The sequence below is a fragment of the Arvicanthis niloticus genome, chromosome 10 (genome assembly GCF_011762505.2).
Source record: "Arvicanthis niloticus isolate mArvNil1 chromosome 10, mArvNil1.pat.X, whole genome shotgun sequence".
NCBI lineage: Eukaryota > Metazoa > Chordata > Mammalia > Rodentia > Muridae > Arvicanthis > Arvicanthis niloticus.
Window position 1 is genome coordinate 67149955 of NC_047667.1, and position 72089 is coordinate 67222043.

The following is a 72089-nucleotide window of genomic DNA, read 5'->3' on the forward strand; positions in this document are numbered from 1 at the left end:
GGAGAGAAAGACGAAATCAAGTAAGTCCCTCGATGGTCTTCATCAAGCCTCCACTTGATATTCTGGAGCTGTTCTCCTCATTAAGTGTAGGGAGAGCTGGGCTGCTCCTGTTGTAGCGTCCTCCAGCTGCATGCAACCTGCTCTCAATCACACAGGAGAAACGAAGCGCTCTTCTGCGTACCTCTTTTCCCCCTACCCTTATGATCCTCTCAAACCTTGTCTTTTTGACAATTAATTTTCTCTGATGGTTATGTTGATTTTGATGGCTTCCTAATGATCAGAAATATTTGTCAGATTAACATCATTTAACTTTCCTCTCCCTGGGGGGGCAAGACACAGGGAGGAGGCTAAATGGTGCGAAACAGCTGGAAAAGGCAAGAGTGAAATCGGAATTGTGTGCCAGGCATGTCAATGGGACAGTGAGAGATGGAACGGGCCAGTGGAAAGCAAAGCTCACTTAACAAATAGTTACAAGGCTGAGAGATCAAAGGCAGAGCCCCGCCCCCACTAGTCATGGCTCTCTCTTTTATTCACTGTCAACCGCCCATATGTTGCCTTCCTAGTGGCGCTTTAAAGATGACTACACCTGTCAGGGTGTCTGGGAGGTGAAGACAGAGCAGATGTTGAGATCTGTGCCAAGGAAAGAAAAAAAAAAAAATCCAGGAGAAAGTGGCTGTGCCTGAGTATTCTGACGACTCCCTCCTCCGCTGCTCTCCCCTGCTCCGTAAGGCAATGGTCCTGGCATGGCGCTGCAGATGGAAATATGGGATTTAATTTTACTGGTGTTCAATCAAAACAGAATAATGTGTTTAATATCCCTGCGGTGTAAGTGAAAGGGAGAGATTCATGAGCTCTTGGGAGGCATGGGTTCCAAGCTGTGCTTCACTGCTTCCCTGTCTATAAACACAGACGTTATGGAGGAAGCTAGGGATACATACGGGCTCATATCTGCACCCCGTACTCACACTACTGCTTGAAGTTCAAGCCTTTTCTAATAAGGATGTGACTCTCAACCAAAGACCAACTGTGTTAATACAAAGGCAGGCACCCAGTGCTGAACCTCAGAGAAGGGTGTCTTTCTACCTGTCAAATGGGAGAGAGCTGCTTCTAGCTGGCAAGTAGACCAAGGACATAAAAGCCTAGAAATGTCTCCTAAAGTTCCATCTAAAATTGCATAGCTAATAAACATGGAGCTGTATGTGTGTTTGTGAAATTTCAAGAATCTCTGAAATAAGGGAAATCAGTCTGGTAGTAAATCTTCCAAAACGTTGAGCAAGGTTGATTGTAGAGGAGCAGAATGGCCACTGTGGTCCTTTGATGTTTTCTAATGCATATATATATACATATATATGTATATATACACATATACTTATGTGTATATATACATATATATGTGTATATATACACATATGTACATATATATGTACATATATACATACATATGTATATATATATGTGTGTATATATATGTGTGTGTGTGAGTGTGTGTGTGTATGACACACACTCACACACACATATTGCCATCTAGATATCTCTGTCATTGTCTATCAGGTACCTAACTACTCGTATACGGATGGAAGCCCGTCCATTGTGAGTGTGCTTATATATGAGACTTGCTACTCTTCTGCATCAGAAATCACCCTGGGAGCTTACTAAAAATGTAGATGCCAACAAAAGAGGGTTGTAAAGAGTTAAAAAAGGCAAACATTATATTCTTTAACAATCTCATGCAGATACACATTTATTACATATATTCATACAATACATGCAAACACATGACATGAATGCAGGAGGGGGTCTTATTTGGTGAGTTGGGTCCACAGGTGTGGAAAAGACAGAAAAGAGGGGAGGGGGACTATGAGGAGTGTACAATGCTATGTGTGTACATAAATTTCATGATGAAGCCTGTTACTCTGCATGCCAACAAAAAACATGTTTTAAATAAGAAAAATGACATCAGAAAAAGGAACCCACTTTAGAGGCACTGAAGTAAGTAAATAAACAAAATAAAATGTATGAGATGCAAACACCCACCCTCTCCTAACTAAGCTGGGGATTTCAGGTCTGTCTGATTGGTGTGCCTTCTTCACGGAACTATCCCACGAGTCCACATTTTATATATTGGTCTCCAAAGCTTACTCAAAGAGAACGCTCTTCTTCCTATAGAATTTAAAAAAAAATTGTGATCACACATATATTTCACTATTTTTTTAAAAACTTAAAAACAAACAAAAAGCCCGGTGCCTGCTGGGTCTCAATTTGTCCTTCCCCATTTCTCATAGAATATACATGTTCCTGCATAAGTTACATCACTTTTATGCAGATTTAGTTAATTCAATAAAAAATCAAAAGTTAATCAAATTTGTGGTTGATTGAATGAACCATTTGGGAAGATTAAAAAAAAAAAAAAAAAACGGTCTTGGGTCGGCATCATTATCAGTCAAGAGAGTTGAATCAGCTCACATTAAGGATGTGAGTGCCCCTGCAGAAGGTCGTTTCCTTAGTGTAACTCTCTGGTGACAGAGTTCCATCAGAGAATATGCTTTTCTTCTCATAATTTCTGCAACTCCAGCTAACAGCAGCCATTGTTTCAAATAGAAAAATAACAAAACAAATGTTTCTGGACTGCAGCACAGCCTCAGGCATTGTTGATGACACCCCCTGCATTCTCATGCTTACACACTCAGTGAATTCCTATTAGGTAGATCTCTGGAAACTGCCTGCACATTTGGGTAAGTCTGTGGGTCCATAGGAGTATATTCTTTAAAGACATCCTCAATTTGACTGGGTCTGTCTCTCTGGCCTTCCCAGCTATCTGTACAGCACTGTACGAATATGCCAGGATACTTCATTTTATTCTTGTTTAAGCAAGAGCTACTGAAACAAGAGTCTGTCATTTCTCCTGTTTGTTCCCTGTGTCACTCAATGACTGATGTTACACAGCCAACTGGCTCTTCTTCCAGGACTGGCGGTTGTCCACTCTGGACCAGGATTAGCTTCTAGAACTGGGACACAGGCCTCTACAGTTTCTTAAGACGGGAACACCATTGTCTGGGTCTGTAGAGAATACTTTTTTTGAATTTGCATGCTTTCCATTTTCCCAAAGCCAAGCCTTTCTTGATGCTCACTTGGTGACAGCATCTCACACTGAGCATCTCTGTTCCTGAGTGCATGTCCTCTACTGTAGTTATGATAGTGGCTGCAATTAATACTAGTCTTGTCAACTCACATGCCATTCTGTAACAGGCTAGTAGCAGATTGATTGGAGACTAGTCCTTGCTCATGGGTTCTAGTCCTCAGTCCTCTTAGAGACCCTGCCTAGGTCAAAAGGAAAACTTTCTAACACAAATTAACAAGCAAAAAGCCATATACATTTATTTAATGCAAGTCTTACTGACTACAGGAGCCTTTTAAAGGAAATGAAAAGCCAAAGAGACAGTTTCACTCAAATATCTTCATACCTTTGTGGTAAATGCTTAGGTGGAGAAAAATGACTGGAAAAGAAGGATAGCATGATAAACTCATCAAGACCCACTTAAATAAGTCTCTGGACATATAGTGTTCAGAGAAAGGATGCCTCTTTCTTCCAGGAAGATGAGGGAATCTTTCTCAGTGGAAAGAGCTTATGAAGTACTATTGAAGAAGACCCAAAATGCTTCTAGATTACATGTCATGACTTGGGGAACAAGAGAAAAAAAAGGCATCCACAAGAACTTTATGTTTATGTTTGTGTACTTCTCAGATTTTCCACAAGAATTTCCTGCTTATGTGGACTTCTCAGATTCTCTCAGTTTTAGAGATGTAATACATCAAAGGTCAGATTTGGGGATTTCAAATTTGAGTCCTATTAACATCAACTCAAGACCCTCTTGACTGAAAACACTGTGTCTGACATCCAGACGAAGGAATGAAATCGAGTCTAGAATGAAAGCATATTCTTCCAGTGCTCCTTCCATGGTTTTGTAGCACCCTGATGCCGTGATTAATGAAGGGTGGACCTATGAACCCCTCAGCATTGTTGAATATGCAATGTGTATAGTCATTTGGCTTTAGTGAATATTCACACTATGATGAGTACTTGGCTTGTGTTCTTGCTTTTTTATTTTGCGCATTATCCCTTGAGTGGGTGAAACTGACTCCAGATGACTTTAGATAACTCAGAACTGAGATTAATAATCACATGACTGCAAACAAAGAAACCAGAATTCAAATACGATTATATGGAATTTGAAAATCAGTGGTCTTCCCCAAATTCCCTTTCTTCCCATGAGGTATTGTTGTTTTCCCTTCTGCTCCAGTCCAGCAAAGAACAGTCATTGTCTTTTGCCTCATAAAGCACATTCTACCTCATTTCACCAAGCACAAAAGCCACAATTGTCAAGTCACATTGATATGTTGTTTTTTCACAGTTGAAAGTTGATTGCTGTATGATCCCTTCCGGCAGGAAAAAGTTGAGGATCCTATATCTGTAAACTGCCCTAATAGCCCTGCGTAGGATGACTTATGGTCTTAGAATTCTGCTTAAGAGATGCTCCATCCTCCTTACCTGGTGATTTGAATTCTTCCATAATATCTTCAGTTCTTCAACCCAATTCTCTAGACAATGACCTTTCTTCTTTATAGAAATTCAGTGCATCATTGTCATTGTTTCTCTTAAAAATCTTCTAGATATCTAACTTATCTATCAGCTTTAGGTGAAGACACAGGTATATCCTCCACCATCTCCCCTGAAGCACATATCTTGATGTCATATGTTTGGATTTAAGCCGTAGTGTTCAACCTTTGTGTGCCCTGTGGCTTTGCCTTTATGTGCTGTATGTGCAGAGAGTGGCCACATATCTCCAGTTCTGATAGTTACTGTTACAAGAAAAACATCTAGAATTGCACAAAGCTAACATGAGTAGAATGACTTATGCTTTAGTGGCTGGTATTTAGACTCAGAACCATGTTATTAAAAAATCAATTAGCTATAAAAAATTTTTAGCTCCAAGTTCTCTTCCATATGCAGCATGGCAGCAGTGGCCGGTTAGCATCTGGGTGTCCTCGAGACATTGGAGTCTTTCATTCATCATACATGGCATTTGCATATTGAAAATATCATACTTTATGCACATGCCTTGAAGGCTACTTTAGAGACTATGATTGCTGCCTAATCCTCACATAAATCAATGCACCAGGGAATGTGCTTCTGAGTACAAGGAGAATCGTGGTTGCTCTACTTTAAATGCTTCCTGGGACCAGTTCAGTCTTTCTACATCCCCAGTAGATGCAATGGCTTCATTTCCTCTTCTTTCTTGTAGCTATTAAAATTCTATTAGCCATTTGTGAGTATTATTTTATGCCATCTGCATTTTCTCTAACTTATGATAGAGACAGCTGTAATCATTTGTATGCGTTTTCAGTGCAGGAATTCTTTTTGTGGAAGAACAAAACCTTTTCCTTTGCACACTTATGTATCCAAATAGAAGGATAGATTGTTTATAAAGCTCTTTCTCTTACAAACATTGACTTATTTTCTGAGGAGACAGAAACAGAAGACGTTGAAAGAATGAAGGCAAAAAACATTTGATCTCAAATAACAAAGTATGAGTCTGTGTTTTTGTAGTTACCTCTTAATCAAAGTTGACCTTACAACTGCTGCTCGGCCATATTTTCTTTTGGATCTGAAGGCATTCAGAGTGTTTCCTACATTCAACTGTTGTGTTTCAGTGAGCAGCCCAGCCCAGCCCAGGCCCACCCAAGCCCCAGCCCCAGCCCCAGCCCCAGCCCCAGCCCCAGCCCCAGCCCCAGCCCCAGCCCCAGCCCCAGCCCCAGCCCCAGCCCCAGCCCCAGCCCCAGCCCCAGCCCCAGCCCCAGCCCCAGCCCCAGCCCCAGCCCCAGCCCAGCCCAGCCCATGTAACTAGTCTTTTCTGTTTCATGACTCAAGAACTGCTTCTGTTCTTCCTTAAGGAAGGTGTGAACTGAGTGGAATGTCAGGACCCCCCTCACCCTGGGAAGTCATTTCCTGGCCCTTGCTCTAGAGTAGAAGAGTCATGACCCAGAATTAGAACCTGCCCCTTCATTTCTCTTCTCTTTACTTGTGTTATTTTCTTTCTTTTAAAGACAGGGTTCATGTAGCCCAGGCTGGCCTCAACTTAAAACACAGATAAGCATGGCCTTGAATTTTTGATCCACTTGACTCTACCTACCAAGTGCTGGGATAGCAAACATGTACTACCACATCTAGTTTATATAATGTTGGAGATCTAACCCAGCACCTTGTCCATGCTAGGCAATTCAATATATATATATATATCCCTTTTGAAGTACCATGCTACACAGCATACAAAATTAAACACTGATAGAGTTCACCTAAGAACTTAAGGTGACACAGATATGGAAGTTTCTAGAAAGTGTTCCAAAGAAGTTGATCGTAGCTCATTCCTCTTGCTTTCACCTAACAGAACCCCAGGGAGCTTTTATTAACATGCAGTATGGCCATGTTCTTTACCTGATGTTAATATTGGCTGCTGGGGTTGCTTTCTTACTGAGCTTTTCCTGGTATTATCGGGAAGTGAATGAGCTTTCTTCTGATGGAGCATGTGAGGAAGACAAGGATTGTCCTTTTCAACCTAAGTTTGGTCTGCCTTCAAAAGTAGCTATGGCTAAATTCTCCAGAATAATGTAAAGATAATGCACTGTCAGAGCCTACATTTTCCAGAGACAAACAGTAAAGTGTCATTTAAGAACATATATTTCTTCTAATTGCCTCGTTTGGTTCCTTCTGGAATCATGAACTCCATCTGTGCTTTTGCAGAGGAGCAAACAGCTCTTCCTTGGGCTGCTGTTTCACAGGGTATGTGTCATGGCAAAGAATAGTTCTGTGGGAGACACCTGTGACACAGAGGTATGGTAACAGACTATACTTTCCTAGATTTCCTTTGAAGCAAATGGTTTCAATGTGACAGAATCTGGCCAATGAGGTATAAATTTCATTCTTCCAACAACTCTGAGCATATGCTACCAGATTCAACAGATAAAACACAGAAACCTTTGCCTCCCTGGACCTTTAAGAAAGCCACCAATTCATAGTATTCTCAAATATTTCATGAGAAATATTGAGGCTAAAACTTACTTGTCATTTGTCCACTATTTAGATCTAACTGGAGATCCTGGGATTTACCTGCCTTCTTGTTCAATTCATGCATATGTTTTTGCTTAACATGTAACTTACATGCATTCCCTCACCTTTCTCCCCATCTTAACATCAAATTACAGTCGACTCTTGGCATTGGCTGGTGTGATGTCCTCAGAGTCAATCAAACACAGATTGAACATAGTCAAAAAGTAAAATCATGTCTAGGTTATACATGCACAGATGCATATGTTGCTTTCATAGAGAATGACAATCCATTTTTTTTAGAAGAGCTTTTGCTCCTAAATTTGCCCCTTGTATTATAAATCCACAAATAAATTTTCATTCTAAAGAAAATTATAATGCTTGCTCAGATTCTTACCAATAAGAGGAAAATTTACTAATTTTTAATTTCCTTAGCATTTTCTTTCTAAATGAGGAACAGATTGTGAAGGAAAAAAATTGATAATCATAGCTTACTAGCTGCTTTGTTAGCACAATCTATTCCTGAGATTTTATGAGATCTGGCTTACAAAGCACTGGTTGATAAATGATTCAGTATTTAACCATGATTTACCTGTACCATGTGGAAAAAAATTATGCTGATGGTGCTAAAATCACTGGAACGTAGATTTTTACATCCCACAGAACATGTCAACACAGCATTGACTGTGAATTGCTCATTTGGGACATCAAGTGTTTCATTTTTCAGGATCCAGGATTACATCTCAATATAAATGGTTGATAAAAGTAAACAAAGTGAGCCAGTTTTTTTGCCTGGTGACAAAGACCAGCAGTGAGGGACAGAAGGGCTCCATCCCTCCATCTCTAGATGGTAAAGAAGGAGATTTCAAACTCAGTGGGTGGCATGAGCCTGGAAAATAGAGAATCAGTCAGACCATGTGGAAAGCAACAGAGCTCTGTGAAAGGAAAGATGAGACCCAGTTTTTTCCTTTAAAGGAATGACTCGCGGAGGGAACATGACACTCAACTCCTCATATCGAAAATCTTTATTCAGCTAAATTAATATGACTCAATATGATTCAATGTTACAATTTAGAAGGCTTCCATCTGAGACTACTTCTGTAGACATTGGAAAGCAATATACCAAGACAGAGTTGATGAAAATTAGTACAGAGAATCAACAGATAAATGTGGAATTTACTTTACTGAATTCAGAAAGAAAAAAAAGCCAACAAGTAACAACTAAAGATGCTGAGTCTTATCTGAGCTTAGGGAAAATAGGAGATAACAAGAGTTTTGCTAAGTCTCACACACAAACACACACACACACACACACACACACACACACACACACACACACAACTGCATCCGATACCTTTTGTACATTCCTGATCCAAAGGAGATTTTTCAACAAATAGATGTGTTTTTGAGTGCATATGTGTGTGTATGTGTGTTTATGCATGTCACTAGGCAATGCACTGGACTTGTTTACTTCCATGTGTTTGCACATATGTATTCATTATATATGTTTATGTATATGGCCTAGTTCTTTAGGGATCAAGAAATTTTAGAATCAATGTGAATCTGTGTAAGAGGTATTGTGAGGCAAAAGTTGGTGAAATGGAAGTAGTTGCTGTTCTTGTTGGAGAGGAGGCTGGAGAGAATATTGAAGATATTGTCATAATATTAATTTTCAGTGGCTAGGTAGTCTGCCTGTCCACTCTAAGGACTGTAGGCCAGGTGACTACCTTGTGTGTTATTAGCCTGATGCATTTATGGCCAACAGCAAAACCTGGCTTTGCTTTATTTCTTTTCTATAAATTCCCATCAAGGTAACCAGATTTGTAGTCTCAGCCAATAAATACACCATACTCTGGTCCTTCTCAAGGCCCAGGGCATTTTACTTGGTGTCTGGGCCAAGAGTTAAAATGAGATTTCAAGCCCCTTAAACTGATTCTGGGCCTTGCAGTTAGGCTGACAAATGACATTATTCTTGTAGAATCCAGCAAGTGCCAAGGTCCTTATCCTCAAAATCTGATGGCTTTGGATTTATAGGAAAGATTGAAATTTCTAAAGGCAATATAAGCAGCGCCACCCAAAATGCCTGGCTGTCATCATGCCGGGCATATTTTAGTGGGATTTTCCTTCAACTTTGTAGGGTGGCAGAAAGCTTGAAAATTCTAGTGTTCTTTGCATAATACTATGGAATACGGATATGGTTAAACCCACCATTTGAACTAGGGACAATTTTACTAGCAGAGTAACTATATTATAGAATGCAACATAAAAATCACAACACATGTGCATTCAAAAGCAAGCTCTGGGGGAAGTGTGGCTGACGTCTCTGAGTTCTGCCATTAATATTCATTTGCTGTTTGTTCATTTGTTTTGTTGTCTGTCTTGAAGACAAGCAGCAGAAGCTGCCAAAGATTTGAGAAAAAAATTATAGAAAGAAAACTTCAATTTGAGAACATCCAATTTATTAAGTTATTGCTTCCTTTACGCTGGCAAGGCTGTCATTATTCTGTTTCAGAAAGAAAACTTCTTGGATTACAACGTGAACTGTGGAATGTGTGAGAAGAGAAATTCTGAATGCAGGAAGGCTTTCGTAGCATATGATTTTAAAGTGTGAAGCTCAGGGTCAGCCTCTCCTGGACCTGCATCTTGAATTTCTTGCTCTCTTTCTCTGTCATTTTAGGTGTGCCATCTTTCTGTCCTTTTCTGTACTCCGTTCCTCACACAGTGTTTAGAATACTGTCTTAGAATTGTGTAGGTCTTAAAGGAGATTGAATTTTTTTTTTTTTGAGAATGATGTAATTTTTAGCAGAAAATATAAGTTTGAGGTAAGTTAGGCAAACTAATTTACTGGAATGATCCTAGAGCTTTATAAAACCCATAAAATCCTGAGGAATCCGGTGTAGAAATGATACGGATTCAAGCAGAGTTAGACAGAGTCGTAGAATTTAGTAACGACATCTCTATTCTGATCAGGCTGCATCAAAGGGAATAGTTCTCTTCTACAGCTGGCCTTGCTAGCTCTGGATGGGTCTGAAACACCAAAGAGAAACATCTAGTTGGCCTGGAGTTGTCGTGAGGCTTGTCCTTGATTAGGGGTAAGAAGCAGATCTCACTCACTACAGCCTTCTCAGGGCTGTGTACACTGAAGAAGGGTAATTATGACAGTGATGAATGGGATAGGACTGGAAGGAAAACAAAAGCAGTGTCTCCTACAGAGGAAAAGCATGTCTCGCCCTCAGTATCTGTCAGGCACGGCCCCTCCTGACCTTGTTTAAGGCAATGAGATGCTTAACACTAGCTGAGTCTGACTTGCAATCCTGGGCGTTCATTGCCTTGCAGTGCTCCGATAATAGACTGAAAGCCTTTCCCACTGTCGGCAGGCCAGCTCTCAGTGCTTTCCACCTGTGTGGACTGGAGCCACATTACGGATTCATAAGGAAGCTCTAGATCCAACCCTGTCAACAGGGACCCAAGGAATTCTAATGATGCTGTTCTTCAAGGCTGGGCCTCAGCTGACTAGGCTAGGACTAGACAAAGGCATTTCCTGAATATACTTGAAGATCTATATTTGGGAATCCTTCTAAAAAGAAAATTATTTTCATGATCACATCTCTTTTCAACCAAATTACACATATCTTGATAAATATTTCAAAATGATCATGGATTAAAAATAGTGTGTGCCCTCTTTTATCTCTGCTGACTGTAGACTAAATCTACAAATATCCAAGAGAATCTGCTGAATCTGAGCTAACAGTGAATTGCCATTTCACTGCTTCTCCTGTAGTGTAGTGTCTGGGAAAGCTTATTTAGTTGGCCTGAACGCAGACTTTACTCCTAGCTCGCTTCTCTTGCTTGACCACAGTCCTGCTTTGTTCTTGGACTGTGTAAATATACATCTTCAAAGAGAACATTCTTGCCCAGTTTTAAGGAAACTCCAGCCATGAGTGTTCTTGAGCTGGCAGTAAAGCAGGTGAAGTTCCATCCTTCCAGTTAAAATTCAACTGACAGAGTGTGAGGAACTGTCTGTGGCTATACTGTGACTCCTCATCTTCTCCTTTATGACCCAGCTCCCCACATCATCTCTGAGCGCTTCATTAAATTGTCAGGAATTTAGGACTAATTTGATACAGGATTTAGAAGACATCTGCACCTCTGTGCGACAAGGTTTCTTTTTTATTTTTCCTGCCTTAAATCAGAAAACAGCTTTGGTTTCTCATGGTATAGCTGACCCATTCACTCAGAGTCTGCTCCACTAACTCTTCCTATAGTTCATTTTAAGCATGCTTATGAGATTCAAACCATCTCCTCTAGCAGCTACTTGAGGGTTCAGAGTGATACCCCAGCTGCAGTTGATAGAAGCAGAAGGAGGAAGCAAAGAAGGCTGAACCCAGAGTCCCCAGTAGCTGTGCATAACCAAAGGGATGAAACTGAGGATCTATCATTCCTTTCACACTTTGGTTAACATGTTCTTGATCTTGTCTTCTTCCGCTCTGGTCAATTATAAGAAGCCTGGAAGAACAACCCCATTTTGGCCTATGCAAGAGGTGCTGGTAGGGGTCAGATCTTTCCATATTTCTTTTCCATGCTTTTGGCTGGGGTCCAAAGCCCCACAATTAGTAATTCATTCTCTCAATTTAAGGCTTTGGATTTTCTAAGACTTTCAGCAGAAATAGCAGATTGAGTTTTATGAACCATTTGCATCTCAGAGGAAATTTATTTCATGCTTACTAGATAACAGAATTGGAGTCAGGAAGGTGAAAACAGATTATCTCGTGCTCTGAATTTGTAGAAACGATGTGACTCGAAGACCAGAAGTTGACAATATCACAGGACAGTGTGCCTGCTTTTGGGACATTTAGCTGAGAGCTCACCACCTCTACTCCCTATACCCACATGTTGCCTGATATTTGTCTGTTTTCTATTTCTTGACATAAAATACTCACTACCTAGTAAAAATATGCCCCACACAGAGTGATTCCCTCTTTTGGAAACAGTGCCAGGGTTGAAGAGTTGTATTGGTAAAGGAAGGAAATTGCAGACTTATATAAGAGAAGCACTGCTACTTCCAGCTTGGATACTGTGAGAAGAGCAAAGGTTCAAACAACAAGGAAGCTGGCTTTTACTGCCAACCATGATATGGTCACTAGCCCCGTGTTTGCCAACCAAACAGGTACACAAAACCAGAAAACTTAATGAAACATGTGAAACAGCTTTCTTGAAACATTAAAGAAAATGCAGTAGAGAAGTACAATTTCAGAAGGAAGGGAAGAAACTAGGAGAGTCCCATAGTCGTCCTGGGTTTCACGTGAAGGTGATTGTTAGATAAAGATGAAGATGAAAACAGAAGCAAAAAAAAAAAAAAAAAAGTAGAGTTCACTCAGAGTGGAGTATGACAATCAGGTCTATGACAGATAAAGAAAAACATTTGATGGGCAGAGCATCAGAGAGAGCAGAAATACAGAGACAGGACTCCCAAGGGCAGTGTGGCAGCTTCTTTGAGTGGCAGCTCCTTTGAGAGAACTTGGAAAGGCATCCTAGTCTCTGTGAGATGTTGAAAAGTGTACAGGGACCAACAAGCTGCCTATCCCCAGAGCCAAGATGAGATGGGCTTAAGTTCTAATCACTCACATCAGATGCAACAGAGGCTGTCGAGGGATAATCTGGACATTAAAAGCTGCTGAGGATGCCTTCCAAGGATCCAGAGGACCACACATCTCCTGCCTATCAAAATAAACCCAGCACACTCTGAGGGAAGGCAACAAAACCCCACACCAATATGGCTAGACATTCCAGAAAAATCAAGAGAGACAAAGAAAAAAAAGTGAGACAGGTCTGGAAATGACAGAAAAATTAGAAAAGAGCTGTAATAGACAGAAAATGGTTATAAATATGCCGAGGGGCTTAAAGAAAGAATAAGGGCATACAGAGGGAAATATTAAAGACATAAAATGAATGACAGAATTTCTAGGACTGGACAGTTTAGTTTCTAGAATGAAACAACTCATGGAATGAGAGTAATTAAAGGTCGCAGCTACAGGAAAGGGAGCTGGAAATGAAATAGAAAAAAAAAAAATCAGACAAACATGAAAGCATAAAGACCAGGAAGTAGAAAAGCCCTACATACAGCCTGCATATAAACAACATATCAGAGAAAGCAGGGGGATGGGAAAATGGATTTGAGCAAATAATCTACAAATTTTATGGAAACACTGATTCTCTAGTCAAGCCCAACAAAATCTAAATAAGATAAAGAATCCACATTTAGAACATCCACGCCTAATGACTAAAAGCTAGAAATAAAATCTTCCCTTAAAACTTATTCATTTAGTGTGTGTGTGTGTATGTGTGTGTGTGTGTGTGTGTGTGTTCGTCAGCCATAGCTAGCATTTAGAGGCTAGAGAACAACCTCCATAATTCAGTTTCCTCTTTACTGTGTGTCCCCGGATTAAATGAAGGTCTCAGACTTAGTGGCAAGTGCCTTTATCCACTAAGTCACCTTGTAGCTCCTCAGTAACAAAATCTAAGAAGCACCGATATAGGGGGGAAAAAAAGACCATATACAGGAAACTAAAATAAATAAGAAAATAATAAAGTCAAAACTTGCTACAAAAAAAGGGACAGAGGTGCAAGTAGGTAAAGCATTTGCTTTGTACATGCGAAGCCTTGGTTCCAAGCCCAGCAATGAAACATTGATAGTAAGAATAACAAACAAAAAAACAAAGACAAAGCACAACTCTCTTTAAACTGCTGTAAGGAAAACAGCAAAATTACAAATTTACCTGTGAAGCCGTAAGCCTAAAATTGGTGAATATATGTTAGTCCATGTTCTACTGTTATAATAGAACATCGTAGGCTGAATAGTTTGTAAGGAACAGATATATTAGCAATTGGTTCCAGAGGCTAAAAATCCCAGAATCAAAGGACTATGTCGGGTGAGGCATACTAGACATAGCAAAATGAAGAGCAATTAGAGGTCCAGAGAAAGAGGCCAAGAGCCAATCATTCTTGCATAAGAAAGCCAATCGAGTGATAATGGCATAAACCTATTCATGGTGTTACCTCACGTACCTAAATGTGGTGGATTGAATGAGAATTACCCCTATGGGCTCATATGTTTGAATACGTAGTCTCAGGTTGGTGGAAATCTATGGAAAAGATTAGAAGATATAACCTTGTTGGAAGAAATGTGTCATGAGAGTCACGCTTTGAGATTTCAAAAGATTACCACCATTCCCAGTGCTTTGACTATGTCCTTTGCTTGTGGATTAAGATATGAATTCTTAGCTGTTTCTGCCACCATACCTTCAGTCTGTCTTTATGAATTGTAACCCTCTGAAACTGTAAACCCAATTAAACACTTTGTTTTATAAGTTAAACCTACTTGTAAGCCTTAGCCATGGTATTTTTTGTAACGATAGAAAGTTAGTAATGTACCAAACATCTCCCAGGAGGCCCATAATCAACACTGCCACATTGCAGATCAAGCTTCTAATGCTTCACTGTGGGGAGCAGATTCAAACCATAGCAATATCCTTTAAGAATGTCAGTGACCTAAGAAAGCTTAGGTCTTCAAAACTGGAGGAAAAGCAGTGGATACAGCATATATTTGAGTAAATACATATACATTATGGATCTAAAACTTCCTTCAGGCTATATACTTAAATCTAAATATTTTGGGGGGAGGATCCACAGATAAATTAGAAGTGTTTGTCTCTCTTAGTCCAGGGTATCTCACTCATAATATTTTCCAATTATATACATTTACTTATAAATTTTGTGATTTTATTTTTCTTTACTATGGGAAGGCCACCACGAATAAAAGTAAGAAAGGGCTCTAGAAAGTGGGGTGGGATGGCACCCACACTATGAAGGAGGAATGGGAAAAATGGGAAGGGGAGATTTTAAATGTAGAGTGGACAGAGAGGGTAAAAGAGAGAGAGAGGGAAGAAAGACAATAATGCAAGGATGTTTGGAAAAGCCATAAAGTAACATTGTTTTATCAGCTTACTTAAAATGTGTACACACACACACACACACACACACACACACACCATATCCCCAATGGTACAATATTGGCACTTGTATCTTGATAGTAACCAAACTTAAGACCCTCTCAATAGGAGGGAATCAATGCCGTGTTCTGTAAATCTATCAATGAGACAATAGAGGAAAATCACTACTGATGTTTTCCTAAACCAATAAAACTTCTAACTATATTCCAAACACTCTTATACCCATAAATAGGTGTAGCTTTCATCCCTCGTCAAAGAAGTTTCATTTGCAGGAGATGGAGACACTCAGAGAGGTCTATAACTGACCAAAATGCAGAGAGAGTTAGTGAGCTGAGCCTAGGACCACCAGTCCTGATGGATACATCTGCAACACAACTCTTCCACCTGAGGCTCAGAGAGCATACAGAAGAGGGCTGGGGAGAATGTAAAAACCAAAGAACCAGGGCACCTGTGGAGGCATAGTGTCTTCTCAACAGGACAGGGAAGCTGCCCCCATGAAATTTTGCTGATATGGCTGCCTAAACAAGACTTACATAATGATAACAATCAACATGCCTTCCTGGATGGGGAAATTTCCCAAGGCCATACCTCTCAATAAAGACCTATAGAGAATCATGGCTCAAGAGACAGAGAGAATCAGTTTTCTCCTGGTACGAGCTCTCACATTAATAGATTAGTTAATTCCAAGTGGTCAGCCCAAAATACACATACATTCAAAAGACATTAAAAAGACTTGATAGTCTATACAGAGAAATATACATGTATATGTTATAATAATAATCAAAGAAGAGGTCATGAATTTTCGAGGGAGTAAGGGGAACAGGACAGAGGGCTAGAAATGACAGTACTCATTCACGAAATTCTAAAAGATATTAATTAAAAAATAAGTAAATTTTGGGGAAAATAACTAGGACTAAGTATATAACAAAACATTAACAAAAATTTGTAAATTTTTAAGAATTCATCCAATTGACTATTAATATATGCATATTTATGAATATTGTATTTGGTTTGGGGGAATTATGTCTTGAATACTTTTTATTTTATTTTACCTTATGTATAAAATATCAAAAGTACACATATTGAGTACCATGTAATGTTGTTCTAGAATTTTTAAATCAAGTTAAGCATATTATCTCCTTGTTTATTATTTCCTTGTGATGAAAAATTTAAAAATTTTTTCTTCCAGACTTTTAGAATATAGAGAATATCGTCACATATTGAATTTTATACTTGAATAAAGCAGCTGTCTAATGTGAAAACATTTTCCTTCCAAGGTTATTGTCTATTTAGAGCACAAAATATTAACAATGCATATTAGGCTCATGATGTATGCACAAATAAAAACTATGGCAATAATAGTACTAAGCAGAAGGCTTGGAGATGCAGGTATTCTGCAATGAAATTCTTATATTATTAGAAAAAAATCAGTATGTATTCACATGTAGATTGTGTAAATAAGGTGTACAGTGTACACACTGCAACAACCACTGTTAATTCAAAAGTAACCATGCAATAAAGACATTAGCATGAAGTGTTAAGGCATATTCAAATATCCAAGGACCAGACAGAAGAAACAAAAAGGACAATACAGAATAAATAGAGAACAAATGGTAACATGAAAAGCTTGAATCAATGGGTAAATAATTAAATACTACAAGAGAAAGACAGAAATTGACACTTAGGGTTGAAAACCAAACCTAATTAAATCATACCCAGAATAACTCTCTTTAGGCGGGAGGGGCACATGAGGGGATATGTCTTCAGTGTACAATGTATACATGAACAGAAGCTGGAACAATAAAAACAAGAATAAGCTTCCTTTTCAGTACAAAAGTATGCATCTATCTGTCTATCTGCAAAACAGATCCACAGCGAAGCACAGTGTGCACACTCTTAAAAGACAAAGTAGACTTGAGGGTGAGAAATATAGTTGGTGAGAAAATGAGGTATTTCATGATGACAAAAGGGTCAATTAGTGAAGAAAAAAGTCATCTCAAATGTGAATGGAAAACTCAGCACTTGCATAATTGCAGTTAGGTGTGTCTGCCTCATCACTCAGCAACTGACAGCCCAGAAAGTCGGGGGGGGGGGGCGGAGGGGAGCTTCTGAGGGTAAGCACAATTTGGGCTTATTGTGTAGTATGTACAAAAACAAAGTATGTGTACTTTTTAAATGTATATTTGAACCTGTAACAGGTGAGACCATGGCAACAGCTTTGATGAGCTAATCTGCATTAGCTGGAGTCAGGCTGCATCATCTGGTCCCAGCAGTTAAACCAAAAGTTAACAAAAACATTTCTCCACTCATATTAGTATTTAGAAAATAAATACTGGCTTTCAGATGATTATCTATGTTGGGGAAGGAATCATGGGAACGAGTAAAATATTTTGAGGTTAGCAAAATCATGGTAGATCACAAATGTGTGAACATTTAAGAAGCGTGTATGTGTGTGTGTGTGTGTGTGTGTGTGTGTGTGTGTGTGTGTGTGTGTGACTTATACCTGTATAAGTCAGAGAGAGGGCATTGAATTCCCTGAATCTGGAATTAAAAGGTAGGATAGCTGGACTCTACTGGAGATGCATTACCCAGGTTGTTACTGTGTTCTCATGGTGGAATCTAGACATCTGGGTTTGGGATGTTTCTAAGTCTAGATGCTGATCTCTGTGCTTGTCTTTTTTGAGTGGATATAAGACTACTTACTTCCTAAGATAAGGAACAAAATAAAAGTATTTTTGTAATTTTTATTTGACATTGTAGTGAAAGTTTTGAACAGAGCAATAAATCAAGAAAAAAAAGGACTGAAAAATGGGGCCTGGGAGAAAGGTTGTTTTCTTCCTTGGTTTCTGTTTCCTCTCTGGATTTTTGGAGAGTGTGATAGCTGTGTGTTGCCTGTTTTACTGGCCTGCTCAGCTGGTGTGTTCACAGGGAAATGACTGTTGGTGTTGGAGGCTAGAATGCAGAGATGGGTCATGGGAGGGAAGTTAGGAGGTCTGTGGAAACCACAGGAGATGTGGCAGGGGGCAAGAGATGCTGTAGCTGGTGATATGCTGTAGTGCTAGGGACAAGAAGGAGGGATTGGGTTTAGAGGAATAGAGGGGCAGGGGAAGATAATGTCTGTGGGCAGCCTACCTGGTTTTCTGGCTGGTGTGGCCAGTGCAAAATAAATAAATCTTTAAAAAAAGAAAATTATATGAATAATTCAGTAGGCTAAGTAAAAAAAAAAACCTCACCAATTTATGAAATTTTAAGTCAAAAAATATCTCAACAAACTTACACGGTAGCTTTTGTAAAAGGATCCATGAAAAACCTGCATCAAGTGACTGGAGGTACCAGTGTGCATTGATACCCAGGGATTACCTCCTCCATAGAGGAAGGGGAAGAAGGAATGGGGAGGGGCTTGTGAGAGGGGAACTGGGAGGAGAAGGGGTGGCACAATCAGGATGTAGAGTTCATAAATAAATAAGAAGAAAAAGAAAAGAAAAACCTGACTCAATTACCACTCATAGTCCTATAAGACTACTTACTTCCTAAGATAAGGAACAAAATAAAAGTATTTTTGTAATTTTTATTTGACATTGTAGTGAAAGTTTTGAACAGAGCAATAAATCAAGAAAAAAAGGACTGAAAAATGGGGCCTGGGAGAAAGGTTGTCTTAATTTAAAGATGTTATTCATGAGCAGAAAACTCTTAGAATTTACCGTTGCTAACATTTCTCAATGTTTAAGACCACTGGATTTAAGATAATTATACACAAACAAATGTTATTTCTATGTACTAGAAATAAGTAACAAAAAACAAATGTTGAAAATTCATATTGTTCACAATAACATCAAAATATGAGAAGTTTCAGTATATATTTAACACAATTTTAAAACTTTCCATTCTGGAAAACTTAGAACATTGTTGAAGGAAGGATCCAATAAATAGCAATGTACCTTAGAAATGGAGACACATTTGAACAAGCAAATCAATATTATTCTACAGATTTGTCTCTATTTTACTCAAATTTTCTACCAAGCTTTTATAAAAGCCATTTATAGTGTAATTCTAGTGTATATATGGATATTAACAGCTTGGATATTTGAATTACATTTGAGAAAGAATAAAGTTTTAGGACTTAGCAATACCTGACCGAGATCCGGTGAAAACCCACTTAAGAAAAGATAGTATGAATCAAACGTATAAAACCATAAACTAATGAAGTACAATAAATATGTAGAAATAATCCCCAAAACACACAGTCAGCTGATTTTGGCCAAGTTTCTATACTGTATCAAAAGCAGAAGATAATTTCTTCAAGAAGTGTTGTCCTCCTTCCTGTTTTTTTTTTTTTTTTTCTCTTCACAGTCATAATTCTTCTGAGGGTGGGGATTGTATCTTTTCCTTTTGCTCCCTCTTCAGTAAGGTACTGTACTGGGATCACATAAGACACGTAACAATTTAACACTGAATGCTGAATAAAGATATTGACATATAAGAGGAGGCTAGGGCAAACCAGAGATTTTGCATTCACTGTTTTGAGACAGAGATCTAGTGTTGCCAGTGCTACACACGGCAAAGTTTATCATCATGAATTCTCACAGTGTGTTTTCACCTGTGTTAGGGAGGGGCTGCTGAGTTGTGGTCAAACAATCCTGGCGTATGTATCATTAGAGTAAGTGAAACAGAAATAAACAGAATTTCCGTCAGTAAGGTCTCTGGTGTTAGGATGAGTGGACTGTGACAGGGCTGGAAAGTGTAAGAAAGATGACTTTTTTCTCTCGGCTATGTAATATTTGCAATAACTCTGTCACTGCACTCCTTAGCATTAAACACTATTTAGCAGAGAATGATAATGAACAATAAAGCAGGAGGCTTTTGTCTGTGCCACCTACAAGGTATGAATACCAAACAGGTGTCTCCTGGATCATTCTGGAATCTCTGTGGGGTGCACCTGGGAGAGAAACGAGGGGCAGTGGAACCGGTGCACTATACAGCGGTGCTGATAATCGGAGTTTTCTGGAACTCTTCCAATCTTGCTTTTAGAATGTCCCTGCCCTTGTATGGTTCTTCTTGTCCTACAGGCCCAGCACAAGGGCCTGACCGCAACAGCTGCTGAAGATTCCCTGCAGATGAAAATGAAAGTCAAACTTGCTTGCACATTCAAAAGGGATTATCAACAAAGTATGTGGGTTTCTTCCCTGGATCTTTGCAACAAATGTGTATGTTTCTTGAATAATAATGACTTTCCTCTCTTCCATCATGTCTTTCTGAGTAGAGCTCTGAGGCATTGGGTGTTTTCATTTGTCCACTTATGGAAAGGAGAAAGAAAAGAACATAAATATTTCCTAGAGAGATTGACCATCCATGTTTGGCCTGGGATTAGCTGTAAATCTTCTGGCATCCCATGATTCCCTTAGTCAAAGGCAGACAATGGGTCACACTCCTTCTCTCAGTGCCACATCTGCTCCTACCAAGTGCTAACCTACTAAGTGCAAACAGACCTTGGGTAAAAGGTCTTTAGTTGTTTTTAAACCTGTGTGATACAAATAGTAAATGCCTGTTAAGTAAAAGTGAGAAAGCATGTGCACAGACGTGTTTATGTGCACACATATGTCCAAAGCAAACCCAAACCAACAAATAAAAACAGAGCCCTTTCTTATTGTACAAATATAACCAGTTTGTACTGTCTAGCAATGTGATCACATTACACATGTGTGAATTTGTGGAGATGCATTGTTATGTACATACACACATCTGTACACACAGGCATGTAGGTATCTACTCTGTGCTTTGTGTTTTTTTTTCCATTAGAGTGAATCTTCATCAATGTTCTTCCATGCCTCTCATCATTTAAAATTTGCACCATGTGACACTGCCCAACTAGCTTATGTCTGTTCTGCCAGTCATTAATGTTGATGTGTTCAAGGTTTGCTTCGTCCAACAGCATAGGTACACAAGGTTTTTAGCCTTAAACATAGGACTGAAAATCAGTTCACATGATTGAGACTTGTACGAATATTTCTTCACGATTTCAGTGTACACAAGGTATATCCTTCCAAAATTACCAATAACTCAAGTTTGGTTTCTTTCCAACTCACCAACAAGAGCTTGAGTTTGGATGATTTATCTGGAAATCCAAGTAAGGAAAATAAGACAGGAGAAACCAGGAGTTGCTAGCATGGGACCTGGGGTTCAGTTCAAGAGGACTTCAATGAGACTAGAATACGATTCAACTGTATCAGAGAAGCCAGGCAGTTGGGGACTTAATTTCATCCCATAACAGTTTGAGAGTTACCAGTGACAAATTAATCACTGACCCCCGAAGACCAAGGAAACACCTGTGACCACAGAATGTTTATAAGTATTAACCTAGGGAGCCATTAGCACTTATGAGAACTGTTCAGAGTGACCCACAGGGTGGACCAAGAAACACCTGTGACCACAGGATATTCATATATATTGACCCAGGGAACCAATACCACTCACGGGAACTGTCTAGACTAACTTACAGCGGACCAAGGAGACTTTTGGTTTTTTGGTCTCATAGTACCTATTTTTCAGATATGTAGGTGGTCACCAAATCATCTGCTTCCCACCATTGTCCTTTCTTTTTTGCTCTCTGACACCTTAGCACAATTCTTTTGACAGCGTGAAACCTATAGTATACAAAAAGTTAGCCACTGCCATCTTTTCTCTGTCACAGTCTTCAAGCCATCATCTATCACTGGGTATCATCACTCACTTGAATATTTCAATCCCATTGCCTGTGATCCATCTGAAGTAACCTGGCAAAGCTCATTCCTTAGCTAAACCCACATTTTCTTCCACTCAGTCTATGTCTGCTCTCTTCTACATAGTCACTTCCTACCACAGTCTCTCAGCTTCTAATATCCAAACTTATCTTCACAGTCAGATGGTTATAATCACTTCCTGTTTCAAAACAAACCAACCAAAAAAAAAACCCACCCAAAAGACAAAAACAAAACAAAAACAAAACAACCACTCAGAAGAAAACTCTACAAGCTCTTCCAAAAGCAGCCACCCTCACCTATCAGTTGTAAATAGCACCTCAGTAAGGGGTGGAGCCTGGAGACCATTTATCCCACTTATGTGGGAATTTTGGCCTTTTTAACCTTACTCAGGTAACCACAGCTGCTGTGAGGTAATGAGTGCAATGGCCATGTCATGTCTTTAGACATCACTTCGTAGCATTCCTTTTCATCCTTCAACTCTTTCAAACTCTTTTGTCTCCTCTTTTATGATTCTGTGATGTTTGAGCCTTTGATGGTGGTGGTGGCATGATTTAGGAACCCTGTTTAGGGCTCAACACTCAGTCTCTTACTTTCAACACCTAAAACAGTGATCATCTTTTCATTGACTGCTATCCATTGCAAAAAAGAAGCTTCTCTTTCCACAGTTTAGATCAGCGCCAGTCTATGGGTATACACATAAGTATTTAGACAGCACTTTGACAACATGAACATTTAGTAGAATAATAACGCCAGGGTCTTCGCTAAGGCCTATGACCAGACATGGCATTCCTTCTTGTGGAGCAGGACTCCAAAGCACGTAGAGAGTGATTAGTTATAATAGTGATGCCACTATGATATCTGTAGGCACATTTTGTCTGCCAGATCAGCATTGTAACATACAGGGTCCAGCACTGGGTATGGCCATTGATATGTTTTCTCCCCCGAGGAGCTTGAATAGAACCTCTTACCACTATGAAAAGACTAGTCAGTGGGGAGGAAGTTTTCCAGTCATACAGAGATGAACTTCTTTATATCATATAGCCAAAGAATGTATGGTGTCTTCAGCAATAGCATCTTACCATATAGTTCTGGTGTATATATAACCAAGAACAATGACAATAGACTATGTTCTATTGGATAACTCTAGAAGACTCCCTAACCAGAACTCATGCATTTCAATTTTCATGTGATAACCCATGTCTCTTGGAATACTTCTTTAAAGTGTTGTAAAATTAGCTCACTGACTAGTGGATTTTCATTAAGTCTTCTTCGTACAGCCTCAATTTTGCTTGACTCAACCACTATCCCCTTCTGTCCTCCATTCCCCTATCCCACGCTGGCTTAATCTTTTAACTTTTATATTTTCATTTCACCTGTACTCTATTATCCCTCGAACTGTTTCGTTTTTAAACTGAGTCGTGAGTTTGTGGGCTGGCTTTCCTATAAACCAACCTGTGGTGCTCCCTACACTCCTGCATGCTTTCATTCCTCTCTCATCTTCTTGCCTTATTTATTTGTTATCTTTTATACCAGTACTGTTCAAAATAGGCCTACGTGCCATTCTTCCTCATGGAATTCTCTTCCTCGTGTTGTTCTCTAGACTGTTGCCTATGAAGCTTCCATCACCACTCCCTCAAACTCTGCTTATAAATTCCAACAAAGATGTCTACGTACTTAATGACCTCTCCCTTCTTGATCTTGACCGCTGGCTACATTCGAGTCAGTTCATCATTCCTTCCCTCAGTGTGTATATTTTCCTCTGTTGACTTCAGAGACATTGGGATTTTCTGATGAATCTCTAACAACTTAAGTGGAAGCTTGGAGATTCCCTAGGCTCGGCTTTGTATCACAATAACTCTCTATTTCAACTCAGTTCCCATATCTACTCGTACAAGTTGCATTTATGAGGTTGATGGCTTTTAGTACCATATTTCTGCTGCCAAACTCTAACTTATATCTTTGGTCTAAACCTTTTCTTAATATCTGGAATCATATGTCCAACTTGTATTCACAAATTCTCCTTCAATGAAAAAGATATATAAGATCTGAGGACTCAAGCTGGAACCCTCAGTCTCCTTACCCAAACCTGTTGAGACTTTATCATCCCCATCTAAGCAAATGACTCCATCCTGTCCACTTCTCAGTGCAAAGTCTGAAGCATTCATATCCTTATGTTTTTCTCCTGTACTATATCAGATCCAATAATGTACCTTATAAGCTCCAACCCGAAATTATGTACAAAGTCAGCACCTAGCTTGCCTAGGCTACTCTGATTTCTTACTACCTCCAAGGCCAGTTTTTACTTTTGACTTCTCCTCTCATGAAGTTTGATCATCAGTACTAGGTCCCAAGTGTTTCTTTAAAGATTTTTTCATAGATATAGATATAGATATAGATATTTTATTTAGTTATATTTCAAATGTTATCCCCTTTCCTTGTTTCCCCTTCAGAAACCCCCTATCCCATCTCCCTCCCCCTGGTTTTATGAGGGCACTCCCCCATCCACTCCTGCCTCCGTGCCCTCTCATTCCCCTACACTGGGGCATTGAGCCTTCACAGGACCAAGGGCCTTTCCTCCCATTGATGCTGGACAATGCCATCCTCTGCTACGTATGCAGCTGTAACCATGGGTCCCTTCATGTCCCTCCATGGTTGGTGGTTTAGTCCCTGGGAGCTCTGGAAGGTCTGGTTGGTTGATATTGTTGTTCTTCCTATGGGGTTGCAAACTCCTTCAGCTCCTTCAGTCCTTTCTCTAATTCCTCCATTGGGGACCCCTTGCTCAGTCCAATGGTTGGCTGTGAGCATCTGCTTCCATATTTGTCAGGCTCTGACAGAGCTTCTCAGAAGACAGCTATATCAGGCTCCTGTTAGTAAGCGCTTCTTGGCATCTGCAATAGTATCTGGATTTGGTGGCTGCATATGGGATGGATCCCCAGGTGAAGCAGTCTCTGGATGGCCTTTCCTTCAGTCTCTGCTCCATACTTTGAAGTTGGATGAATTACTCTTCATTTAGAACCCCCTGGAACTTCAGAACTCAATGGTAGAAGACTGCAGGATTTACCTGGTTCTAACCACATAATCTTAATTTTTTTTTTACCTCATTGTCCAATTGGGCTTTATCTCTGCTGATACATATATATCTTACTAGCTTATCTGCTAAGCAATTTCTTGCAATTCTACCTTCTGGATCTTTCCTGACTACCTTATTTAAAACTGTGATCTCCACATTCCATGTCTTTCCATTCCTATCTGTTTGAGCCTCATTTTGTTTCATCATTTTGTTTTTGTTTTCCTGTCCTGTTTTACCATCAACCTATGATATAATGTTTGTAGATAGAATTCATTTATATTTTATTACTATTTTTCTTTTCATTGTTGGATGTAAGTTTTATTTTATTTTTAAGAATAAAATAAAACTTTGTTTTTAGGAGCTAATTCTTCTCCCAAAGAAGTTACCAGTACCTAAAAGACTGCACTACTTATTCCTCCTACATTTCCCTTCCCATTTATTTCCCTCAGATATTTCCACATTTGTTTTCTGTTTTCTTTATGTGTTTTGCTACCAATATCAATCATTCACTTGAGATGTGTGATTGATTATGTGCATGCACTGGTCTCCAGTGTCAAACATGTCCAAACTCCCTCCTTCCCTTCCTTTCTCTTTCTTTTTTCCCTTCCCCTCCCCCTTCTTCCCTTTCCGGCCATCCCTGTCCCACTCTTTCTCTTTCTCTCTCTCTCTCTCTCTCTCTCTCTCTCTCTCTCTCTCTCTCTCTCTCTCTTTCTCTTTCTCTCTGTCTCTTTCTTTCTCTCTCTTTCTCTCCTTCTCTCTCTCCCCCTCTCCCTCCCCCTCCCCCTCCCCCTCCCCCTCCCCCTCTCCCTCCCCCTCTCCCCCTCCCCCTCCCCTCCCCCTCCCCCTCCCCCTCCCTCTCCCTCTCCCTCTCCCTCGATTTCGCTTTCTCTTTCTCTTTCCTTTCCTTTCCTTTCCTTCCTTTATGGTATAAATGGCCACATATAACTAATACGAAAGACCGAGCCAGCAAGATGGCTCAGCAGGTAAAGCCACTAAGCCTGATGACCAGAGATTAGTCTCAGGACCTATATAAAAGTGAGAGGAGATATTCACAAAATTGTCCTCTGAACTTCACATGCACATGTGTGACACACACAATAGGGAAAGGAATGTAATACAAAGTATATTTTTAAAAGACTATCAGACTTCAAAGATACTTTCCCAGGAGCTTGGAATTTAATTATAAAACTAAAATACCATCTGATATGGGACAGAAGAGTCTCTGATCTGGTGTCATAAATATGTAGGAATGGATGTCTTAATTATTACAGACTTAGAGGAAAGTCTTTCGGGAGAGGTAAGAATTCTAACCCTGAAGCTTAGGTAAGTATATTGTTTAGGGCAATTAATGTTACTTTGGCCACACACAACCCCCAGATAATACAGTTAAACACAGTGAGTGTTTGTTGTTTATATTAGCTTGCTGATGACAACTGAGGTTTTTTTCTGGTCATTGCATCTCACACCTGGCCATCATGATCTTGTCAGTGTGCCTGTAATACCCTTTCTGCAGATTACTAGCCAGAAGTAGAGAAAGCTTCTTTTAGGCAATGTTATGTTCAGGTCCAGAAGCCACAGTTGTCTCTGCTATGTACCATCAGTGGAACCTAGACAGCAGGACTCACTTACCTACAGGAAGGTTGGTTATTTGGTGAAAATGAGGGGTCTCTGCTGGGGGTATATGCAGACAGAAGTAGAGGGCTGTTCAGCAAACAAGTTAGTGGCAGCCAAGGCAGAGAGCCAGGAGGAACAGATGGTTCAGGAAGGAGCAGCAGAGAAGCCAGGCTGTGGGAGCTGAGTGGGGATTGCAGAATGACTGTGCCTGACTCCACAATGGTATTTCTATTAGAAGACTACATGGTTAATGAAGAAAACTTGGGCATATCCTAAAGGCTCATCAAGTATGTAAAATTACTCATCGTCTGCTGAAGAGAGAAATCATTCTATTGGTTGCTCTTAGCTTCCTTGAGAATATTTATGATTCATGAATTTTAAATTTATGGTCAGATTAGACATAATATTTTAAAAATATTTATGTATTTATTTTTATGTGTATGTGCTTGTAGGCTTGTAGGAGTTTATGTATACTTCATGTGTTCAGGTGCCTGTTTACTTCAGAAGAGGTCAACAGACTCCCTGAAACTAGAGTCATAGGTGGTTATGAACCATCAAGTAGGTTCTAAGAACTGAACACAAGTCCTGTGCAAGAGAAGCAAATGCTCTTAAAATATTATTAGCGGATTGTATCTCCGGTCTTCTCATAATATTTTTATCATGTACAATCTTTACCATACTAGTAAAGATATTGTGTCTTTACCTATACTAGTAAATCTACCAAAGAACTAGAACTTAAAGCCATATTTATGCAGTTATTATTTCAGTAATTATTTACCAAACATCTACTAGTGCACATATCATAATCAACTCTCATTCATAGTGAAGAAGCACATTCCGATACTCAAATAGCTAATATTCTAGTTGGAAAATTGAATAATAAACAAGTAAACATGTAAATTAATACACATTTTTAGATGGAGTTAGAGGTGAGGATGAATAATTGAGGAATGGGTGTTTAGCTTAGATAGCTTCAAAGAAGGGAACCTTATCCAGGAACTTGACTTGTTCTCAGTCTGTGAGGCACGGGGGAAGGAGTATTTTAGACAGAGGAATCAGAGACATGAGCCTCATTATTACCTGATGAACCAGAACTTTCCTGAGACTGGCATGGAAATGTATAGCTCTGTTAAGAAGACAAAAACATCTATAAATCAGACAAACAGGTGTGCTTGGGATTACAAATTCATTAATGAGGCAGTGGACCTTTGAGAGCGAGAGACTGCATTGCAGCAGTGGTCATAAATAGATTTGTTTACAAGGAGGACTATGACCTTAGAGCTGACACGATGGCACAGTGTGTCTTTTGAGATTACGATGAGTGCAATGCTGACTCTAATGGGCTTCAGGCAAAGATCATAAAGGAAACTTCATGCTTACCCTTTTCTCTCAGATCTCTGCGTCTCATAGGAGAGTGTTACTTAAGAATATTTCTGCTATGAAAAAAAGTAAGACAAAAGAAATTTCCAGAGATAAACTTAGAGAAGTGCTGCATAGCTACAAATATAAGCAGTAGTTACTTTCTTTTGGTTCCTTTATCTTCTGTAGGTCCTTCCTCTATTTTTTTTCCTATGGTCTGGTGTCTTTTCTCATATGAGCATGGCCTTGTCTTCTCTATTATTGGGCTTTATACAACTACTCTGAGGAGATCTCTTCTGTCTCAAACATCCTGCAGACTACAAAGCTACCAAGAAGTAATAACTTATTCTGTGTTTTGATGACATTATACCAAATCAAAAAAAGAAAAAAAGAAAAGAAAAAAGAAAAGAAAAAAAGAAAGAAACCCAAAGCAAAGCCTTATTTCATCATCTCTGTAAATACAAAGAATTGTCACATAGAACTACGTTATCCAAAGAGAAGATGTCAGTGTGTGTTAAACAGGCTCCGTGACAAAGTTGTAGTTTACGTCTCAGACTGACCAGACCCAGATTTCACTCACACAAACTTCTGGATACCTGGTGGTGTTGTATTAAGTCTCTTTATTTTCAGACTATAGTGCTTTTATAGCAAATGAGAGTCCTTCTTACTCTGAGAAAGGTTTTGATTGGCAGTGCTGTTCATCCCCCCTGGTTTGAAAGCAAGGCATCCAGAAAGAATAGAGACATGAGATTCTTCTTTAAACTGAGGCCTTCTGCAGAGAAAACAGAAAAAGTGATATCAACTTGAGAACAACTTCGTTCTAGTTCACATCTATTAAACTTTTACTCCATGCTAAGAAATGAACTAAATATTTTACACAGACCAATTTGTTTAACAAGAGAAGCAATATAAATTTTTTCTTGCACAATAGGAAACTGAGGCTTGGGAAAGCCATTTGTTTGATGCCCCACAGTTGGCAAAGCTCAGAGGCATAATTCAGTTTCATGCAGCTGATTCCACAGTCCGAGTCTGAACCACTTGCTCATGCATGGTAGCTATCTCTCCTCTCCAGAAGCCCTCCAGGGGAAGCACTGTGATTTCTACTTTATGAGGAAGGAAACTCAAGTAGGCAAGTTTAATGTTTAGGAGCTCAAGAAACTGCTCCATTGGTTAAGTGCCTGCCATAGAAACATGAGGAACTATGTTTGGATCCCCCACATCCACATCCCACAAGCCATGTAGGGCCAGACATGGCAGCTGAAACCCCAGTGCTGGGGACAGAAAGATAGGAAAGTCCCAGGGAGGTGGAGTTTGGCTAGCCTGCCTCTACAAAACACTAGGCTTCATGTTGAGCGAGTCTCTGTCTCAAGTCATAAGATAGTGTTGATTGAAGAAGATACCCAAGAATGAGCTCTGGCCTCATGCATGCTCATATGTGGACCCACATGAACAGGCACATAGACTAAAACCTACTGTCTCTGAACAGAGTTAAAACACCATTAAATATTTAAGGGTAGCTTTGGCATTTCTACTGAGGCTCCTTGAGTACAACATGCTTCTTTCCATCCTTGGAAAGAGGAGTTTTGGAATATGGTCCATGAATGAAGCCTGTGTGTGGAGATTTCTGAGGCCTTGTAAGAAAACTTCAAATAGCTTCTGGTCTGGGCCAGAGCACTGAGCAGATCTTGGGTGGCAGCTCTGCCCCCAGTCTCTAAGAATCCAGAGGAATCAGAGGAATCGGGGACCCCAGGTGCTCTAACTCAGGCAGTATCTTAGGTAAGCAGACAGCAAGGCCTGCCACAAACAGGGAGTAACTGGGACCCACAAGGACCCAGGAAGTCACTCCCAGCCCAGAGCACTGGTTCCCTTTGGTCTGGACCAGAGCACTGAGCAGATCTTGGGCGGCAGCTCTGCCCCCAATCTCTAAGAACCCAGAGGAAACGGGCTCCCAGAGCTCTAACCTGGGCAGCATCCTGTCTGCCCTTGAGCACTGAGCAGATTTTGGGCCCTAGCGCTTACCCCAGTAGTAACACCCACCCCACAAAGTTCTCATTCAACCAAGATAATAGGAAAGACAGGCTCCAGTCAGGGACAGGGCAGGTAGCACTGAGGAGATACAGATGGCAAAAGGCAAGTACAAGAACATAAGCATCAGTAACCTAGGGTACTTGGCATCATTAGAACCTAGTTCTCCCACACTAGAAAGTCATGAATTCCCCATATCACCAGGAAAGCAAGATTCAGATTTAAAATCACTTCTAATGATGATGACAGAGGACTTTAAGAAGGACATAAATAACACTCTCAAAGAATTTGAGGAGAACACAGGTAAACAGGTAGAAGCCCTTAAAGAGGAAACACAAAAATCCCTTAAAGAATTACAAGAGAACACAACCAAACAGGTGAAGGAATTGAACAAAACCATCCAGGACATAAAAATGGAAGTAGAAACAATCAAGAAATCACAAAGGGAGACTACGCTGGAGAAATACAGCATACAAAAAAACAGAATACAAGAGATAGAAGAGAGAATCTCAGGTGCAGAAGATATCATAGAAAATATCAATACAACTGTCAAAGAAAATGCAAAACTCAAAAAGTTCTTAACACAAAATATCCAGGAAATCCAGGACACAATGAGGAGACCAAACCTAAGGATAATAGGTATAGATGAGAGGGAAGATTCCCAACTTAAAGGGCCAGTAAATATCTTCAACGAAATTATAGAAGAAAACTTCCCTAATCTAAAGAAAGAGATGCCCATAAACATACAAGAAGCCTATAGAACGCCAAATAGACTAGACCAGAAAAGAAATATCTCCCGTCACATAATAATCAAAACACCAAGTGCACAAAACAAAGAAAGAATATTAAATGCAGTAAGGGAGAAAGGCCAAGTAACATATAAAGGCAGACTTATCAGAATTACACCAGACTTCTCACCAGATACTATAAAAGCTAGAAGATGCTGGACAGATGTCATACAGACCCTAAGAGAACACAAATGCCAGCCCAGGCTACTATACCCAGCAAAACTCTCAATTACCATAGATGGAAAAATCAAGATATTCCACGACAAAACCAAATTTACACAATATCTTTCCACAAACCCAGCATTACAAAGGATAATAGCAGGAAAGCTCCACTACAAGGAGGGAAATTCTACCCTAGAAAGAGCAAGAAAGTAACCCTCTTCTAACAAATCCAAAAAAAGATAGCCACACAAAGATAACTTCACCTCTAATAACAAAAATAACAGGAGACAGCAATCACTGTTCCTTAATATCTCTTAATATCAATGTTTCCCAATTAAAAGACATAGGCTAATGGACTGGATACATAAACAAGACCCAGCATTTTGCTGCATACAGGAAACGCACTCAGTGCAAAGACAGGCTCTACCTTAGAGTAAAAGGCTGGAAAACAATTTTTCAAGCAAATGGTCCTAAGAAACAAGCTGGAGCAGCCATTCTAAAATCTCCAGCCTGAGAACACAAAGTGGGGGGTGCATGGCTCCACTTGTATAGGTAATTGAGGGTGGCTGTGCCAGGCATCAGTGGAAGTGGACAGCCTTGGTACCTTAAAGTTTGGATTCCCTAGTGTTGGGGAATTTCAAGAGCAGGGAGGTGGAAATGAGAGGATGGTGGAAGTATACCCTCATAGTAATTGGAGGGGGGGGAATGGGGTAAGGGGTTAGGCACCAGTGGAAGTGGAGGGCCTAAGTGCCCAAAAGTTTGGATTCCCTGATGTTGGGAAATTTGAGAGCAGAAAGGAAAAAATGGGAGGATGGTGAAAGCACACCCTCATAGAAACCCCCAGAATTATATGGATGAGACATGACAGAGGCAGGCTGCCAGAAGACTAGATTTCAGAATTCAAACAATTATCTAGATACTAAAATTTGTTTTGAGAATTGTATAGTGCAGAATACATAGCCTTGGTGTATCTACTCATCAGGCAAGCTGAGCAGACCTGCTCGAATCTCTGATGTCCTGGAATTCCAGCTGGTTGCAGTGAAGACACAGTGTCAGAGGCTTATCAATTTACTCTTCCCCCAACCCCTCTTCTAATATCTCAACATCCATAATCAGCTTGAAGAAGTTAATGAAGAGTTGGCGCTCCTATTCCCTGGGCTTGGGGAATGAAGTGGTTAATATTGGGCCATCTTTTTAGGGAAAAGTAGTGGTTTTGGTGTAACAGGGAGGATTAGCTGGGATTTATTGCATAGCCATAACCTACTGGTAGAAATTTGTATAATTGTTATTAAGATGAAGTTATAATTTCTTAAATGGTACAAAATTTACTTTATTACAAATTTAAGGTTTTCATTGGTACAAGCTTCTTATTAATATAAAAGTGAGATGAATATTTTTACTATCATAGGCATTGTGCCTGTATAACACATTTAGGAATACAAGGCTTAGACCCAGTCCTTCTTTAACTTTCTTAACTTATTTGAGATGGTTAGCCTGTGAGTTAAGGGCCTATAGCAAATTCATGGCTTTGAGTTTGTTGTTAGGGTGTTTTCTATATTTTATTTAGAAGTAGCTGAGAGGAGTTAACAGACAATAGTCCAGATTGCCTTACATAAATAGTTGGTTTTCAAAACATCAGAAATTCACAAAATTGACGTTACAAACATTTCTATATTAATGTTCATTTTGATTAGAGACCTGTCTGCTCCTGACAGCTTCTTGTCTTGGATTCTAAGAAAACTTATAGTCTCATAGCCAATCCTTGCTATTTACTTTGGGAGAAAAGATTTGAGAGGGTGGTTTTCAGCTGACATTCATTCTAAAGCCAAAAAAAAAAAAAAAAAAAAAAAAAAAAGCCAGGTTCAGAACTAAATCTTTTATTTAGGAGAGATGACAGAGGTTCTGCTTAGTCAACAAAATGATGGACTGGGTATTAGGTCTATCTTGCACCTTACTGACATAAATTGGTATAGTTGTGCCCTAACTGTATTTTGAGAGAAAAGTTTTAACAGGAAAGGTGATATGTAGGAGGAGCTAAGGTGGGAGTAGTAAGGAGAGGAGGAGTAAGGAGAGGAGGAGGAGAAGGAAGGAGGAGGAGGAGGAGAAGGAGAGGAGGAGCTAGGTGATGAGAGAGAAAGAGAGAAGGGAGTCATACATGGAGGCAGATGTTCACATGTCTCTGCCAGTCAAAGATAGTTGATATATCTAGGTTGGGTATTGGGTTACACTTCTGATTGATATTGAGCATTACCAAATTTATATAGCCATTGGTTAACATTATAAAAATTGTATAAAAGCAAAAAGAAGAAGGGGGTATGGGATAGGGGTTTTCTAGGGAGGGGAAATGGGGAAAGGGGATGGCATCTGAAATGTAAATAAAACATCCTATTTAAAAAAAATACAAAACGAAAAAAAAAATAAAAGAAAACTTCAAATAAACAAGACAAGAGTCTTGTAATCTCTGTTTCTCCATAACATGGGTTGTTTTTGGAATGTGCTTTCACACCCCTTCCAGGTATAGCAAGTTTACCTCAGGTTATTCATTATAACTAGCTATTATTTGTTTATATGGATCTATGGAAAAACATCTCTTTGCCACATGTGGCCTATCCTTGTGATTGTAAAGGTCACTCAAGTGGCTCTTCATAACCCTCAGAGTATAAGTTGTCTGATGTTCTGAATGAAGTTAGCTATTGCATGAGACATTAGTCCACCTAATTTTTAGGTTGGCTCCCCAGGTTCATGCTGCCAACTAGAATGGTAAACAAGAGGCATCACCACAATCAGGGACCTGAGTCAGTTATGAGATAAGAGGGTGGGGACCCTTATGGAAGGTGAGTCTGCATAGTAGGCAGAAACTAGGAAGGCTTTTCATTATGCCAAGCTTGTGCAGAATTGCTTAAAAAAGGAGGAGCATAAGTGTCTAAACCACAACTTGTAGATTGATTATTTGTTTATGATTATAATCTCCAGTTTCCAGAATAAGGGACTTTAGATAAAGAATAGAGCAGAGTCTGTAAGAATATGGAAAAGGCATATAACAAGGGGGGATCCCCTGGGTCCCTTGTGCATTAGGTTGGACTGTTCTCAATGTGCTTAAGGAACATAAGAAGGATATTAATCATGAGTAAGAGAGGGCTGATTTCTTGAATGAATATAAACTGGATAGTCAAACTTTAAAATTGAAAAAAGAGACAAAAGTAGATTTTTCCACACTACCACCAACCATGGCAGTGGCAGTAATTATGATCACTCCCCTAGCTCCTTTGCTGGAGTGGAGTCTCCAATCTATCTATCATCTATCTATCTATCTATCTATCTATCTATCTATCTATCTATCTATCTATCAATCATCTATCTCCTCCATTGTCTGAAAATGACCCTGCAGCACTGATGTGAGAGATTTGATAATCTATTTAATACTGACTCCTCTGCATTTTTTTGATGAGGACTTATGAGAGTCTATGACAAAGCTAAGTTTACAACCTAAGGGAGCTAGGGCGTGGCAGGGAAACAGAATTCGTATAGCAATTCCTCCCTCATGAGGTGCTCTTGGTGTTTCCAGTGAAATGTTAACAAAATCAAAATTTCTATATGCACTAACCAATCTGTTTAAAACTCTAGATGGTGAGATGACATTGGACAGTTCTCATATATTATCCCAAGAGGCAAGAAAAGAACTACAGCTCTTTGAATCTAGACTAAAAGAAGCATTTGTATATCATGGTATCCTACACTACTGTTAAACTTACTTATTGTCCCCACTTAATTATTTCCTGCAGGTTTTATAGCACAAGAGGCTTAACCTTGGGAATGTGTCTCTTTACACCATCAAGGCCATAAAATACTAACTGCTTGCGTTACTTATTTTGCTCAATTAGTAAATCAGGAGAGAATCTGATGTCAACAACTGTATGTATTTGATTCTTGTTTTATTATATTACCAGTAACTAACAATTGGTTTTTAAGAGCATTATAGAATTCTATGGATTTTCAAATTTCATGTGCACATTTTTATGGAAGGATAGAAAATCATTATCCAGCTGGTAAGCTATGGGATATTTTTTTTTCATATGAACTGAAATTGTGATTACAAACATTGTCTAATCTCTGATTCCACAGGCAGACACTTATTTTATGGATGGGTCACTTAATGGTAAAGGAGGGATGTGTGGTCCAGACAGTCATCTATCTATTAATACTTCCTTTTCCTCAGCCTAACAGGTGGAACTGGTTATTTTAATTCATCTATTACTGTTAATTCATACACCCTTAAATATTGTTTAGGTTCTTCTTTCTGTTATAAGATTATTTCCAGCAATAGACTCACACTCATAAACACTCTACACACTCTCTGGTTTTATTGCAAAAGGAAATAAGCAAGTTGATTGTCTTAGGCCTTTACTGCTGTGAACAGACATCATGACCAAGGCAACTCTTACAAAGGACAACATTTAATTGAGGCTGGCTTACAGGTTCAGAGGTTCAGTCCATTATCATCAAGGTGGGAGCATGGTAGTGTCCAGGCAGGCATGGTGCAGGAAGAGCTGAAAGTTCTACTCTTCATCTGAAAGCCACTAGGAGAAGACTGGCTTCCAGGAAGCTAGGATGAGGGTCTTATAGCCCACACCTACAGTGACACACTTCCTTTACCAAGGCCACATGTGGGGAGCCGACAGAAGGCGGCTATCATCCTTGCAGCCATCTTGAGCCATATATCCTGACAAGAGACTTGATGACAATAGCCTACAACAGCTGAGAACACTCTGATAACATCTTGTTTTAGATACCCAGGATTTTCCCTTGGGTACCTGAGACTTAAAGGTGTGTGACTTAAGGGCTTGACTTAGAGATCATACTTAGAGACAAGACCTAAGGGCATGATTAAAGGCGTGACCTAAAGGTGTGGCTTAGAAGTGAGACATATAAAAGGCAAGAGGCAGACAGAAGAAATTATTATCAAGTATTAGGCACTTGGAGTAGGCACTTGAGACTCAAGACAGGCAATTAGACATTAGACACTTGCACTCGGGACTAGACACTTAGAAGAAGTAACTTGGAACTGGGAAAGAGACTAGCAACTGGAACTAGGATTAGGACCTGAGACTTGGTACTTGGAACTAGGGACTTGGAGAGAAGAAGAGAGACTGAAGAATAAATGGGATTGAATCACACTCTGTCTGGTCTCCATTCTTCACATCCATCCTCACTCTCTCTCTTGCTGAACCCCGACCCTCGGACTGGAGTAGCTTGGGGCAGTGTAGGCTATAACAATTTAGCCCCCAAGGCTTTTGGCAGTGTGGGTTGCAACATTGACAGAGTGGTCCGCAACATTTTTGACACCCACGTGGGGCAGCTGGGTTCTCAACAGCCACACCTCTAAATAGTGTCACTCCCTGGGCCAAACATATTCAAACCACCAAACTGATGCATTAGCCTGTCCTATTTTTACTTCTCCATAAGGAAGTTGGGAAGGGGCATGCATCTGTTATTGCAGATAGATCTCCTAAAATATCATGGAATCCTTTTTGTTTCTCCAGTCCTGGGCTATTAATGACAGTGGTGGAAGGCAAGGAAACAGAGGAAGTCACCCAAAAGATAGCAAACATCCAGATCAAAGACAAAAAGATAGAGGCCGAATCATCAGAAGTCAAGTGTGTCTACCTGGGGCCAAGTTAAGGCCCTATGCACTTTACTAATCACTTTGTATTTATAACTGGACATTGGGACTGTAAGAAACTCATTTATTCATCTGGAAAAGGGACTGAGTTTAATTTTTCCTTGGAATTTAAATCACTTCCTATTTGCATATGACATCATAACACTTGTATTCCTATTAAAAGTGAATATAGACTTATGTTCTACAAGATACTAGAATTACTAATCATATGGGTCTCTTTTCAAGCTATTCTCTAGATTTTCTGATCATTATAATAATATAATTGTACTGGTCATAGTTTGGATCTCTGTTCTTGGTGGCAGAGTATTTCACACAATGCTTTTACTGTTCTAATATTATAATTTGCTTGCTTATATTATACTCATGCATTAAATGACAACTAGACGTATTTACAACATCTCAAATTGCAACCACTCTGGATATACTGGTATTAAAAGATTAAAGGGAAAGTGTGTTGGAATATGGTTCGTGAATGAAGCTGTGTGAGGAGATTTCCAAGACCTTGTGAGAAAACTCCAAGTAAACAATCTCTGTTTCTCCATCTTATGGATTGTTCTTGGAATGAGCTTTCATTCCCCTCCTATGTATAGCAGATAGGATTGTTTACTTCAGATTGTTCATTACAACTGTCTATTATTTGTTTATATGTCTCTATGGAAAAAAACATGTTTTTGCCATGTCAGCTTGTCTTTGTGACTGTAAACTTTACTCAGAGTGACTCTTCTTAACTCTCAGAATATAAATTGTCTGATGCTCTGAATAAAGTTGGCTATTGCATGAGACTTTAGTCTGCCTTAATTTTTGACCCTGCTCTCCCAGGTTCATACTACCAACTAGAGTGGTAACAGAGGAGCACTGTCCTTTCTATACTGTCACCTCCAAATTCCCTCCCGACAAGCTTTTATGTTGTTGGGTAGAGATTCTTTGGTAGTAGAATCCTGTTTATCTGTATCAATCACCAAGCTATAGGTCGTTTATTGATACTTTAATGCCAAGAGCTCAGAACTAAAAGCAATAGGTGTATAAAGTGAGGGTTTCTGCACCAAATGTATAAAAGTGAGAAAGTGATTGGTTTAAGTTATAGTTGACAGGACCGTTTCTACTGTAGATATGGCCAGAGGCATCTGGAAGAGTCCAGGGCAGGGAGAGAACATAATATACTGGACAAGGCCAGCCGACTGAACTGGGTCATGAGAAGAAAGCAAGAAGGGAAGAGGAAGAGAGAGAAAGAAAGAGAGAGAGAGAGAGAGAGAGAGAGAGAGAGAGAGAGAGAGAGAGAGAGAGAAAAGAGGACCAAGAAAGTCCATGGCTGAAATAGAGTACTATATGAATCAGAAGCTGGGAGAAAGGGAGTGAGCTGGAGGAGTTTAGGGTAGGAAGCAGGGTGAGAAAAGCTGAGAAGAGCCAGAGTATTGAGCGAGCCTGGAGACCAACTTGCACTTTTGTATGCTAACAGGTATCACAAATAGCCATTTGCCCCTAGTTCTTTTGGCTCTGACAATAGGAAGATAAAGAGGGGGCAGGCCTGCCCTCGTGGAGCAATGGTCTTAATTAGGAAGAAAAGAGAGAGTCTTGTGATAGAATAAATGGCATTATAAGTCGCAGTCAAAGGCAGGCATGATAAAGACTTGAACGGATGGCGTGAGTAGCGAGATCAGAAGGGATCCAGGAGCAGAGAGTCACTCTTCCCTCCCCATCATCAAAGCCTTCCTGATTCCTCAGAGGACTCTTTCCAACTTTCCTGGACACTTCCCTGTACCCCACCTAACATTCCTTACCTGCCCACATTTGTTAGAAACATTGGAGTATTAAAAACAGTCCAGCAAAGTAAGTAAAGTCAATTTTGTCTTTGGGTTTCTCTGTGAATGAAGCTCTGGTATTTAAAAAATGGGAGAGGTCACAGGCAGTAACAAAAAGCAACCAAGAGGTCAGAGTGGAGGCATAGCCGTTTCTCTACAGCACCTTCTTGCCCAGAGAGCTATTCTTTCCAGTCAGGAGGTGGTTGCCTTTCAGACACCCAACAGTATCCCCTGACACCTGTACCTGACTCTTCTAACCTGAACAGGCCTGAAGCTAGGTTTGTGGGATGAGATGAGGGAGGAAAGGTTTAAGAACATGAGATCACTAATGAGGAACCAAAAGAAATGCAAAAGATTTGAAGGAAAAATGCAGTGATACAACTGGGCAGCACAGGAAATTTGACCTGCCTCCCACTCTACCCCAACATCAAACCTAGTAGCAGTCTGTGACTGGGGTACCAGGGAGAGCATCGTAATTGTTTGTGGCTAGGGCATCAGGGGAAAGCATTATCATTGTCTGTAGATGGGTTAGCAGGAGAAAGCATCATCATTGTTTGACTATGGCTGGGGTAGCAGGGCAAGCATCATCACCTGGTCTGTGGATAGCAGGGGGAGGATCATCATTGTTTGTCTGTCCTGGGGTAACAGGGGAAGGATCATCACCTGGGCTGGGGCTGGGGCTGGGGCAGCAGGGGAAATCACCATTGTTTTATCTTTCATCCTCCAGTCAAATGTCAGACACAAATCCCATGGGACCAAAAGGTTAGGCTGTGGTAAAGGCCCTCTGTCTCCAATCAAAGGTGACAGAGAGAAGATAAATAGGCTTGATAACCTTGAGAAATTCCATTTCCTGAACAGCTTTCAGCATGTGTTTCATGAGGGTTGTCCAGAGTCACTTTCCTGTCCCTTTTGCTGTCACCTGATAAGGTCAAGGCATCTAGTTGCCAGAGACAATTCCCTGTGAAGAAACTACAAACCACCTTTGGCTGCAGTGTTAGACCTTAGAAATGCTCCCAAGAGCTTTTAGTTCCTCTCTCTGGGGCTTCCGGGTCTGTGACAAGGAACCCAGCTTTCAGGCATCACAGGATTGCTGGCCAAAGGAATACACACACGGTAATTCAGCTAGGCCTTTGCAGAGAGAAAAAAAAAAAAAAAAGCAGCAGGCAGGACCTAAGGCCACAGGCTAAGGTGTGGCTCCACGGAAGAGAGGAGGTTTACAAAGTGCAACTGCAAGGTCTTGCTTTATTGAGGTGGGTGGGTGAGGAGAGGAGGGAAAGGAGTTGGGGGAAGGGAGGGAGGGCATGGAGACTAATAAGCAGGGAGGAAGAAAAGAAAGGAGGAAGGAAGAAAAGGAAAAAAGAAATGGAGAAAGTGGAAGAAGGAAGGAAGGAAGGAAGGAAGGAAGGAAGGAAGGAAGGAAGGAAGGAAGGAAGGAAGGAAGCCAGACAAGGGAAAGAGGGAGGAGAGAACCTATAGTCACATCAAGTAAAGGGAGGAGGATTTGGCTCTTAGATTCTGAAGTAGGAGACTTGCTATTATCATTTAAGGTCACTGCCTTTTGGACGAGCTATCTCCCTACAGCGTTGACAACATTATTCACGCATCAGCATGTGTATTGTGACATCTAAAGGGCTTCCTGCTTGAGAACACCAAGATCATAGCAAACATTAAAACATAGTTCCCGAATCTGTGTCCCCATTGTCGAAGGTGTTTGTGGGATGGGGCAGGCCAAGGAGAATGAGCAGAGAACCCAAGTTGTGGCTTCTGGAGAGTTGTGCACAGGCTTCTCATTTTGCTGCCAAGTTTGAACTTTCATGGGGCCCATTGCACCAAACCTGATTTTTAAAAGTGCGTGCTATGCATCTAACAGTTGCTCATTAAAGGTTATAGAGGAGACTGAGGGATGGATGAGTGACAGACTTACTTCAGGCCTGGTAGTTATTTTCCCCAAGAGGTGGCTAATCAACCATAGCAGGTTATGTCTACTGACCATGGGGGTGACCCTGTCCAACCATGACAGCAGCAAACTGCCTGGAAGTACGTCAGCCTGAAACTCATTTCCATCTGAGTCTTCGCACAGGCTGTGAGCTCTGCATTTTTCACAGTCCCGTCCTCTCCTGCTCCTGCCTGAGCCGGCTGATGCTGGTTCGATGTGGAATCTCTCTGGCTGTAAGATTACTGATGACTGACAGCCCTTCCCTGAGAACACTGGGTCTGGCTGTAGCTTGGCTGTGCATGGATGGCTCCCGATGACAGGATTAAGCACTGACATTTCTCCAGGGACGGCCCATGTTCAGGATGTGTGTCTGAGATACTGTCAGACATGGCAGCCAAGGGATGGCATGTGGGAGTGAAGCCTCCTGAGAATGGACAGGATCACAGAGACAAAGCACAGGGTCCACTCCTTCCTAGCTCTTGAGCTCCTCGTAGCTGAGGCATGCCTCCAACCCTTGGCTGTCTGACCAAGATGTTGGAAGGAAGTGAAAGATTCTGTCTTCACCTGCTTTACTTGAATGGTGCTTGTCCTGTAATTAAACATGGTGTACCCTAAAAGCCAGCTGGATGCCTTGTAGGCCTACAAAACCTACTGGTTTAGGTCCAGGGATTCAATTTTCTGACACCAGCACTTCACAAGAAATATAAAGAATACAAAACTAGGAAGGTGTGATGGCTATTCCTGGTTGTCAACTTGACTATATCTGGAATGAACTACAATCCGGAAATGGAGGGCACACCTATGATCCAGATCTTGAGGCACAGTGGCCATAAATAGCTTAGGCCCAGGCAACGTAGTATACAGCTTTAATCTCAGAAGACAGAGACAAAGAGATTTCTGAGTTCAAGGCCAGGCTGGGACCGAGCAAGTTCCGAATCCATTGTGGTGGTACATATCTTTAATCTGGGCCAGCACACTGTTGGAACCAACTTCTTCAGGATTCCAGCTCATATAGAAGGCCAGGAGAAACACCCACCTACTATTGAGAAACTACTAGATTCTTGGACTTCTCATTCACGGTTGCCTATTATTGTTCGGTCAGTTAGACTGCAGACTATAAGGTATTCCAATAAATTCCCTTAATGTATAGAGACATTCTTTAAGTTCTGTGATTCTAGAGAACCCTGACTAATATGGAAGGTAGCAATGTTTGCTGCTTTCAGAACCATGGATACATAGAGTTTTAGGTTACCAGTAGAAGCTGTGGCCCATTGAATTCGTAAGTGGGATAAAAACATAATTTCTTAACACTTGAAAGAGGGATTCAGGAAAAACATTCTAATCTCAGATTAGTCTTTGACAAAGCTAAGCAAGATGCAGATCTTGATTTTTTTCCTGCTTTTTAAGGGACAAGGGATTTATCCATTTCTCCATGATGACAGTCTTAAATTAGGTTAGTTAGACCTAGAGAAAAGGGCTGGGGCTTCTTTGTTGTGCCTGGAAGGAATGAATTAGGAGTCAAAAGGCAGCCTCTGGTATCAGCATCCCCCTGTCCACACACCCTGCATCTTCATTGCTGCTTTCCTAAATCCTTGTCATGGCCTGTAGCTTCTTACCTCCCCTAAGTAACTATTCCTCTTCATTTGCTAACTGGAGTAGTGATTTCTCAGAAGAAATGAAGTGAGGCCTTTCAAAGAAAGCTTCTGGTTCCAGTTACTATAGCTAATGACGAGAAACAACTGAAACAAGCCAATGCCTTTGCCTTAGATGAACATGAGTGGTTCCTGTCCCCTAGAACTCTGTCACCCTGATAAGCAGGTGGAAAGTAATTTCCTCACATCTGGGAAGGGCTGAGTTAGGCAAGTAGCCTGTCTCCATGCTGTGGGGTTCCCCACCATGCTGTGCTTAGCTATGGTTATTGATGGTCCTCTTCTTACCTTGGCCACCTTCCTGAAATCTTGAGGTGCCACACACAGAGATCTGGTGTGTCTTGCAGAAATCCTAGCATTTGTGCGAGACCATTGCCAGTGACTCCTATAGACAAATGGTCAGTGATTCCTGAAGACAAATGATCATTAACAATTGTACTATGGTAGAGGCAGCTCACTGTGATACTTCAGTTTGTAGAATGGGACACAGAAGCCAGAGAGCCAGGATGCACTCCTGAAATCAAAGGGATGATCAAGCTCCCAGACTGTTGGCTCTGGTCTGTCAGTTGCTTCCAGTTCTCCATGTTCCTACTCCAGGTTCCATGATAAAGCTGATGTTCCAAGTTCAGTTACTTGGGCAATCTTTTTTGTTTGTTTGTTTGTTTGTTTGTTTGTTTGTTTGTTTCGAGACAGGTTTCTCTGTGTAGCCCTGGCTGTCTTGAAACTCATTTTGTTGACCAGGCTGGCCTCGAACTCAGAAATCTGCCTTCCTCTGCCTCCCAAGTGCTGGGACTAAAGGTGTGTGTCACCACTGCCTGGCTGTCTTTGGGGAATCTTGCAACTCGTTTTTTTCTCTACCTTGTTTTCTATGATCTCTGTGCCTTCATCTACCTTGGCCTCTTCTCCCAACATCACTTTATCTTGTTCAGTTTGCTTTAGGAAGATGCACAGAAATTGGGAGGATAGAAAATAAACTAGTTTCCTTGCCATTGGAGCCTGAGGGAGGCCATTAAGAAGCAACTCATCCTGGAGATATCTCTAATGAGCCAGCTATAATTGTGGCTGAAATTTTAATATCAAAGGTTAGAGAATCATGGTTTCTGTTATACTTTCTTTTATTTGCAATTACCATTGGGAAGAGAACATATTAGGCCAGCTCAGGGCAGTACTCCTTAACCCAAGCTGCCCTTCACAGTGGTAAGCTATTGAAATGTACTATTCTAGACTCTAAGAATGCAAAAGGAAAAATAAAGTGAATGGCCTGGACAGAGAGGAGGCCAGCAGAAGCTAAATAATGTTTAGATGAGGGGTAGACTGAAATACCGAGGTAGAAGGGCTTCCCAGCTTGAGAATTCTAGTTGTAAAGTTTAGATTCAAGAAAAGCAGAAATGGATGTGTTATGTGTGGTAGGAAGCTGGGCAAATCTGAGGGCTCACTCTAAAAGGCCTAGACAATGGCTTTGAGACTAAGGAAGACTAGGGGATCAAGATTATAAAATTGGGGTTCATCAGGACTGGGTTAGAACTTTCAAATTACTTCCTTCCTTAACTTGGTTATGTGATTCTCCTCTGGCCTATGCCAAACCATAAAATGAAATGAGTGTCATTAATGTCGTGTTAACAGCTATGCTCTCCCATGTTGCAAGTCTACCTTGAGCAGTCTGTCCAGGCACAGCTAGCGGCCTTTTGCCTTCACCTTTCACCAAGAAGTAAGGCTCCGCATGATCTTCTCCCTCCCACCTGCCTCTCTTCTTCCTAAAGACCAACCCTTTTAAATCTTCAGATCAAGCAAATCTAAGCATTATTTTTAACCCTCACTTTACTAGAGAAGCAAAGCCCTAGGAACCTCAACCCTGTGTGGCACCCCTGCTTTGCCCTTTCTCTCTTTCTCTGACTCATCCCCCAAGCCTAGAAGCTTGGACTCACTTGATAGTAAATGATAGCAAATCAGGAGCCTCCCGCTGCTCATAATGATAACACTTCCTGTAATTTGCATGATAAAATCCAACTGATTTCAGATAGCATTTGTCAGGACAGATAGGTGACACTGCAGCTGGCTCCATGAGGGGAATAAATTACCACCTCAAATTCCAGGCCAGAGTAGTCATGGATTTGGATTGGCTGACATTCAGCCCTAAACAAAAGCACAAAGTCTTGTCTAATGGAGCAGTGAAAAAGAATATCTAGGAAATATTAACAAGTTTCGCATGGTAATTTATGCAAATACACGCCATAACTCAGCTGAAGAGGTTCAGCCTGTACCTAGAGAAAGGAACAGATACCTCATTACATCGTGGAGGAGTGGGCTTCCATACAAATTAGCATTGGAGAGACCCAGGGTGGCAATTAGTCCTCAGACCACCTGCACCAGAGTCACTACAGGGTGCCCATTCAGTGCAAGCTTCCTGGCCCTCATAGAGATCCTGAGTAAGAAGCCCTTAGAACAGGACCAGAGAGCCTGAATTTTAATGTAGATTTGGTTTTTTTCCCCCAGGTTAGTGTTTAATCTAGGGTGAGTTAGTTTTTCTGAGCCAGTACCCATCACAATCAGTCCCAGCTGCATCTAGAGGCATATTCAGCAATCATTGTCCTCATTGTGCAAACTGAAGAAGTCATGCTTTTATTAACCAAACTGGAGAAGTCATGCTTTTGTTAACCACAAGCTTATTTATAAGGTGAAGGATAGACTGAATTGCTTTGTAGGTGTTTCAGGCCAGAATTCCTTTTTGAAACATGAACCAGTTCTACAGGTCAGAAAAACCATACATGCAAGTGGATAGACGAAAAGCTGTCCCAGATGGACAACACATTCATGGCTCCCTGGAATTCAGTTGCCTTTGGGAATAAAGTAGGGAGTACTCTTCACTTCCATGTCTGTATCTCCACACCAGCTCTTTTCATCTGGACCTATGCTTTTTCTATTGCCACTACTAAGGTGTGTGTCTAGACCCAATTCCCTTTCTTTCCATTGGCTTTTAATGGGTTTCAACAGAAACCCGTTTCCATTAGGGTTTCCAAGTCCAAAGACTTCTACTTTCAGTTAATTTATTTTTCATTAGAAGACTGGCCATATTTTCTACTCAGTGGTGTCATTTCCATCTAATAATTTGTATAGCTTGTACAATACAGCCCAACACTGACAAAGGTACCTTTCTATCATCAGTTCTTAATAAACAGCTACTAAATAGAAACCCACTGAACAATTTCTTCTTAGAATAAGGATGGGATGGCACAATAGAGAACGGCAGCAAAATGTCATAATAACTCTACACATAAAACTGATATCTACTTGTCCAAACAGTAGGCTTTTCTGATTTCACGTTTGTTTCTTCCAAGGATGATTTGTATTGATTGGCCATTTGACAGGGTCTAGAATTAACTAGGAGACAAACCTCTGGGCACATGTCTGTAAGATGTTTGTTAAATTAAGTTAATTGAGGTGGAAAGACTCATCCTAAATAGGGTTACATTACTGTGTGGGCCAAGGTTCTAGGCAGAGTGAAAGGTAGAAAATTAACTGAGCGCCTGCATTCATCTCTCTCTGATCCTTGACTGTAGACACACTGTGACCACAACTCCTGCAAACACGACCTTCCTGCCACGATGGACTATAATTTGAAACCAAAATAAACCTTTTATTCCTTAAGTTGCCTTGGTCAGGTATTTTGCCAGACTGATGGGAAAGTAACTAATGTAACTAGTATTGATGGAGAGTTAGGAATACAAACATTTTATTTCAGGGATCTAGGCTTGGGTAAATTACATTTATGCAGCTACTTATGCCAAGGAGTTTCTAAGGGTGGGTTCCAGTATATACCAGGCTTGTCTTAGAGTAGACCCTATGACATGTTTCAGGCTTTGTTTCTTATGAAAGAATCCAATGAAAAATTAACCAAGTATTTCACCTAAGTAGTATTCCCTCTCCACGACTTCACTGTTTTTATCCATCTGAATGTGTTTCCTCATTTTCCTAAATGGTTAAAAGCAAGACTGAAACTTGTTTTCCTCAGATCTCATCGGAGCACCTGCTCTGCAGATGGCTGGGGCCAGGGGCTCAGAACCACCTGTTCTGCTACTGGGTGGGGACAAGCTCAGAACCACTTGCTTTGCTGTTGGCTGGGGCCAGGGGCTCAGAATCACCTGCTCTGCAGTTGGTTAGGGCCAGGAGCTCAGAACCACTTGCTCTGCTGTTGAGTAGGGACAGAGGCTCAGAACCACCTGTTCTGCTTTTGGGTGGGGACAAAGGCTCAGAACCACCTGTTCTGCAGTTGGCTTGGGGCCAGTGGCTCAGAACCACCTGCTCTGCTGCTGTGTAAGGACAGGGGCTCAGAACCACCTGTTCTGCTGTTGGGTGGGGACAGAGGCTCAGAACCAGCTGCTCTGAAGTTGGGTGGGGACAGGAGCTTAGAACCACCTGGTCTGCAGTTGGAATAGGACAGAGGCAATTTCCTGAGGGTTATTAATTTCTCTAAGCCATCCATTGTCTTCTTTTATTCTCTCACAAGTTTTCCTACTCTTCTTTGTGCTGTGTTTCTTAGCTGTTTCACATATATTCTTGGGCTGTTTCTTCTTGCACATCTCATAAATTCTCAGATTATTTATGCCTTAAAAATGGTGAAAGATCACTGAGAAAATGAAAGATATTCTAGGCCAAGGAATCTACCTGGGCAAATAAATGTCCCGTGTGCCTCCTATAATGCTGGTGATTCAACAGAGAAAATGGAGCCTCCTCGACTATGGCTTCATCATCTCAGAAGCTTCCTCCCTCCCTTCCTCCCTTCCTCCCTTCCTCCCTTCCTCCCTTCCTCCCTTCCTCCCTTCCTCCCTTCCTCCCTTCCTCCCTTCCTCCCTTCCTCCCTTCCTCCCTTCCTCCCTTCCTCCCTTCCTCCCTTCCTCCCTTCCTCCCTTCCTCCCTTCCTCCCTTCCTCCCTCCCTCCCTCCCTCCCTTCCTCCCTTCCTCCCTTCCTCCCCTCCTCCCTTCTTTAAATTTGCATCTCTATATTATTGCTCACATGTAAGTTTCCCCAACACAGCCTTATTCAGAGCAAAGCACTCTGGCCATCCCAGACATGATACTAGGTGCTAACGTGCAGGGTCACTTCTCATCAGGAGGGTTGCAGACACTGTGGGTCCTCAGCATAGAAGTTTACACTATGATGTTTCCTCCTGCTTCTTACTTGAACTCAGTGAATCAGACCACATGAGTATAAAAAAAAAAAAAAAAATCACACTTAGGCAGAAATGTCCCTGAGAAGACAGCTGTGTGTGAGCAGATAGTGTGGTGGAAGGGGCAGAGGAGAGATCACTGATTGCATAGGTAAAGCACAAAACCAGAAGATCCCATCGGCCACTCCCTGTGCTGAGAGATGTGTAAAGAAATGTTCTTGTGTTCCCAGTCCCTGAAAATCACACACAGCCTCTGTTTCTTGAAATCTTGCCTCTATCATGTTGTGAGGCATCATGAACTGTCAGCAGATCCTCAACGTGCAGTCTCACTCATGATTGCTTCCAGGGGGGAAAGGGTGTATCCTCCTCCGGAGGCATTACTGGATGGAGTGGAATGATCCCTCTAGCTTTTTGTCCATTCAAAGTGACCTCGTCTAAAGCCTTTTTTCCCCTCTGAATTCCCTTCCCTGCCTGTCCCTCATCAAGGCCACATGGCATCTCTTTTCTGGTCTTTAGCTCACCTTCTTAAGGTTGCAGGAAAGTCCACTTCATCATTTTCTTCCTCAAGTCTTTTCTGTGACTGTTCTCTGTGCTCCCAACAGACCCCTCTGCAGGGGCTGTCTTTGTTCTTCTCACAAAGGAAGTTGTCAGCATTGAAGGCTCTTTTCATGAAGACAGGGAGGAGGCTCTTGTTTCTCTAAGGCACAATCAGATGCATTCTTTGTGCTACCAGTCTCTTTCAGGCCTGTGACACATGAACGTATGCAAGGTATCATGTATTCATAGGCTTTGGGTAGTATGAATGTGGTGCGTATGGGGGGTGGGATGGGACTATTCACCACAGGATGAAAATGAGGCAGAAACAAAGGAAAAAGAAGGAAGTGAGCCGAGGAGTCTGAACAGGGCGACCATTGGGAATGATGCAAGTACCCCCAGGAGCTCTGGCTTACCCTTGGGTTTCTGCCTGCTCTTGCCTGTAATGTCAGAATCTTCCAGAGTCTGTCTCAGGGGATGGCTGAGCAGTGCTGTCCAGTGTGACATCCAGAATGATATCTGTCAGACACCCTTTTGGGCTTCTTGGGGAACTGATTAAATGAGTTCTGTCAGCATAGAGACAAGCAGTGTGTACTAGCTGTGGCAGGGTTGCCAGCCCCAGGAGCTACAGGCACCACCTGCTGTGTCCCCTGGGCACCCTCACCAGGTGCCAAGCTTGGCACCCAAGGGCAGTGACTCAGCCTTCACTTCTCATTTGTCACCCCTATTTTATCTCTGTCTGAGTTAAAGTGGTCTGGTGGCAGAAAGGTGAGACGGTGACCCTGCTGCAGGCTGGATGCCAGTTCACACGTCACCATCAGGACCCCTTTGGCTTTGCCCACTTCTTTGTACACTTGCAGTTTCTTAGAATACTTTTTGATGAGGCAATTCTGATTGACTAGAGCTGTGCTTGGGGACCGGCACTCATCCACACGCACTTGCTGGCCTGCTCCGATAAGGTCAACTACCACCAGCCCCTGCTTTTCTTCCTCACAGTACTGCACAGCAGCAGCAAAAGGTGTGTGGGAGAGAGGAACTGGCTCTGTAAAGCAGGGACAACCCAGCCTCATACTTCTGGGGTCAGACTTCCTGGTCAATGAGCTGAGAAGGAGACACAGCTTGAGACTTCAGTTCCAGGGTGCAGAAATTTAGGAAATGCTGGTTTGGTAATAGCACCATATTGCAATGCCTGACACATTCTTTCCCATTGAATTTAGCTCATGCTTCTGAAAGGAGAGACATTTCTTTAATGTGCAAAGCTGCAGGGGAACCGGCTAGCCATTAAAGACAGGCATGGCATTCACGGCGTGACTTGGAGCTACTCCCATAATCCCACTAAAAGATAATTTGTCTAGATTCAGTGATAACATCCAGTAATTTACTGCTGAAGATCCAGATCCATTATTTAAGATATTAATTCCTGTTAAAACACAAAGACCTGAGAGCAAGGATAGCACATTGAACACAGTGATTTAGTGTGACCAGAATAATCAATGAAAGACAACGCTGATCATGATATCATCACGGCCACCAATAACCACTGCCACCAAGCAGTGAAAATGTACCGAGGTGTTGTTTTCATACACTGTTAGAAACCATTTATTTCCCTCTTTCAATGCAATACTCTGAGGTCAACACTCCTAGTGTTTGCTTTTTGTAAACCTAGAAACTGAAGCTCAGTATTTAAAGTGATGTTGGCTGAAGCTACCAGCTAGCAGGTGCAGGCTCAAGAATTCTAATCTCGCAGGCTCTTCTGAATGCCCTGGCATCTGTGATACTAGCTACCATGTTGTTGGAGTACAGCTAACAGATGACTCTTCATTTCTGTCCTGTGGCTCTGTGGTTTCTGTCTGGCTTCTCCATAGAGGGTTCTACTTGTGAAAGCAAAATACAGGTACAAATAGGATGGGGTGGGGTTAGGGTGGAGGTAAGCCACAGAACTGAGGTGGTTACAGGACATACCTGTAATCTTCGTGAGCCTTACATGCAGTATCTCTGAAGTGAGGGGGTCTGACAAAAGGATCCTCAAGATCCCTTAAAGCCATAACTGCTATTTTGGAGACGTTTGTTCATAAGTCACGACACACCTGTAAAAGATCTCTTTTCTTTACAAGATACATGGAGAAGCAGCTTCAGAGGGTCTAGAGGGTTCCAGATGTAAAACTTAAGGAGGTACCATTTGTAGGCCAGCTCAAGCATAAGCCTTGCTCTCAGCATCCTGACATGACCACCTCTTTTCCTTTGCCTGCTGAGCAAACAGGTGTCTCACTGGCCTTTTACTAGTTTTGGCACCATTGCAAAGACTAGTTGGGAGGCAAAGAGTAAGTTTGTAAAATCCTAATTCCCTTTTTTTTTTTTTTTATTTGAGTCTAATGTTATCAGATTCTTTGAGAGGATGGTTGGTTACCAGAAAAAGAGATGACAAAGTCCTTGTTGGACTGGGCAGAAGGAAACGAAGTTATTTTCAAGGCGTGTATAATAGATCTCTCATGATTTGGCCAGACCTTCCTTGAAGCTCTCATTCCCTGATTTGGTCTTGATCTGAATGTATCCATAGTTTTCCCTCTGTAAGATGTGATGGTCTCATTTCCAATTGGTGAGAAAAAAAAAGCACCTGTGGTTGCACAGAAGGCCATCAATGCATTGATTACTTTTTTTTTTCTTTGCTGTGACCAGATAACAGAAAAGAAGCATCTTAAAGGAAGGACGGTTATTTTGTCTTAGGTGAAGGGCGTGCCATCCATCATGGTGGAAAGGACTGGTGGCAGAAACAAGGTGTCTGGTCACATCATGTGCTCAGGTGGGACTCACTGAATGATCAACAGTGCTCTCACTTAGCTTGCTCTCTCCGATTCATTCAGGCCAGGTCAGCAGCACATGGAACGGTGCCGCCCACACTTAACATGCGTCTTCCCACCTCAATTAGCCTAATCAATAAACCCCTCATGGGGACATGCTCAGAGGTTGGTCTCCTAGGAGATTCTAGATGTAGTAAAGTTGACAATCAATATTAGCTATTACCTAGGGCCACACAGATCTGATTCTCTGGGGCCTCTATAAGGATTTTTTTTTAAAGTCCCTCCTGCCCCTCTGAAGTCACTCCTACATATTTCCTGTCAGCAAAATAGACTCTTAGCAGGCAGATTGTGACGTATAACAACAAAATTCTCCTTCAGAATAGGAGTTATGGTTTGAAGGGACTTTGTGGATCATTTGTCAGACCTCATTTTGAAGATATTACACTAGAGAACCAGGAAGGAAGAAGGGGCTGTGTACCCTAGAACTTTCAGTTCTGCAGCACTGGATTTACATAGCGTTCTGCACCACCCGCACCGTGTGCCACCAGCAAGTCTGGTGGATAAGCTTCAGGACTGGACATGGCTCTGCATAGCACAGCGTTTCTCTTTCTAAAGCAGACGGCTTGAAGAAAGCTCAGGCACAGCCTCCCTCTCTGCCCTTCAGTGACCTTCATGAAAGATGCTTTGTAACCTCACATTCCTTTGCATTAGGCCAGGGGTAAAGTAAGTGAATTCATGTGACTGTGTGTGTGTGTGTGTGTGTGTGTGTGTGTGTGTGTGTGTGTCTATGAAAGCGTGTGACTGTGTGGTTTGTCTACATGTGTATCATGAGTGTATGAGTATGTGTGAGTGTGAATATATGTATGAGTATATGTATACATGACTGCATATGAAAGTATGTATGTGAGTTGTGTTGAGATGTATGCATATATGTGGGTAAGGATGTAAGAAATTATTTGGTAGTAGCAATGTAACAAAGCTGTCTTTCTAGTAAAGGAAATTAAAGCATCTCCCATCCCAAGAATACATCACAATCCTACTTCATGGGCTTGGTGTGTGAGCATCTCAGTGGCCTCTCCTGCTGTCTACACTTCTGTTAGAGCCTTAGAGAGAAATCTAGACTGATCTTTACTGTAGGGATCTTGTAGCACAGCACATAATGACACTTTAAGGGATCATTGTAGGACCTCTCCCCATCTGACCTACCTTCCTAATGATGACGTAGTCCCTTTGCCACTTCTGTTCTCCTTTCTTTCCAGTCACAAAGCAGCTCCTTTTTCGAGTCTGGGTACAGAACACATGTAACTTTAAGCTTTTTTGTAGTCACATTGCAAAGTAAAAGCAAATGAAAGAGAATTATTTTAACCTTAGCAATCTATTTTAAGCACATGTATATCACAGATTTTTTGATTAATGCAGAATATTGCATTCTCATTGAGTCTTGGCATTTGAGGTGTTTGACACTTGCACATCTCCGTTCAGAGCAGACACATTTCATTGACTCTGACACTGACTCTGTATCGGTAAGCTAGCTCCAGAGCAGGGTTCTCACAGGCTATCAACCATCAGAGCCAACTGCAAGGCTGGTGGAAACTCATTGCTGTAACATCTTTTCCAGTTCTCTTTCTGTAGATCTGGCTCTGTGAACTGCTAATTCCACTTCTGAGAAGGTCCAGGTGGTACCCATTCAGTTGGCACTAGACAACACTGGTAGCCGTTGCTTCAGAACTATGTTTTACTTATCCTAACAGGCACTAACAGGCACAAGGTCCTGCAATTAGGAGAGAAACAAAGAAGAGTTGGGTGTATGGGAAAGAGAGATGGCAGTCAGGATGAGAACCTTAGCTCCTCACTTCTGAGACACAGTTGCCAAGGCTGTTCTTTGGAAGTCATATACAGTTGTTGTGGGGGTTTGAATAGGTTAGCCTCCATAGACTTGTATGTTTGAAGAGTGGCACTATTAGAAGGTGTGGCCTTGTTGGAGGGAGTGTGTCACTGTGGGGGTGGGCTTTAGGGCTCCTATGCTCACCTATTGTGTGTGGCACACAGTCTCCTTCTGCCAAAGATCAGAATGTAGAAATCTCAGGTTTTCTCCAACATCATGTCTGCCTGCAGGCTGCCATGCTCCCAGCCATGAAGATAATGGACTAAACTCTGTAAGCCAGCACCAATTAAATATTTTTCTTTAACATAAGAGTTTCTGCAATCAGGGTGCCTATTCACAGCAATAGAAAGCCTAAGACAGTTGCCCCTGGGAAGATCAACTAACCATCTTGGCAGAAATGAATATATTTTTGAGACACGTGTCCCTGTGGCCATAGCCAAATCAGACTATTAAGACAATGGCTGCAAGGAATTGAAATTTCCCTGGGAATTTTATTTTGAGAAAGGGAAAGGCTGAGGCATGGTGCTTTTCTCACACAATTCTAGCAACTTTCAGACCACCTTGCAAGAGAGACTGGAGTCAAGGCTGGAGGGTTAATGATGAGCAGAACTAAAGTATGAACAGAACTCTTGCCTTCTGTTTAAAACCTAAACCTTGTGCTAGGACCATGAAGATGGACTTAGGAATTCTATGGTATTCTGTGTTTGTTCCTCTTCCCAATGTGGTCACATGCAACAAGTCTGCTTTTGTTGCTTTTTAGTATTGCTTGTCTGCTTATTTGGACTTTTAGGGCCACCAGGACCCAGATTCTGACCCTAACAACTCTTGCAACAAAATCAGCAGATGGATTTGACCATGTTTTTACTTGACTCAGAAAACAAAACAAAATTGTGCTCATGTGACTTGGGGTCACACCCCATGCCCGAAAACTAGGTTCAGCCTCCCATCTTTAATAAGAAAAGAGCCAAATAATTAGTAGAACACATAAGAGGGGAGATTTATTTAATGTGGGCTCCTGGGAAGAGGAATGAAAAGATTCACTACCTTCAGCACCCCAAATCTATTAGGATCCTGAAATCAGAATAAAGTTTTACCCGAGGGCCAAGGATGTGCTTGCTCCCCTACACAGTCCTGATCATGATGCCGTCTGGCCCACCACTGATCCATTGTTGCTTTGGCCTCAGTCTAATCCTGTAGGGTGGTCTGATGATAAAGAACTAGGATTTAGATAGATTCCCTTACAGGCTGACAGAGAGGAAAGAGGGCCATGACTGGGTAATAAAGATGACAAACTTTGCAGATGCCTGGCTGCTTCTTTATCTTCTTGACCTGAGCCAGGAGCTTGGTAGACTTTTTCTCTGGCTAATAGAGGCCCTGTCTATGGGTGGTCCAGCAAGTTCAAAATCAGACCAAGATGTGCTCACCCCAAACTTGTGGACTTATCAGCATTCCTGTCTTTTTCTAAACTGACCAACCCTAAATTGGAGTGAAAGGACCTCCTCAAAGGTCGTTAAAAATGCCCAGACCTCAAGAAGAGATGGGGGCTTTGGCTTCCTGAGTCCCACGTAGGCATTATAGAACATCTTTCCCTTTGTATGTCTTTGTGTGTGTGTGTGTGTGTGTGTGTGTGTGTGTGTGTGTGTGTGTGTGTGTGTATGTGTATGTGTCCATCCATAATAAAAGCTTTTCTTTATGAGCCAATTTTGTTTGCTTTGCCTGAGATTTACCTGCTGCTATCAGCTGTAGGCAAGATGTTTCCTGCTTTTTAATTCTTTAACTGGCAGAGAAATTAAACGTGATCAAGACCTTTAGCTGGTAATAAGTTGTTTGAATTATGTGAAATCTCTTCTTAGGAACTCCCCACCCCACCCCACACACACACACATACATGCATTGATGGGGACTTTTCCTTTTCATTCTCCCAGAGTGAGATTCCTGGGGAAGTTTCCATTTGGGGGGGGGGGGGAGAGATTCAGTAGTTTGATATATTGAGACACAAGGGTCTCTTTAGAGTACCTTCATTTCTGTCAGTACAATTATATGTCTGGACTTACTGACTGTTGTGCTGAAAGTTTCTGCAGTGTGTCCAGACCCATGACACTTTATAATGCCATCTCTTGTTGCATTTAGTGTCTTTGAAATTTCCCTTGATTCTCTTCTCCCTGTCCATCATGTTCAAGCAACTTTCCTCTATTCTATGGAGGAAGCCCCACCAGAGCTATCGGCTCCTCACCTTCTCCCATTCCCAGTTTACCCTGCACATTGCTACCAGGAAGACCCTTTGGGAAGGTAAGCCTATTCAGGTCTCTCCTTTGGTATAACTAACCCAAAGCTTCCCTTTACCTTCAGAATAAAGCTCAACCTGTTATCCTGACCTTTGAGGCTCCCATGAACCCTTGATTAGCTATTGGTGTGCACCCCCTCACTGGATGAACTCTTATTTGACCATGGAGCTGCATTCAGTGATCCCTCGCCTTAAAGTCACATGTCTCCTGACTTATTGGCTGGCTAATCCTTCCTTTAGCTTCAGTGTAAATATTCCTTTCTTCTGGACCAGACTGTACAGGAAGAAGTCACTACAGGTCCTGAAAGAGAGCAGCCTACCCTGAGTCTCCTCATGGCACTGGAATCCTTCATGAAACTTAGCAAGCTTTGTTGGTTAGTAGTGTTTCCCTGGGGGGGAGGGGAGCTCAGGGGGAAAGGGGACATGAATTTGGGCAGTTTTACACTCACTCCCTCTCAATCCAGAGCCTGGCACAGAAGTAATTGGTATCTGCCTATGGTTTAACTGGACAATTCTGCCATGTTAATTACAAGGATACACCAATATACAAGATTCTCTCTTGAACGTGTTTTTGCTCAGGGCCATTCACAGCTGAGAAAAGGAACTCAGCAGAATTGATATGAACATATTAGAATGTTCAAGAAAGATCTAAGAAGACAGAAAAGGGGATTGCACTAGGCTGGCTGCACCATGACGGCCAATGTCTAGAGGAACATGTATCAGTTATTTTCAGGAAAATGCTCACCAGGAGATCCAGGCTGATGATGGCACAGAGGACGGTTTTCATTTTCTTTATTTGGGCAAGCTCCTCTGCCATTTTAAATTAAACTAAATCCCATATGGTTGCTTGCTGTAGAATTTATTTTTAGGCTTCAGCTATCATCTCTGGGGTGTATCCTGTTTCTTTTTATAGCCAGACCACAGCTATTGATTCCCAGGATCCTTGTGTCCTCTTTGTCTAGGTGCAGGCAGTATAGGCAGCAGTGACTGTTCCCTACCAGGGGAGCTGCCTGGAAATACCAGGGCAGCTCCAAGGTAGCGTCCCCTTTGCTGCTACTGCTCCCTGCCTGCAGCAGAGGACCAGCTGGGGTTTCATTGGTAGAGAAGCTGATCCATCAGCCAGAATCCCACAGAGGGAGGCCCCCACCAACTCAGACATTTACATGTGGGCAGACCCCAGCTGCAAACCCATTCTTCATCCTGCCTCATACTTCCCTCCACGCTGGTGTCTTTTGTTGTGCCCATGCTAAAGGGAGTCCTGGAGCCCCAGCTATTGTGAGCCTCCAATCTGCTATGTGTGTAAGAGGGGTGAGGGGCGGGAGGCACACATGCTCCTCTGCCTTTCCTCTCTCTCTTCTTTTTATTATCATTAATAATGAAATATTGAGACCAGGGTGCTAACGAGCCTAAACTCCCCTCTGTTCGTTTATTTTTTTGCCTCCGCACTGTCACTTCAGAGTAAATTACTTTTCTCTGCATCTTGTTCAGGGGATATCACACCAGCATGACCCTCCCCCTCCCACCCTTGTTCTAATCTCAGGGTTATTCAGTTTCTCTCACTGCAGTTTACTAAGCAAGGGAGGTCGACCCATCTATCATACTTAAACCTGCGCACCATGTCTTCTCCTGCAATTGAGACATCATTCTTGTTGCACCGAGTTGCCTTGGGTTTTAAACACTTATACAATGCACAGAGCTGTAACCTATAAAAGAGTAAATACATAATATATACTGATATCTCGGTGTTATGAGTTTAATGGAAAAATATTTAAAGACCAAGAGCGGGGAGAGACCTGTTCTGGAGGGTGAGGCTAACTAAACAGCCTCCTACACCACACAGACACATCTGCTGGGCTCCGGCTCCTGCTTGTGGCATGCTAAGCACTTTCTTGTCACTTGAGAGATGTCAGGATGTGAAAACAATCAACATTAAGTAGAGCTTTTGTGCCAGCACGACAGGTAGCGCCTCCAATATGCTTTTGTCTTCTGTCCAAAGATGCTAAAATGGCCTTCCTCACAGAGCCAGTTCTTCTCGTCGCCTCTGCTGCTCACCAGTAATACTCAGTCCTCCTTCTTTTTCTTTCCTGATTCCATGCTTCTTAACTGCTTTAGGTGACATCCCAGCTTTGCCTTTCAGAGTGTGACCTTAGACAAAGATCACAGCCTTCCTAGTTGCATGTTAGCATGTTCGGAGTGCTTTGGGGATGTGGCATGCTTAGTAAGTAGCCTTTGTAAACTTTTCCCCACTAACTTACAATTTCTCCACAGGGAATTGTTTGCGACCTCAGATAGGTATATAAAATACATACATGTGTCAAACATCTACTGATAATAAGCCATAAGAAAAGTATCTTAAATGATTCTTTTGTATGCATACAATTTTACCATTTGCTAAAGAATGAAAGCAGATTTGCGTGCTAATGAGATGGAGGTGTTTGTATCTTTTTACATAAAGATTTAAACCTCCACAGAATATTCAGCAGTAGAGAGGATCTAGAGCATATTCAGTGTTTTTCAGAGTTGATCGATATTTTAATTTTTCAATCATTTCTGAGTGTTGCTTTGCATAAATGCATAGTATATAATGACAGAAGTGTGCTTACAGACACTTCTGAGCTTGCTAGAAATTCTGTTCTAATCCCAAGCCAAAATTCATATAGAGATTTTAAATGCAATTCAAGTCAGCAACTCAAACAGCAATTTTAAAAATCAAACATTTTAACATCATACAACCCAAATATGCACTAATTTGGTACTTAAATGCCAAGGAATGATGTCAGAAGCATATTAATATTTTTGTTTTTTTTTTGTAATTGAACCATTATGTTTTGGTAAGGGCAGAGCACTGGCCCTCTAAATCAGTCTCTAATTTGAGCTGAGGAGTTCTAGGTGGTTTTTGTTGTTTTTACCTGACAGTGTGCACAGTACAAAGTGCATCATGTCTGTTCAGAAAGGAGGGTGCGGCAGTTGTTTAACACCGCATGGTCAAACACTGCCACACATTCCTGACACTTATCACACAATTGATTTTAGGTTAATTTTTGTTCATTGTGCATTCAGAAACTTTTTTGCTGTGACCCTCACATTCAGTAATCCCAGGTAGGGTCGCGAGCTAGAGTTTAGGAATATGGGCTCACCACAGAGCCTCATGCTTGGCAAATGCTCAATAGATTTTTTTTTCTTCTTTGGCTTCTTTTATATCTGTCCCTCTTTTGTTATCAATATGAATTCTGACTCAGAGAATAAATGTTCCCCAATCACTCCTTGTTCATACTGTACAAAACAGCACACGCTTTATGTTGTGGTTTGTAAAACTGTCAGGAGCTGCACAAGATGCTACAAATCAGAAATTGCAAGCCATTTTTATTTAAAATTTTAGTATTTTGTTTATTGCTAATTTCTTGTCTTAACTTTTAAAAATATTGCAGTATGAAACTATTTATCTTAATTATAGAGCTTTTGGTTCTGTGCCTGAGGTGAGAGAGTCCTGGGCCTTCCTTGAGAAGACAAAACTCACATAGGGACCAGCCTAGACTTGGGATTTCTTATGAACACGACTGTGTAGGTACAAGATGTTCCAACAAAAAGATTAGGAAACAGAAGTCAAATGGCCTGGCTTCAGTATTTTCATGTCCATACGTGCTAGTAGGACTGTGTGGGGAGGGGGGATCTTCTCTGTGTCCCATGATCAAGTTGCCTTAATGAGCCTCAGTCCCCACTGTCACAGTAGTATGTGTCTTCAGTTTCCTTGTCTTTTCCACTTCTGCTGTGTGTATATACTTGTAACAATAGATACGTGCTCCTTACATTTATTTTCTGATTGTGTATGTGTGATGTGTGTGGCTTTGTATGTCAGTGAAGTGCCAAAAGGTGTCAGATTCTCTGGAGATGAGGTTGTAGTCAGTTGTGAGCTATCCAATGTGAGAACCAAACCAGGTCCTTTTCAGGAGCAATATGTGCTCTTAAAGGCTAAACCATCTCTGTAGTCCTGTTAGCATGTACTTTCTGGATAAAAAGGTCACAGTAAAGTAAAAGTAAGTAAAAAGTAAAAGTAAAGTAAGGAAGAGTCCATTTAACCCACCAAAGAAGAGATCATTTGACTGAGCATGAAGGAAAAGCTGGCAGAAGTCATTATTCGAGATCTAGTGACCCAGATGACAATCTTTCAGATCTCCCCAGATGATCCATGAAATCTCATCTTGCCTTCCTTGAAAAGACGAAACTCACTTAGGGATCAGCCTAGACTTGGGATTTCTTATGAACACAACTCTGTAGGTACAAGATGTTCCAACAAAAAGATTAGGAAACAGAAGTCAAATGGCCTGGCGTCACTATTTTCATTTCCATACGTGCTAGTAGGACTGTGTGGGGAGGGGGGATCTTCTCTGTGTCCCATGATCAAGTAAGGGCTATACAGTGTCATTCCATACAGTACTTATGGTTTGAGGATAGAGTAGCTGCTAGTCAAAGGACAAGCTGACTCTTTGAGCTCCCAGGATTGTTTGCTAAAGAAGCATGTAACACAGCTCTGTGTTTACTTTCTACACGCATTCAGGATACTGTTGAAATTTATGCATTATCTTCCAACTTTACATTTCTGGCGGAGTCTTAGACATTTTCATAATTTCCGGATAAATCTACTTTCTATTAAAGCAAAGAATCTTTAAATCTCACATAAATCCTTCAGCTAACCCTATCCCACTGGCCAAATTCAGCCAGTGTTTAGGCTCAGCTCCACATAAGTCACTAAGCAAACCTAAAATTCATTAACCTGATACAAACTTATTTTTCTTTTTCTTCAGATTTATTCTGACTTGAAGCAAGGTGTCAGTAGCACTTTTGTTCCAATTTGTTCTTTCAATGTTTGCAAATATGCTTGAAGAATATATTAAAATGTCACAGCTGAAGCATCAAGCCACTTTCTCTTATAAACATGGTTCAAGATCTAACCTGGTAATCGAGTCTTATTGGGTAGTGGTCTTCAAAGTTCTGCAAACAACTACCAGAGAGATCTATCAGGAAGAAGTATTATTCCCAGTGATTGGGATCTACATTTTGACAATGTGTCTGGAATGGTATCAGAAAACTGGCATTTTCATCATGTGCCCATGTGGGATGGTTAGTTTTACAGCATGTGTCCAGATGGGATAGTTAGTTTTGGTTGTCAACTTGAGTGATTGGGAGATAGCTAGAAATCTGGTGTGGAAAAGAGTTCAGAAGCCTTTGGTATTGGTTTGTAGGGGGGAATTTGGGAGAGTTTGGGGGCTGTAGAATGCTGGAAGCAGGGCTCAGTGGAGGATGCTGTTGACGATCAGTCATGGTTGTGCTTGTGAGGTTTCAGATAGAAATAAGGACTCTACTGGGACTCTAGCTATGCAACCTGTGTTGTCACAGTCTTGGCAAAGGACTAATATTCACCCAGACCCCAAAACTTTATGTACATTAAGTTTAAAGGTGCCAGATAGATTTTTGGTAAAAGAAATTTTATGCCAGCCTAACATTAAGGAAGCATACTGGATGCTCCTATGTGCCTCGAGCTAGATTTGCAATGAAAGTCAGGAACAAACGGCAGAGTAGAAAAAAGTGTAGCTTGGGCAGAACAGAAATATGTGCAAATTTCTAGTTTGAAATGGCCCCGTCTCTAAAAAGAGCTATATTACTAAGAAGAAGTCAATTAGACTCCCTACTGGGAGATAAGTGAAGATATCTTGAGGAAATTGTCAAGACACCACCCATACTCCAGCACAGTTTTAAAGGTGTGAAACTTACACTAATTTCAAAGGCTTTCATTACAGGAGAACCATAGGCCCCACTTGTACAGGGCTACCTAGAAAATAATTTTCTATTTGTTCATTTATAGAGATATCAAAGACTGCTTCAGACATGGCTCAAGTGGCCTGAATACAGTTTGCATTAGTGCAGACATTGGTATTGTCTACATGGTGCTAATTCTGTTAATATACCAGATGCAGGAGTTAGGGGAATATAGCAGCTTCCACCCAAGGTTTCAGCAGAAAGCCCAGAAAACTAGGTATATGATAGTGTTCTAAGTTATTTTTGTGTTGTTGTGATAAAATATCCAAACCAAAAGCTCTTAACACACACACACACACACAGAGAGAGAGAGAGAGAGAGAGAGAGAGAGAGAGAGAGAGAGAGAGAGAGAGAGAGGCAGACTTTGAGGGGGTAATTTGAATAAAGTCAAGCAGGGTCCCCAGGAAGTTAGAGATGCCAGGAATATGAAATGGAATGTTTTCTAGGGAGGCCTGGAGACAGCCAGAAAAGCAAGGTCTTGAGTGTGGCCTTATGTGTTTCAGTCAAGAAGGTCGTGGGGACAGGTCTTCCTTAGCCTTTGGAGCTCACACCATACTACCCTGTGTTCTACACACCTGACAGGAAGCTACAGGATTTAATTCTTACACTGCTGGGTTTTATTCTTGCTTCCATCTGGTTTTGGCTTCCTCTGCCTCTTTTCCTACCTTCCTGAATGAGGATGTTAATGATTTGTCTTTGTGTCCTGGAAGCATGTGACATTAAGACGGAGTTCATAGCTGCTTTTGCTTTGAGTTTCAAAGAAGACTTTGTGCCTGGATGTTCAGGAATGCTGGAACAGTGACAATTCTGTAGAATCTTAGAGATGAACTAAATTCATTTCACTGTGAGATAGAATTGTGCTTTGGAGTCCAGAGGAAGAACGCTACACTTCACTTTGGGTCCAGAATGTCTGCCAAAGAAAATTCGGGCAAGAATTTTGTCATGGGTTAATTCATGAGGAAAAAGTTACTTACACTAGAAGGGTTACTGTGTAGTCCATGAGTAATTAGTTAGTAGTGTAGGTAGTGGTGCAATATTTGAGAGGTGGGAGCTGGTGAAAGGACTTCACGTCACTGTTGGGAATGGGGTAGTATAGCCTTAAGAGGGACATTTAAAAAGTTGTCTTTTCTCTTTTTGTTTTCCTGGATATCATGAAGTGAACTTACTCAGCTAATTGCCCCTCTATGAGGTAGTGTACTTTCAAAGACCCAAAGCAATAGCTCTAAGATACCATGGGATCACCTTTCTCAAACCAAGAGCCAAATTTAACCTTTCCTAACTTAAAGTTGATTACTTAGGTGTTTTGCCACAGCAATAGAAATCTGACCGGCACATCAAGTGATGTAGATGCTGCGTATCTGGAGACTGAGAGCTGATGACTATTAGTGCAGACTCTGGGTGCATCAGTGCTGCCACTGAAATTTGGATGTTCCCATAAATTTGATAATCTCATAGACGCAATGTCCTTCTAGTCTCCCATTACAGGAAGCTGTGTTGTTACTCTTATGCATAACTTTCTGGTATCTTATCTGCACTATCCTCAGTCTTTTCTTTTCCACCCAGTCAATGGGTAGAAAAATGTTTGGGCCAAGTCTGTCCAACTCTTAGCCATCTTATCCCACAGGAAGCATGTGTCATCAACGGAGTAGATCTTGTTGTTCAGATGGTGCGTAGGAGGAAGTGGAAATGCATTTGGTTGACTTCATATTGCTCTTTCTTTGACACACCTAAAGAATGTTTGAATTTTATTTTGTTTGTGAAAGTTTAGTTAATGTCCTTGGTTTTCCACTTTGCATCAGTACTGATTGCATCCAAGCCTTGTTTCTATGTGTCTCTTTCCTAAATAGCAGGTACCTCACCACGACTCTCTTGTCTTTGCAGAGAACAGGAGTCCTGATGGTGGAATTGGTGTTTGAGGAAGGATATCAGCAGAGGAAGAAGCACATACTACTTTAAAGAGCCACATCTCCCTTCTGTAAGAGCCCCCATCCACAGTAAAGCCAGAAACTACACCCATGAAGTCTCACCAACATGACTGCCTAAACATGAGCTGAACAAGGACCACAATAGACACGCTGAAGTGGACCAGGAAAAGTCCACAAGTCCTCAGCTCCACACAGCACTACGGGTAACTAAGAAATGCTGAGAGCAGAAGAAATAATCTTTTTTTTTTTTCTTAATGGGGGAAGAATATAAGCAAATATAGGGTGTGGAAGAGGAGAAAAAAGGAGTCAGGTTTTTCTGCTTCTTCTACTCATGCTGCTCCTTCTGTGTTTCAGTTCCACACGGTTAGTGTGAGAACTGGAGAATGAGCATCTGGCTGAGGCTAATTTTTGTTACAATCGCGATTCTGACAAGCTGAATGGTGCCCAACTATATATGTAGGCAGAGGTGCTTAAAATAGCCCTGCAACCACCAGCAGCTCGAAGAAGCATTATATACAAGAAGAAAAGATAGCATTGTGTGCCAAGTAAGGTTCAAAGGAAGACATTCATGTTGAAATCAGTTTCCTTCCCACGCCAGAATTTCCTGGGAGAGAGGAAATAGCTGCAGAGTCTATTCTGGCTGCTGCTTATTTATACACACATCGCTGTTCCTTCTGGGATGTCTTCTACTCAGAAAGTCTGAGCCACTCTAAGTGTCTCTTCTTCAGATATTTTACATTACATTTTAGGAGTTGGGTACTAGTCATTTCAGAGTAGCAACCAGCTACTAGATGTATATAACACCCCACTTTTCATGACAGTTTTACATGACTCTTTTCCTTTAGAGTCGTTTATTTTTTTTAAAAATTTTTATTGGATATTTTATTTACATTTCAGATGTTATTCCCTTACCCCATTTCACCACCCCCCTGCCCAGGAACCCCCTATCCCATCCCCCTCCTCCTGCTTTTATGAGGATGTGTCCCCACCTACCCCTCCACTGCCACCTCCCATCCTCAAATTTCCCCACACTCGGCGTCCAGCCTTCATGGGACCAAGGACCTTCTCTCCCACCTATGCCCGACAGGACCATCCTCCCTTACGTATACAGCTGGAGCCATGGGTCCCTCCCTGTGTGCTCCCAGGCTGGTGGTTTAGACCCTGGGAGCTCTGGTTGGCTGGTATTGTTGCTCTTTGGAGTCATTTATATAGGATGTTTAAAAGCTCACTTGTAGAGTAAGCACTTCTTGTCCTCAACTTCTTGGTAGAAAAAATGTACCTCAAAGGCACAGAGTGACTCACCCAAGATCCAGAGAAGCTTGAGACTTGAAATGAGTCGAGAATTGACAGAGTTCTGCTCCTCACAACACTGAACACAGGTTTGTGTAAGTGAACCTTCAACCCTAGCATTAAAGGGGGCTGATTCCTCTCCCTTCCTACAGTTTACCCTATAGGAATGATTTGTCAAATTATTTCTTATATAACTCTGGTAAAATTTAGATCAAATAGGTTTTTAGTGATAAATTATCAACATGCCTAATATCTGCCTCAGTAAAATCTTACATAATAAATATATATTGCAGACATCTAGCATTGTGTCCAAAGCTATCCTATATTTATTTATTTATTTATTTATTTATTTATTTATTTATTTATTAGGGAAATGTTCCTCTCAATGCTTTCTCTCAGCCTTGGTTCTTTCTGAATATCTCACGTATATGTCTATCTTGTCACCCAATGTACTTTGATTATGTTATCAACAAGTATCTGGCTAAGGCCAGGTTTATCTCAGAAATTTGCTATGACTTAAATATACTACTTAGTAAGGTTTTCTCTTTTTCCCCATGTCTTATAATCACAATCAAGAGAATCCACTCCACTCTTTTGAATTCCAAGCTCTAGCTCTGTGTTATCAAGACATCTAGAAATATCTAACTGTAGCATCATCATGCAAACTGAGTGAACACTCTGAGGGAGAGTAGTTAGTATCTGTCTGGATGACCCTCAGACAAAGGGCAGGAGACTGACACAAAGCAAAGGGCAAGCACACCTTTCTTATGTTTCCTTTCTCTAAAAAAAAAAAAAATACTGCCTTTCACATGCATTCACTAAGGACTCTTCCTCAAGCTGTTTTGTGTCATAACAAAATGGTAGGTGATCTGGGATACCAGGACACCTCCTTTGGCATTTCCTGTGACTTCTCTCTCCTGCTCAAGTTTTGACCTCATCTGCTGTGAGTTTCTGGGTTTCATTCAGAGCAGGGAGCTAGTGTTGTGACTACATGTTCCCCCATAGTTGATCTTACTGAATTAAACTCCAGTTGTTTTGTTTGTTGGTTGGTTGGTTTTGTTTTGCTTTCACAAGTTGCTAAATTAACATCCTTGAACTTTTTGGCCCATTTTCATTTCACGCAGATATATCACGGTAAAGCGTCGCCCAGTGAGGTGGCTGTTTGTGACCCATGCTTACCATTTCTTTAGCTTTCACTTTTGTGAAATTAAGCAAGGGCACATGAGGGTCGACACCTTATGAAGACCCACTGGTTCGCTAGGAAACTATATTCCTAACAAGAGGAAAAGAATACTACTCTGTCTATCAGCAGATTGACATGTTTTACGAAGTGCAAGTGACAGCCTTTCATGCAGGGACTAACGGAATTACTGTTAGAGGGCTTTTAAAGATAACTAATATACTTCATGACATGAAATATATTAAAATGTCAGTGTTTTAACCAATGTTTATAGAACTATATTACAGTCATTTATTGGGTTTATTAAACATGCTATAGACTAACAAGATAAAAGATGATTTACAAATAAAGTTGCTATTATTTTGAGAGTCTGATCTCTGAGTTTTCTAAGCATAGATACATGGCATGCTTGGGTTTTTCTTTTCTTTTTTTCTTTTAACAGAATGAAGCTACATGTTTGGAAATAACTGTGCCTAAGCAATGTTCCAAACTCATTTATTCAAATGCATCTGTGCTGTTATACAACTACGTTGCTGTGAAGTCTCGACACTTTGAACTGTTTTGGAATCTCTCTGAGTAACTGGTTCACAAATCCAGCCTATGCACCGTAATTGCTGAGTGCTTAGCTGTTGTTCTTATCCAAGTCCTAGGTCTGAATCACGCTAAAGGTATAGTTTTCCTCTGTAGTCTCCGTGGCTGGGTCAGGGAAGGACACAGACTAGGCAATCAGAACACATTTCTTAAATAAATTATGGAAGAATGAATGACTGAACTCCATCTGAGATATGTTGGTTGAGCCTCTTTCTCACAAACTTGAGTGATCAGAACAGGTCATCTGCTGTAAAGAATGGCTTCCTAATGGTGTATACCTTAAATAATCAGACTTTTAAAGTACGGATGATTAGCCAGGAAGTCATAGTATCAGGCACTGAGATTATTAGCTTGAATTTAGCATATACTGTGGGTTCTGTCTGTGGTGAAAAGCCATTGCTGAGTAAAGGGCCTCTTGAGTGGAGATCTACATGGCAAGTTGGATTTCATATGTCAACAGCTTCTCATGTAAATTCTTGATAGTTTAAAGCAAAACCATAAGGGGAGGGAAATGGGCACCTTGCCTTGCCTTGTCTTAAAATACCTATCTAAATTCCATTACTGCCCATCTGGTTATCATCCTTCATTTCCCTGTTTCTCTAGAAAATTCTGGTCTTTCTACAGTGCCTGAGCAATGCCAGTTTCAAGAGGTTTGAAGCCCAGTGTGAACATGGAAGGTATTCTATTTAGCCGAGAACATTTCGGCACAGGGAGATGTTGTAGATAGCTCTGAAGGAGTCAAAGTGAAATACTGCCATCTGTGAGGGTCGAAAACTAAACTTAGCCTTAAGAGGACTGCTGACTCAAATGAAGTTTTTCTGAAAAGCCAATTACATTTTAGAAAAGTTGAAAATTAAAGTATGAGGAGACAGTGTTGCTATACCCCAATGAAGTAGCCACTGTTTATCTTGCGTATTTGTATACATAGCATATCTACACACACATATATATCAAACACATAGATACTTGTAAGCACAATTTACTGAAAGATAGGCTTACACTGTTTATATAATTTTGTATTCTGATTTTACCTTTTTAGCATTTACTTATTTCATGTGTGTGGTGTATGTGTATGTGCACGTGCATGTATGTGTGTGTGTGCTCTTGCTACAGCATGCATGTAGAGGTCAGAGGACAACTATTCTCTCATTTCACCACATAGGGGCCAGAGATTGAATACAATTCTTTAGCTTTGGTGGCAAACACCCTCGTACCTCTGAGCCATCTCAACATTCCACCATACCATTTTCTACCCAGCTGGATTAATTGGTAATTAAATTCTGGGATAGATTTAGAGCAAATTTATCTGTTGACAAAAATACTACCATTGCACATTTAGAACGAGGAACACCTAAGGTTTAAAAGTAGCTTAGAAATCACTTACTTGAACCTGACTCCCTTTCTCACTCCACAAATTAGAAAAACAAAGACCTGGCAGTTATCACCTGTATTTGTGTGTTCAATGCTTTCCTATGCACCATGGGATATGAGCACAGGGCATGGGGCAATGTGCCAGCTCCCAATCAGAGCATTGCTCACAGCCTGAATTAGGTACCTGTTAGCTTTTGATACAGGAAAACATTAAAATTATATACACTACCCTCTCTCCCTCTCATGGTGCAAACTGGAGGATCAATGTGAAAATTAAATGAGTAAGTACATGAGAACCATGAACGGAGGATTACAGATGACATGTGCTCAGTAAATGTTAATGTTTTAGTCCATTTGTGAGGAAATAGAATGGCAAGTTCATGATTATGACCTTCAGCTCTCTCAAAAAGACCGACACAGACTGACTGTAAAAGACGGTCTATAAGCCTGCACTTCTAGATGGTGAGACAGAAGTACTGTCATGAGTTAAGGATGCTATTGGTTACATTGAAAGTTCCAGAACAGCCAGAAGTACACTGCAAAACTGTATCAACCCCTTCTCCCCCATACCAACAATGTGATTTTGTAATCAACTCATCAGCTAATCAGAAAAACACTAAGAGCAAATATAGCAATGAAATAGGCCTTGTAGAATTAGGAAAGGGACTTTAAAGGGGCTTAGCAATTTCACTGTAGGAACAAAACCTAAAGATGAAGCAAGCAATCTTGATAATTCTTACAACTGTGTCTAGCCACGTGTATCCACCCATGTGCAGAATCACATATAATTAACTTTTATCTGAGCCTTATGGTAATGGTTCCTGTTGGGGTAAGAAAAGAGAGAAGTGGTATACTAGCTAAGGAACTGAACCACAGGATATATGGACTTCTAGCCCAATGCTTAGTGGTTGCATTTATGTGATAAGACTATGATTTGAATTTGGGATGTTCCCTACCGGCCTTCATGTTATAAGCTTTATACATATCCACAGTGCTATCAGAAAGAGATACAACCTTTAAGGGATGGAGTATATTAGCAGGTCCTGCCCTCCTCTTCCTGTACTGTGTCGGTTAGATGCTCCAGCCATAATCTGCAGCACAACCTCATGTGGACAGCCTCAAAAGCAACAGAGTCAACCAATTATGGACAAACCCTCCAAAAATTGTGAGCTAAAATTAGATTTTCCTCTTATAAGGTTGATTATCTCATCACATTTTATTTATAGTCATCAGAATATCCACAGTCAGAAGCTGATAGTTGGAGTATTGATTGAAATACATATTGTCAGAAGCTGATCAGCATATTGATTGGAATATATATAGTTGGAAGCTGATTGGCATATTGGTTCAGAGGAAGGAAAATCTAGCATAATGTGACTTGAAAAGGAAGGATCTCAGGGAAAGAGGATTTCAGTTGGTCTTAGAAGGAATGGGCTAGAAGCAAAGCTGGAAGTGGAGATCCACCCAGGCATAGAGAAGGCAGGGTAGGGCTCCAGCATAGTATAGTTGGGATAGTAGGGTGTGTCAAAGATCAAGGAGGTCAGCAGGCTTCACCTTGCATGGACAGAAATTTTACTCTTAGGAGCCTAGGTCTTAACCAAGGTCTTTGGCAAATAATCTAGAGACCTTTATCCCATGATGAAATGAAGGGCAATTGAATCCCCTCACTCAGAGCTGGCAGTGAGCGGAGCAAGGTCTTCTCCACATTTGGAGATATAGAGACTTGAGAGCTGTAGAAATTAAGGGTGGAAGAAGCTTGAACATTTTGGCAGCAGAGTGTTACTGGGGACCTTGCCCACAGTCATGTGTACATTTTGTCTTACAGCTAATGCTCAGACATCCTTAGAAGCAGGGGGACTGGAGACCTTGTCCATAAGTCATGTGTACATCTGTCCTATGGTCACAGAACAACCCACAGTATGCTTTTCTAAGATGCCCACATGCTCTGCTTTGCAAGCTGCAAAGGGTTAACCGTTGACTGACACAATGTCTGCTGCTTTGCCCTTCACCCCAGTGACCACAAACCACACGGACTCAAACCATTCACATATCTCTCCTAGAACAGCTCATGCAGCAGAGGCCAGCCTTGGAACAGCTGTTCTGAGCAATTGAGAAGCTCCTCTTGGAAACATAGCCCACAAGATGCACATGCAGCAGGGAGACTGATTAAAAATACAAGATGAAATATTGCAGCCATCAATCCTTCTTGCACATGACTGCCTTCTAATGAAAGGGTAGAGCTTCCAGGGAGAGAAAAGAAATGAAGAAAGAGGTTTTTATCAATTTCAGAGAAACACTTTGGTACAATCCTGAAAATTTTTCTTGGTGAAATATTTTCTTTTATTACCCTCCATCATACAGCGTCTGTTTAATTTCCCCTTTTCAGCAGGTATATATTTCAGTTTTTAATTTAAAGAAAACACTGTTGCTCCTCATTGGTTTCCCCACTCCATTTCATTTCCTATTTGCTAGCCTCTCCTTAGAAGTTTCCGTAGTTGTTGTTGCCAGAGATGAGCAATTTCTTGTGATATTTTGTTCCCCAAAACTTTTGTTTGAAAAAGAGAATATGACCACAGGCAATTTAATTTCCCCAGACTTCAATTTTCACATCTGCCAAAAATATGCAATTTCTCCTTCCACCTCCAATACTTACAAGCATATTACCTTTATTAATATTTCCATGTGCAGCATTAAAAATAAAACATATATAGTACAATTATATCTAGTATGGGTGTGAGGCAAGAGTCTTGCTAGGCTAAATCTGTGGGGCCTTATTGAGTTTTATAATGAAAGAACCACTAGGGTTGGGGAGGAAACTCAGTAAAGAGCCTGTACTACAAGCTTGAGGACCAGAGTCATATCCCTGGGATCCACATGAAAAGCTGGGCTTAGTGGCACATGTACATAATCCTGTATAGGAAGGCAGATGGGCAGATTCCTGAGAGCTCAGTGGTCAGCTAGCCTACCCTAACTGGTAAGCCTTCAGGGCAGCAAGCAGCCCTGTCTTAAAAATAAGGGTAGGTAGTTTCTGATGAAGACACCTTGGGTTGATCTCTGACCTCTACATGCACACAAATATGCACACACGTACTCATGTAACCAAACACACAGACAAACATATGTTGCACACACAAAAATAAATCTAGAACACTTGAGACAGTGGCCCACACATCTTTCTCTTGTTTTCTTTCTCTGATACCCAGTATGTGTTTATTTTGCTTATTTATATTACATTATATATGTGTGCATTCATTATATGTTCTTGTGTATGTGTGCACATGTTTGTGGACACATGTGCAGGTACAGGTCCATGTGTGTAAACATTTCTGTGGAGGTCCAACTTGATTCTCCATTATTCTCTGTCTTGTGTATTGAGTCAGAGACTCTCACTTGAACCCTGAGCTCTCTGATTCAGCTCCTCTACCTAACCAACTTGTCTGAACCACTGAACCATACCCCCCAGTACTATGTGTTTATTTAAATCAGAACTAAAACATCTTTGGAGTTCTATATCACATGATTCCTGGCACACAGATACTGTTTAAAGTGGTATCCATTATTCCTTTCATAATGTCCTGTGCAGAATGCACTTTTTCCTTTGAGTGAGTTCTGTTTCTGAGGATAGTATAGGTAGCCATGGGTGACCCATGGAGAGTCTGCCTACTTGCTGACTCAGTTCTGGTGTCCCACATCCAACCCAACAGTTTTCAAACAGAACTTTCGATTGCTATTCTATTCTATAAGACTCAGACATAGAAGTAATTGCGGAGAGTGTGGTAACTGTAAGGCTTTATTTGCTTCTGTTGCTTTCAGCATCTTAAGAGAGGTCCAAAAGAGTCTTAAAACACTTTTCTCCATTGAAGGCAACACGGGGGTTCCTCTGTAATGGAACCTCGGTACCTGACTTTGTGAAAAGGAGGTTGTAAAACACACCCACACAGAACCGTCTGTGTCTTCACAACACATTGATTGCTTGTATATTTCCAGGTGGTGATTGACAGATCTGTGCATGTTCGTGCAATTTGGTCCAATCTGCCACGTGCTTACGGGGGTGAGTGTATTTCACAGAAGCAGGTTGGGCCATAAATGTTGAAACTTTATCCTCATCTTTGGATAGAGTAATAAAAGTTTGTAGGCTTAAGAAAGCAATATTCCCTAGAACAGCAATATATGGACATGATGAAACCGAGCTGAAATGTACGGTAATCTCTGAGGCCGGCCCAAACTGTGGAGGTGCAAAGTGAGAGCCATAAAACAGAATTTAACACCCGCCACACTAAAAGTCACTTTCAGCCTCTGACCAATTTCACACAGAATTGGGAAATATGACTAATATCAAGGCCTGGGTCCCAGGGGGTGGGGTATTAAGAAGGAACATTCCACTAAGAAGAGTGATGGCCCATTCTGAGAAGGATCAATGAGAGGTGCACACAGCTTAACCTAGACTTCTACCATCCCCCTCTGTCTGAAGCCACCTTTGCTGCTCTTGGACTCCAGCTGTTCTGCAAGCTGGGGTTTGCAGACATCTACAGGGAAGGCCAGACTCTGAAGGCTAGAAGTCTAGCTGCAGAACAGAGCTCTTCTTTTCCAAGTTGTTTAGTTTGGGACAAAGGAGAGTGAGCGTCTCCTACAATGCACTGTGTATAATGTGCAGGTCATCATCCCTAAAGACATCTCTCTAATAATGGCTGGAGAGGATGACAGATTAATCAACCTTGAACACCTGTGCAAAGAACGTGACCAAGAAAGTCAAGGAATCTAACATTCTCTTGCCTGCATTTCTCATAAAGACCAAAGTTTGCCTTGTATTTCATTATTTTCTGGATTTAATTTGATAACTATGTTGAGGACTGAGACATGAGTTTCTTCTCTTCTCCCCGACTTTTCCTTCTCTCTTCCAGAATTTTTTTTTATCCTAGTACAAGACTTTGAGAGAGTAAATTTTATGTTCAATTTGACCATTCCCTTCCATCTGCACCACCAACTAGACCAATTAGAACTACACCAGCAAATGTGACCATTCATCTGCTCTGTTTAACACCCATGACTTATTGTGGGAAACATTGCCATGACAGGAACATGTCAGCAGTGGGTGATTTCTACTGAACAATGACTTCTATATTGTGGCTAGGCAAGCAGAGCAGGAGAAGATAAGCAATTATCTGTGGATATGATCCATGGTGACAGCCAATCTGGATAATTCAAATAGAAACAACTTTCTGCTTGCTGAAGATTTGGTGCTTGCTTTAGTGAGATCATTGTTTAACTTTCTTTGCCTGTGGGAAGGCAGGGCATGTGTTGACTGGTTAAGGGAGGGTTTGGGGT

General features: G+C 41.2%; 1 protein-coding gene across 2 annotated transcripts; it reads right to left on the reverse strand.

Annotated features, from left to right (window-relative positions):
* Nucleotides 1–18951: 18951 nt before the first annotated feature.
* On the reverse strand, nucleotides 18952–48184 carry LOC143443823 (uncharacterized). 2 transcript variants are annotated; one of them, XM_076941764.1, is made up of 4 exons: nucleotides 48043–48184; nucleotides 47614–47789; nucleotides 28557–28660; nucleotides 18952–20216 (listed from the first exon to the last, which is right to left on the reverse strand). In XM_076941764.1, exons 2-4 carry the CDS (start codon nucleotides 47760–47762, stop codon nucleotides 20080–20082), a joined length of 390 nt encoding a protein of 129 aa, XP_076797879.1. In that variant the 5' UTR covers nucleotides 47763–47789; nucleotides 48043–48184; the 3' UTR covers nucleotides 18952–20079. The 2 variants fall into 2 exon arrangements, with proteins under 2 accessions (XP_076797879.1, XP_076797878.1); XM_076941763.1 differs by having other exon boundaries at nucleotides 47614–47837.
* Between the last annotated feature and the right edge of the window lie 23905 nt (nucleotides 48185–72089).

What these genes read in the sequence shown, in the direction of transcription:
- LOC143443823 (XM_076941764.1), bottom strand. Translation starts at nt 47,762, where the DNA reads ATGAAAAGAGCCTTCAATGCTGACAACTTCCTTTGTGAGAAGAACAAA. An exon ending in TTTCCTGCAACCTTAAGAAG is followed by an intron (nt 28,661 to 47,613) that starts GTGAGCTAAAGA and finishes TTTTCTCTGCAG; the next exon opens with AAGGCCTCAGTTTAAAGAAG. An exon ending in CAATCAAAACCTTTCTCAGA is followed by an intron (nt 20,217 to 28,556) that starts GTAAGAAGGACT and finishes TTTCATCTGCAG; the next exon opens with GGAATCTTCAGCAGCTGTTG.